The 72,089-nt window shown below is 37.6% G+C and overlaps 3 protein-coding genes across 5 annotated transcripts; 2 read left to right on the forward strand and 1 right to left on the reverse strand.

Moving 5' to 3' along the window:
• Positions 1–29,011: 29,011 nt before the first annotated feature.
• On the forward strand, positions 29,012–48,289 carry LOC107804334 (mediator of RNA polymerase II transcription subunit 16-like). Of its 3 annotated transcripts, none has more exons than XM_075234857.1 (16): positions 29,012–29,726; positions 34,102–34,170; positions 34,396–34,484; positions 35,540–35,652; positions 35,889–35,990; positions 36,083–36,167; positions 37,118–37,714; positions 37,860–38,478; positions 38,672–38,751; positions 39,669–39,751; positions 42,809–43,045; positions 43,205–43,376; positions 43,481–43,962; positions 44,183–44,359; positions 46,049–46,426; positions 47,553–48,289. In XM_075234857.1, exons 1-16 carry the CDS (start codon positions 29,413–29,415, stop codon positions 47,697–47,699), a joined length of 3,744 nt encoding a protein of 1,247 aa, XP_075090958.1. In that variant the 5' UTR covers positions 29,012–29,412; the 3' UTR covers positions 47,700–48,289. The 3 variants fall into 3 exon arrangements, with proteins under 3 accessions (XP_075090958.1, XP_075090959.1, XP_075090960.1); XM_075234858.1 differs by having other exon boundaries at positions 29,037–29,726; positions 36,088–36,167; XM_075234859.1 differs by having other exon boundaries at positions 29,095–29,726; positions 34,102–34,194; positions 36,088–36,167.
• Positions 48,290–55,390: 7,101 nt separating this feature from the next.
• Positions 55,391–55,939, reverse strand: LOC142172050 (F-box/kelch-repeat protein At3g06240-like). Its single transcript, XM_075235806.1, has one exon. It carries the CDS (start codon positions 55,937–55,939, stop codon positions 55,391–55,393), a length of 549 nt encoding a protein of 182 aa, XP_075091907.1.
• A 2,599-nt stretch (positions 55,940–58,538) lies between these two features.
• LOC107769714 (uncharacterized) lies at positions 58,539–59,402 on the forward strand. Its single transcript, XM_016588952.1, has 2 exons — positions 58,539–58,841; positions 58,971–59,402. Exons 1-2 carry the CDS (start codon positions 58,539–58,541, stop codon positions 59,400–59,402), a joined length of 735 nt encoding a protein of 244 aa, XP_016444438.1.
• Positions 59,403–72,089: the final 12,687 nt, after the last annotated feature.

Consider the following 72,089-nt stretch of genomic DNA (forward strand, 5'->3'; position numbering starts at 1 on the left):
AATGTTGTTAGTATTCCCTGAATCCTATAATATGTATGATGGCGAGTTAGATCCTCTAATAACGTATACGAAGGTTACTGACCTTACGTCACTCCGAAAGGTTCATAATGTGATTCCATAAGTCCTGTATGCATTATATGTATGTACCTATTTTACTCTACCGATCTGCGCTATAGTCGGTCAGGTATGGCACCTATTGTGCAACCACTAATCAGTTGGATTTTACCGAGCCTTATGATGGTCGGGTACGTTTTTACCGAGCCTATTACGACCGGGTACGATATGATGATGATGATGCCCACAGAGGTGTATGTTTTAAAAGTTTATGTATACATACATATGTCATGTCAGTCTCCCTTAGAGGCACTCAGATGTTACAGGTGGTATTTTCTCTATCTCTCTTTACATTACTGTTCTTAATTATGTTATCCCGCCTTACATACTCAGTACTTTATGTTTCTTTAGAGGCTCATAGACAGATGTCGTCTCATGTATAGTTTTGGATAGCCTTGTCGGTCGGTTTTGTTGTATATAGATTTACGATAGCCTTATCGGCCCTTGTTATATGTGTTTATGTTGCTATCTATCATTGTTGATTGTTTGTGATTCATGTCTACCATTTATGTTGACCTCGTTGGACCTTACAGATAATAAGAAAGGTTAGATAAAATGTACCTCGGTGCTTGGCAAGTATGGCTGATTACGAGTAATGACCCTACAGTTTGGGGTCGTGACAAACTTGGTATCAGAGCCAGTCTGTTCTAGGGGTTGTCTATGAGCCGTGTCTAGTAGAGGCTTGATTATAGATATGTAGCGCACCATATTTATAATTAGGAGGCTACATGACATTTAGGGTTGTTACCTTCCTTCTGAATCTAGATAGTGCGTTAGAGAGCCGTAAGTGTTCATCTCTAATATTCACCATGTTTTCTTTCAACGATGCCTTCGACTAGAAAGTAGACACATCGTATACGGATTGATACAGCTATAGGAGAGGGTACCGGTCAGTTTTCTCTTGCTAGAGTGGGCCAGAATGAGGCTCAGGGCGAGATGCCATCTCAGACCTCATCTACTCCGCCCCCTCGAGATGAGATTAGGATAGATCCAGCACCTCCAGTTCCTTCGTCTGGCACTACAGACCCAGATACACGGAGTGCGGTGCAGTTATTAACTAGATTAGTAGCTGCTCAGGCTCAGATGCAGAATATTGGTGCTGCTAACAGATCCGTTAGTGCGAGAGTTCATGATTTTATTAATCTAGACCCTCCAGTATTTATCAGATCAGACCCCAAGGAGGACCGCAGACTTTTATTGATAAGGTTCACCATACATTACGGGTTATGCACGCTAGTGATACTGAGGCAGTAGAGTTGGCTTCTTATCGGTTACGGGATTTAGCTATTTTTTGGTATGACGGTTGGGAGAGATCCAGGGGTCCGAATGCTCCTCCAGCTGTGTGGAAGGACTTTTCTGAGGCCTTTCTTCGTCACTACTTGCCAGTTGAGATACGATGAGCTAGAGATGATAAGTTCTTGAACCTTTGGCAAGGTAATATGAGTGTGCGAGAATATTGTATGCAGTTTGATTCCTTAGCAATATATGCATATATATATATATATATATATATATATATATATATATATATATATATATATATATATATATATGAGGGCACTCAGATGTTACAGGTGGTATTTTCTCTATCTCTCTTTACATTACTATTCTTAATTATGTTATCCTAACTTAGATACTCAGTACTTTGTTCGTACTGACTTCTCTTTTATTTGTGGATGTTGCATGTCGTGCTGCAGGTCCTGATAGAAAAGTAGATGAAGCTCCCCCACCATGGTAGATTGCTCAGTTCAGCGTTATTGGCGAGACCCCTTCTCTGCACTTGCCGTGGTCTTGATATACATTTTTGTTATAGATGTTATGGGTAGGTCGGGGACTTATTCTGACAATATTCCAGCACTTATATTTCTTTAGAGACTCATAGACAGATGTTGTCTCATGTATAGTTTTGGATAGCCTTGTCGATCGATTTTGTTGCATATAGCTTTACGATAGCCTTGTCGGCCCATGTTATATGTGTTTATGTCGCTATCTATCATTGTTGGCTATTTGTGATTCATGTCTACCATTTATGTTGACCTTGTTGGACCTTAAAATAATAAGAAAGGTTAGATAAAGTGTACGTCGGTGCTCAGAAAGTATGGCCGGTTACCAGTCATGACCCTCCAGTTTGGGGTCGTGAGAGCCTCAGCTTCCGAGAGGCAACTACGAGAGCTAAGGCCAGTTTTTCCAAATGTGCGTAGCGAGTTTCTGCTCCTGTTAAAATTTTGCTAACGTAATAAATAGGAAACTGCATACCTTCATCCTCCCGGACTAAAACCGCACTTACTTCAACTTCTGAAACCGCGAGGTAGACTAGCAATGTTTCGCCTTCTTTTGGTTTCGAGAGCAATGAAGGGCTTGATAAGTATTTCTTCAGGTCCCTCAAAGCCTGCTAGCACTCCGGCGTCCATTCGAAATTGTTCTTCTTTTTGAGCAATGTAAAGAAGCGATGACACTTTTCCTACGACCGGAAAATGAGCTTGCTCAAAGCTGCTAACCTTCGTGTGAGTCTTTGGACTTCCTTTACGTTTGATAATTGATCCGGGATATCGTCTATGGGCTTGATTTTATCGGGGTTTACCTCAATTCCCCTTTGTGAGACCCAAAATCCCAGGAACTTACCGGAGCTGACCCCGAACGCTTTCATGTTATGCTTCCTTAGGATATCGAATATTTTTGTAAATGCTTAAGGTGGTTACCTACATTCAAAGACTTAACGAGCATATCGTCTATATAAACTTCCATAGTTTTTCCTATTTGCTTTTCAAACATCTTATTTATGAGCCGTTGATAAGTGGCTTTGGTGTTTTTCAACCCGAAAGGCATTACATTATAACAATATGTACCGAAATTAGTTATAAATGAAGTATTTTCCTGATCTTCCGGGTTCATCTTAATTTAGTTGTACCCGGAATAATCATCAAGGAAACTCATTAATTCGTGCCCGGTCGTGGCATCAATCATTTGATCGATATTTGGCAGTGGAAATGAATCTTTCGGGCACGCCTCATTGAGATCTTTATAATCTACACACATACAAAATTTATTGTTCTTCTTAGGAACTACTACTATATTAGCTAGCCAGTCTGGATATCTTACCTCTCTGACCGAAGCGATATTAAGCAAGCGGGTTACCTCTTCTTTGACAAATTTATTCCTGGCCTTGGCAATAGGGCGCTTCTTCTGTCATACCGGTGATACGTTGGGATCCAAACTCAGCTTGTACATGGCTATTTCCGTCGGGATACCTATCATATCTTCGTGCGACCATGCAAAACAATCAGCGTTAATTTTAAGGAATTCAATAAAACCATACCTGAGCTCAGGGTGTAGTCCTATTCCCAAGTAAAATTTTCTTTCTAAAAATTCTTTGAACAATGACACTTGCTCTAGTTCCTTTGTCGTGGATTTTGTTGCGTCTGTTTCTTCTAGAACTTGGAAATATCTCGGCACCTGATATTATTCTGATAATTCTGCCCCTGGAATAACCTCTTCTAACTCGAGAGTAGGCGCCGATTCATGTAATTGCTATGTCGTGCGCTCCTTCCCTTTGCTACCGGAAACTGAGATTGCATTCATCTCCCTCGATGCCGGTTGGTCACCTCTTATCTGCTTGATTCCTTCGGGCGTTGGAAACTTCAGTAATTAGTGATACGTCGAAGGTATAACTTTCATCTCGTGTAACCATGGCCTTCCTAAGATGATGTTGTATACCATATCACCATCCACTTATTCGAAGAGAGTTGTTTTCATTACTCATTCAGCATTCGTGGGCAGCAAGATCTCTCCCCAGGTCGTCACGCTAGCAAGGTTGAATCTAGCGAGGAGTTTTGTCGGTTTAGCTTGTTCCAATACTCTCCATTGTATGATATTAGCCGAACTTCCTGGATCCACTATAACACGTTAAATTTTAAAATCTATCAAATTTAAAGAGATTACCTGTCACGGCCCAATTTCTCCTATAGGCCATGGTGGAACCTAACGTCGCCGCTAGGCAAACCTATGATGGATTTACTACGTGATTTATTCTTTTAAACAATTTTCAAGAAATTAATTCCCATTTGTTTTAGAAATTTGAGAAATAGAGAGTCAAATGATTAAAATGAAAACATCTGAATGCAAGCATAAATATGTAAATACCCCAAAATCATAAAGTCTACTAGAGTGTGTGCCAAGATCTAGTATCACAAGTGTATGAGAAACAAGTAGAATGCACAAAACTCTAACTACTGTCCGAAATAAAGTAGACAAAATATAAATACAAAAGAGAGACTCTAGGGGATGCAGGACCGCCAGATGCACCTGCCTCAGATCCTGCATGGTCAGTGCAGAAGTGTAGCGTGAGTACATAAACAACATGTACCCAGTAAGTATCAAGTCTAACCTCGAAGAAGTAGTGACGAGGGGTCGACATCGACACTTACTATGGGCTACCAATAAAAGTACAGAAGTTCTAAATAGCATAGGTTATGTAATCAAGATAATAACTAAATAACAAGCAGGAAACCATGAATTTCTTTCACACATGGTAAGTCCCAGATTAATTCCATCATATATACTTTTAACCTTTCAAGCCATGAAATAATATAAAATATATAATGAAACTCTTAGTATTAACACACACGATTATGCCGAGGTCGTACGGCCAAATCCAGAATAATGTGTACAATGCGAAGGTCGAGCGGCATGAACCATAGATGCATCTATCTACTGACGAGGCGTTCGTCCCGCTTCATAAGAAGAGTGGATACTTTGTAAGCATTTGACTTAACGTTATTAAAGGCTAGCACACAACGTAGTACACATTCAATTAACAATCTTTCACAATTCCTCTAACAAGTTCTAATATATTATAGGCACTTTAATTAACAGATAGGGTGCGACATTTCAAATAAAACCATGTTTTAGGTCCTAAACTACCCGTACATAGCATAAATAGTAGCTACGCATGGACTCCCGTCACCCCGTACATACATAGCCCACAAAATTAGAGGCAAACATTAATTTAAATCACCTATGGGGTAAATTCCCTCTTACAAGGTTAGACAAGAGACTTACCTCATCTCACGGCTCACTTTCTGGTCAAAATTCTGCTCTAAAGTACCACCTCGGTTCCGAACAATCCAAAACTAGCCAAACGTTATATAAAATAATCAATACATGTTCAAAAGTTTATATTCAAACTATTATAGTGATTACCTAACCTCAATTTGAAGGATTCCTAAGATTCACCCCCGGGACCCACGTGCCTGGATTCTAAAAAGTTTCGAAGAAAGTTGTTACCCATAACCTCACGAACTCAAATATATAGTTTTCACTAAATTCAATATCCATTTTCGTGGTTAAATTCTATTTTTATCAAAACCTGGTTTTTCAACTAAACCCACAATTTTTCATAATTTACATGTTAAAATCCACCCATAAACTATGTATTTAACTCACATTAGGTAGAATTTACTTACCTCGAATAGCTAGTGAAAACCCCTCTCTAACTAGCTCCAAAATCGCCCCAAGAATGAAATAAATGAACCCAAAAATGCTCAAACCCCGACTTAAATGAAGGTTTTGCCTTCAGTGATTTCCGAACCTGCGGCTCCTTGGCCACATCTACGGCTCCGCATCTGCGGAAAGGGCCTTGCAGATGTGATCCTCCCCCTCATATGGGTTCCTCGCTTCTGCGACCAGCGGCTCACTTCTGTGAGACCGCTTCTGCGGCAAACTCGTCGCATCTGCGCCTTTACAGGTTCTGCGATCGTCTTCTTCGCACATGCGACTCCGTCCAAACATACCTACAAGTTTGAAATCATAAAACGAACTCGCTTGAACTCTCAAAGCGCATAAAATAATATCAAAACTAAGAATCACACCCCAAACCAAATAGAATCAACTTATGAACTGCAAGTTCTTCTAATTCACTCTAAATGCGTCGAATCGTACTTAAACTACTTAGAATGACACCAAATTTTGTGTGTAAGTCTTAAATCAGCATACAAATCTATTTCTAGGCTCGGAATCCCAAACGGACCTCTACAACACCAAAACCTACTCCAAACCAATTTTAAAGAACTTTAAAACCTTAAAGTTGCCAAATATCAATATTAAGTGCCGAAACGCTCCTGGGTCATACAAAATCCGATCCGAACATACGCCCAAGTCCAAAATCATCATGCAAACCTATTGGAATCGTCAAATTCCGATTTCGAGGTGATTTACTAAAAATATTGACCAAAGTCAAACTCAGCCCTTTTTGCCAACCTTAAGAAACCAAGTGTTCCGATTTCAACTCGAACCCTTCTAAATCCCGAACGAATCATCCCCGTAAGTCATAAAATAGTAAAAGCATATACGGGGAGTCTAATTTAGGGGAACATGGATCTAAAAGGCAAAATAACTGGTCGGGTCGTTACATTACCAGTGCGTCATTGTGTGGTAATAGCAATACGTCTGCGTCTTCCTCCGTGAAAGTAATATCGTCCTCCCGGAGTCTTTTGCTATGAGTTATCGATACTTTAGTCTTTTTTGCCATCAAAAAGGTGACCTCGTTAATCTCGTTCCACCCAAAGATCATGTTGATCGACTGGCGTGGGGTTTCTTCTCTAACTTTCGAAGATCCTGCGTTGTCTCTGTTGCGACCGTAATCGTTCTTAGCTCAATCATTCAAGAATTCTCGGAGATGACCATTCTTCAATAGTGTTGCCACCTCCTCCTGAAGATGTTGGCAGTCGCCTGTTTGGTGGCCGTTCGTTCCCGTGGTATTCACACCATAAATTGGGATCCCTCTGGCTGGAATCAGACCTTATTGTTCTCGGGAATCATGCTTCTTTAATGTTCCTCATGGATGACACTAGTTCCACTACACTGACGTTGAAGTTATATTCTGATAACTTAGGGTAAGAAAGATCTCGAGACCCTGACGTTTGTTTATCTTGAAGTGATCTATTGTTTCGACCATGATCGGTCCCTCCGTCAACGGTGAACTTATTTGCTGCTCGAAGATTCTGCCACGGCCTTCGGTATGCTCGTATGGCAAAAACCATCCCCTCGAAGTCCGCTTATCCACGTCGTAGTCATCCTTTGATTTTTCTGTATTCTTCTCCCGTCATTTGGCCGATGATGTAGAATCGACCTGGTCATCTTCAATCCTTATCTTTGACTCGTATCGGTTGTGAACATCTACCCAGATTATTGCTTGAAACTAAAGCAGGCTCTCCTTCAGCTTCCGGGAAGCGTCTGAACTTCTCGGATTCAATCCTTTGGAAAATGCATCAGCTGCCCATTCATCCGGGACGGCTGGGAGCAACATTCTTTCTTTTTGGAATCGCGTAACAAACTCTTGTAATAATTTTGATTCTCCTTGTGCGATTCTGAATATGTCGGACTTCCAGGCTTACACCTTTCTGGCCCTGGCATGAGCTTTAATGAAAGAATCCGTGAGCATCTTAAAGGAATCTATGGAATGTTCGGGCAGTAATGAATACCACGTTTGGGCTGTCTTCGTGAGAGCTTTGCCGAATTTCTTTAGCAACACAGATTTAATTTCATGAGGAGCTAGATCAATTCCTTTCACTGTCGTTGTGTAGGTGGTAATATGTTCTTGTGGGTCTGAAGTTCCATCATACTTTGGAACTTCAGGCATTTTAAAACACTTCGGGATTCTGGTGCCGCACTTCGCTTGTACAATAATTGAACATACTTCTTCGAGTTCGAGCCTTTCAATACTGGTGGTGCGCTCGGGATTTGATCTATGCGGGCGTTTACTTCCCTCATGAAACGTAAAAACTCATCTTTGAATGAATAGTTCTCGTTGTTATGACCTGATATGCTCCCCCCAGCCCTATCGTGGCCAAATTTATCCCTAGGAGTGTTGTTGTCGACTATCTGCGTTGTTTGGGCTGCGAGAATAACAGGAGGAATTGGATCGCGCATGTTTGCATTATTCGAAGCACCTTATAGCGCCTGCTTCAGTTTCGTCATAACCTGATCATGCCGCGTGAGATGGCCTAGAATGATTACTTGTTGCTCTTGCGTGATCTTCACAGCATCCGCTACTTGCTCCTTGTCAGCATCATCGGGAGTTGTCTCCCGAACACGTCGAGGGTATCGCCTGTCATGCACCAGTGTGGTATCATTCCCCTTATTGCGGGTGTCACTGATTGAATCCTCGAAATAAGGCTGATCCCCTCGAATTTCAGGGTTGTGTGCATCGTTAACAATGTTATCTGCCATTTTTTGTCATTTTGTTTCTAAGACAAAATAATCAAAACATGTTAGTAAAAAAAAGCAAGGATCAATTTAATTGCACGGTTATCTAGGCCCCACGGTGGGCGCCAAACTGTTTACCTGTAAAACGATACAGTTGAATTTATACGTGATTTCTAGAAAAGTGAACTAATTTGATCCTGAAATAATATAATAATCAAAAAAATACACAATACTTAGCCTTAGAATATAGATGAAATAGCAAGGATGGTGATTCCGTGAACACGATTTCCGAACACAGCAATAATGATATCAAAAGGCAAGAAAGTGAAATTCTATAAAGTTCTGTATAGAATATAGTCTATGTTTTTGCCAGAAAATTCGTGTCCCTTACAATGGTAACTGAGCTCACTATTTATAGCTATGCCTAGAGAAAGAGGTCCTAGGATCGTGCCCTCCTTTAATGCCAATTATGAGGGTCATTGATGAAGATGTAACAGTGAATATAAATGTCAAATTCTCTATAACGGACCGTCGCTCATAATGGTGCAGAATATTCCTTAGTAAATGCCACCGGGCACGGAGCATTTAATACACCTTCATGAACGTTATCCTTTCCGATGACAAGCAGAGTGGCTGCGCTCGGTCCTCAGCCATCTCATCTCGGATTCCACGTATCCTCATTTTAGTCAGCCACATGGCATATCATATTTTACCCTATACAATTTAATGAAACTAATTAAAATGCAAAAATAGTATACCTTAAACCGCAAAATAAAAAGGGACTAAATAAAGTGATACAATTTCATAACATTGCATTCTAATATATGTCAAAGTGTTGGCTATTAAGCAAGACCAACCCAAACAAAATACCGCTTAAGAAGCTAACACAAACACTTTGAATGAATCTCATAGTTAGAAATTACAAATGCACATTCCGTGCCATTCAAACTGTAAATTTAATACAAAAACACTCCTTCATAATTTTCAACTTCCTAGAGACCCTAGACTTCTTTGTAATCACGATAGTAACGTGTCACGATGATGGGAACAAATAGCTTATCAGAGACTTGCTTAATTTATTCCCTAAAGAGGAGTCCATGTTTTTCATGGAATGTTCTTTGTTTGAACACATTGAGTCCTAACTGAGGAAGTAACGAAGAGAGAGAATTGGGAGAATCAAACTTCAAGGGGAATGGGTGGGTCAAATTTTGTTGTATAGTCAATACTGGGCCGGGTATAAATTATGTGGGTATAATGCTTTTAGTACATTAATCATATTTAATTAAGTAAATACACTGAGAGGGTGTTTGGCTATACTTATAAGCTAGTCAAACTGGTTTATAAGTACTTTTTGGCTTATTTACGCGTTTGGTAAAATTAAAAGTACTTATAAGCCAAAAGCCATAAGTTGGTCTCCCTCAACTTATCAAATTTCAGCTTATAAGCACTTTAGGTTTGACCAAAATATCTACTATTTTATCCCTAAAATACTTCTTTTTAAAACAAAACTCTTCGTATAGTTTTACTTTATCCCAGTTCTTCAAAACCTAAACAGTTGTTGCCTCTGCAATTCTCCAGCTGTGCCTCTGCAATAGTAGAAGGGTTGATCTTATTGCTTCCTCTATTACGTGGAATTCCCTTTTTTCGTTCTTCTCTGCTCGTGGGTTGTCCATTGGTAACTCTAATTCTCGCGCTCTCATTGTTGAAGGAAAGCTCTCTAAATATCTGCAGTCGTGCCTCTGCAGCTATCATAAATATCTTGTGGTAATGAAATTCACTTGTCTTCTTAAGGCTGCTTTGTTTCAACTGTATTGATTGTTGTGTTAATGCTATTGGATATTAACAGTAATATTTAAGGCTACTTTGTTTCAAGAGTGATTGCTATATTAAATATGACATACAGTTGTGTTATATTTTTAAGCAACTTTGAAAAATCATATATACAGTCAAAGATGATGATTAAATACAAACAAATCAGATATCATTAATGTTAAGATCATGAATTATCTTGAAAAATACAAAAGATAATTTGTAAATTTTTATTGCCACCTAAATCACATACCAACAAGATTGAAGTAAGGCCTCATTTTGTATCCTCTAATGGGAAGAGTATCAGTTAAAATGTCCCAAATTGACTTCACAATCCTAGGAAGTTGAATTATTCCTGAGTATATTTGAGCTTCAGAGGTTGTAGCTTCTGCTCGTCCTTCATATAATATTGAGTACTAATCTTGCTTAGACCTATACTCAATACCTGATTAATACCATATATAATAATCACACCCGACACAAAGCTCCAGTGAAATTCATCACATAGCATTCTGAACTAGTAATTAAGATAATTGGTCTCATTATAATATTGAATATTATTTCTACTTTAAAATTATGTGACATACAAAAATAAGAAGGCGTTCTTTTGAACTTTGTTTTATTTTGAGTTGTGCACAAATATTATTATATGTGTACGTTTATAGCAAAATCTTGTAATCTCTTCAGATTGTTAACATTCAATTATGGGGGAACGACATAATGCTAAGTGGGATGAATATGCACATATTAAATTCATTGAATTGTGTGAGCAAGAAGTTAGAAAAGGAAATAGGCCAAACACTTACTTGTCTAAAGATGGATGGAAGAATATGGTAAATGAGTTCATTAAGAAGACGAGACTACAATATACTGGAAAACAAATGAAAAATTATTGGGATCACATGAAAGCAGAGTGGACTCTTTTTAAGCAGTTGATGAGAGGTGAGACAGGTTTAGGATGAGATCCCACAAGAAAAATAATTATTGCAGATGATGATTGGTGGGAGCAAAAAATTAAGGTACATTGCTTGCCCTTTTCTACAATTATTTCATAACTCTTTTAGTTATTAGTTTCATTTGTTTGCTTAGAGTAATTTTAAATTCTTTTTTACAAGAGAGTTCTAAATATAAAAAATTTAGGAACAAAGACCTTTCGTTGATATGGTTTCGTTACGATGCTTTATTTACTGATATCATTGCCATCAGAGAGAGAGCACGTGCAACAAATCAAGAACAAGAGTCGGAAGTTGGGTTAGATTAAGATAATGATGGAACAAATGATGTTTATGATAAAGACATAGAATGATGGAACATATGTGAAAGCAAGATTGCCTCAAGGTCAAGAGATACCATATATTGGGCGTAAAGGTTATTCTACTCAAAATATTCTTGTTGTTGTCGACTTTAATACGTGTTTTACATTTGCATGGTCTAGGTGGGAAGGAGTAGCTCCTGTATATTTGGTGAGGCACTTCGTAGACCCGATCTGAATTTTTCACATCCATCCGGGGACAAATATTATCTTGTTGATGTAGGATATTCACACATTAAGTGTAACGACCCGGCCAGTCGTTTCGAGAGTTATAGCCCCATTTTTCCTATTTCTACTTCTTTTTGTGTTATTCAGCTATATTATGTTATATTGAGTTAGTTGGTTCGGGACCGGAATAGTTTTAGAGTGAATTGAGACACTTAGTCTCTTAAGTAGAAACTTAAGTTGGAAAAGTCAACCGGATGTTGACCTATGTGTAAACGATCTCGGATTTGAATTCTGATGGTTCCGTTAGCTCCGTTAGGTAATTTTGGACATAGAAGTGCGTCTGGAATGTGATTTTGAGGTCCGTGGTAGAATTAGGCTTGAATTGGCGAAATTGAAAATTTGGCGATTTCGGTCGACAGTGGAAAATTAGATATCGGGGTCGGAATGGAATTCCAAAAGTTGAAGTAGGTTCATAGTGTCATTTGTGACGTGTGTGCAAAATTTAAGGTCATTCAGACATGGTTTGGTTGGTTTCAGCATCGGTTGCCGAATTTGAAAATTTAGAAGTTCTTAGGCTTGAATCCGAGGGTAATTTGATGATTTGATGTTGTTTTGAGTGATTCGAAGGTTCGACTAAGTTGGTATATTGATATATGACTTGTTGGTATTTTTGGTTGAGGTCCCGAGGGCCTCGGGATGATTTCGGGTAGTTAAATGATTTGTCGAAGTTGGAATTTGCAGTTAGAACTGCTGCTACTGCTATACCTGAGGAAGAAAGCCTCGCAGGTGCGAGGCCACTGGTGCGCGTGGGGAGTGCATAGGTGCGGGCGACACTGGGCCAAGGCTACGAACGCAGGTGCGAAGAATTGGCCGCATCTGCGAGCCCGCAAGTGCGAGGCCTTGAACGCAGATGCGGAGATGAGGATTTTGGGTTGGTTTCGCAGATGCGCACCAGGGACCGCAAGTGCGAGAAAGGTGTCCGCAGGTGCAGAAGCTGGGGAATTAAGTGCGTTGCACATGTGCGGCTCCTTGGACCGCATGTGCGGTTGCGCGGGTGTGAGAAAATGGCCGCAGGTGCGAGAAACCTGGGCAGAAATAATAAATAGAATCCTTCGCGATTTTGGTGCATTTTTCACCATTTCTATTCGATTTTTGGAGCTTTTGGGAGAGATTTGAAGAGGGAATCAAGGGGATTTCATTGAAGTAAGTTACTTGAGCTCTAATACTTGTATATATGGTGATTCTCCGTTGTTTAATTATTGAAATTAGTGAAAATGAGGGGTTAGGGCTTGGAATTTTTAAGAGTTTAATTTAAGGATTTGAGGGACCAAATGGAGTCCGATTTTGACGAATTTTATATGGTTAGACTCGGGAGAGGACGAGATTTATTATTCTGCCATTTTTGAAGGATTTTGAGATGTGGGCCCGGGGGCGGGTTTTGGTCGGTTTCCGATTTTTGGCATAATTTGATAGTTTTTCTTGTGGAATTCATTCCATTAGCGTATATTGATGGTATTGTACTGATTGTGAATAGATTCAGAGAATTTGGAGACCGAGTCCAAAGATGAGGGCATCCTGGAGTAGGATCTTTACGCTGTTAAGGTAAGTAACAGTTTTAACTCTGGCTTTGAGGGTATAAACCCGGAGATTTGACATCACATGATTATCTGGAAGTGATACCCACGCAAGTTGACGAGCGTGTGGGTGTGCACCGCGAGGGATTGAGACTTGGTCCGTCCCGTGAGGCTGTGAGGCCTAATGGCTATTATCTGTGGTTATGTGTTTATTTGTTGTTGAACTTGTTTGCCTTCATGTTAGAGATCATGCTTAGGCTTTATTCATGCTCACATTATTTGTACTCACTCATAGAAATTATTGTACCTATTTACCTCAGTCTCTATTATTTGCTAATATGTGGTGATACTTGATGTGGGTTGTGTTCCTTTATTTGTTGGTGATGATGAGGCTAGTGAGGTACATGATTGAGTGAGGCCGAGGGCCTGGTTGTGAGGATATTAATACCATAGCACGTGAGTTGTCCGTATAGCACATGAGTTGACCGTGTGGGTCCAGGTATTGATACCATAGCGCGTGAGTTGTCCGCGTAGTACGTGAGTTGACCGTGCGGATCCAGGTATTGATATGATGGCACGTGAGTTGTCCGTGATTAGCGCTTGGGCTTTGGGAGCTCCTCCGGAGTATGTACAAACCCCCAGTGAGCGCAGAGTGTTGAGTGTTTTGAGTATTGAGTGCTGAGTGCGAGTGATGAGTAATAGAGTGACATTGCTGTGAGGCGGTATTTATTTGTGTTGTTGCTGCATTTATCTGTTAAACTTCTTTGTGGCATTTACTGAGTTATGGAATTTACCTGTTGATTTCTGTTTATTTTTAAAATTGTGAAAATAAATAAATGGATTGTTTTACTTAGCTCGTCACTATTGCTCAGTTCCTTAGTTATTTCTGTTACTTGCTGAGGTGGTTGTACTCATGCTACATCCTGCACTTTATGTGCAGATTCAGGTGAGTTACAGCGCGGCGATTGTTGAGTTCAGGCCGGCTATCTGTGGAGATTGCAAGGTAGTTGCTAGCGTCCGCAGGACTTTGTCACTCCTTTTATCATTTCTTCTTTTGGATTGTATTAACAGTTAGACAGTTTCATTTCTTAGTTCATAGATTTAGACGCTCATGACTTAGTGACACCCCGATGTTTGGGGCTCGTTTCCGTATTTCTAAAATTATATTTAAAGTTGATTTAGTTTATGAGAAATTCAAATGTTGAAATGTTTTATTAAATTCTTATAATCGGTTTAGTAGTAATATTTTGGGGAATGGGCTTGCCTTGTAATACGATAGGCGCCATCAATGGTTAGATTTTAGGTCGTGGCAAGTTGGTATGAGAGTCTAGGTTACATAGGTCTCACGAGTCATGAGCGGGTTTAGTAGAGTCTTGCGGATCGGTACGGAGACATCTGTACTTATCTTCGAGAGGCTGTAGAACCTTTAGGAAAATTTCACATTCTTGGATTCTTATCGTGCGTTCGGTGTATTCTAGTAACTAAACATCTGTATTTCATTCTCTCACAGATGGTGAGGACTCGTGCTACCGGTCAAGAGGGTCAGCCACCAGTTCGGGCTGCAAGAGGCTGAGGTCGCGGTAGAGGCCGTGGTAGGGGCAGAGGTGCAGCCCGTACAACAGCCGGGGCAGTACCTGTAAATCCACCGGTTGTCCCAGATCAGGACCAGGTTCCAGTTATTGATGCGCCAGCTCAGGCACCACCTGTGCCTATTGTGATTCCAGGCCTTTAGGAGGCCCTAGCTAAGATTCTGACAGCGTGCACTGGCCTTGCTCAGGCGGTCTCTATTTCGACGGCCGCAACCACTTCTCAGGCTGGGGGAGGCACTCGGACTCTCGTCGCTCGCACACCCAAGCAGGTTATTCAGGGACTTCAGACACCGGAGGCACCACCAGCCTAGTCGATTGTAGCTGCACAGGATTATGTGGTTCCTGCTATGCCTGAGGATGATCTGCATAGTTTGGAGAGGTTTGGGAGACTCCATCCACCACCTTTCAGTGGTACAGAGAGAGAGGACGCTGAGGACTTCTTGGACAGGTGTCGGAGGATACTCCGTACTGCTGGTATTTTGGAGACTTATTGGGTCTCATTCACTACCTTTCATTTTTGTGAGGCTGCACTCAGATGGTGGGAGACTTACGAGAGGCGTAGGCCTGTTGGCGCAGCACCCCTAACTTAGTAGCAGTTCTCCATTTTTTTTCTGGAGAAGTTTGTACCTAAGTCCCGCAGAGAGGAGCTGCGCAGGCAAAATGAGCAGCTTCGCCAAGGTGAGATGTCTGTTACACAGTATGAGATGCAGTTCTCCGAGTTATCTCATTATGCGGTCTGGTTGGTTCCCACAGACCGAGAGGATCACGAGGTTTATAGACGGCCTCGGTTTTCAGCTTCGATTGCTTATGACCAGGGAGAGAGTATCTGGGGTTACCTTTGATGAGGTTGTCGACATTGCTTGACAGATTGAGATGGTTCGAGGTCAGGAGAGGACTGAGAGGGAGGCTAAGAGGCCTCGTGGTCAGGGTGGTTTCAGTGGTGCTCCTCAGGGAGGTTAGTTTCAGCAGGACCAGTTTCGGCAGAGTCAGTCATCATTCAGTGCATTGCAAGCACAGGGTTCTCATTATGCCCCGCCCGCTCAGGTATCGTCGGGTAACTCTTTTGGGCATCAGGAGCAACAGTTTCTTCATAGGAGGGGTTGTTTCGAGTGCGGGGATTTTGGTCACATTGCGAGATATTGCCCTAGGATATTGAGTGGGACTCCGCAGTGCAGTACTCAGCCTCCGACTTCAGCACCAGTTACCTCACCACCCGCCCAGCCAGTTAGGGTTGGAGTTCAGCCAGCTAGAGGGCAGAGCCCAGTCAGCTATGGGTCGCTCAAGAGGGGGAGGCAGATCAGGGGGTGGTCAGGCCCGTTTCTATGCCCTCCCAGCCAGGCCAGATGTTATTGCTTCAGATGCTGTGATTTCAGGTATGTTCTTCTGTTAGAGTCGTTCGAGGACGAACGTTTGTTTAAGAGGGGGAGAATGTAACGACTCGGCCGGTCGTTTCGAGAGTTATAGCCCTGTTTTCCCTATTTCTACTTCTTTTTGTGTTATTCAACTATATTATGCTATATCGGGTTAGTTGGTTCGAGATCGGAGTGGTTTCAGAGTGAATTAAGATACTTAGTCTCTTAAGTAGAAACTTAAGTTGAAAAAGTCAACCGGATATTGACCTATGTGTAAACGATCTCGAATTTGAATTCTGATAGTTCTGTTAGCTCCGTTAGGTGATTTTGAACTTAGGAATGTGTCTGGAATGTGATTTGGAGGTCTGTGGTAGAATTAGGCTTGAATTGGCGAAATTGGAAATTTGGCGATTCCGATCGACAGTAGAAAATTTGATATCGGGGTCGGAATGGAATTCCGAAAGTTGGAGTAGGTTCGTAGTGTCATTTGTGACGTATGTGCAAAATTTGAGGTCATTCGGATATGGTTTGGTTGGTTTCGGCATCGGTTGCCGAATTTGAAAATTTAGAAGTTCTTAGGCTTGAATCAGAGGGTAATTTGATGATATGATATTGTTTTGAGTGATTCGAAGGTTCGACTAAGTTAGTATGTTGATATATGACTTGTTGGTTTTTTAGTTGAGGTCCCGAGGGCCTCAGGGTAATTTCGGGTGATTAACTGATTTGTCGAAGTTGGAATTTGCAGCTGGAGCTGGAGCTGCTGCTATTTTCGCACCTGCGGAAGAAAGCCTCGCAGGTGCGCGTGGGGAGTGCGCAGGTGCGGGTGATGCTGGGCCAAGACTGGGAACGTAGGTGCGAAGAATTGGCCGCATATGTGAGCCTACAGGTGCGAGGCCTTGAACACAGATGCGGAGATGAGGATTTTGGGCTGGTTTCGCAGATGCGCACCAGGGACCGCAGATGCGAGAAAGTTGTCCACAGGTACGGAAGCTGGGGAATTAAGTGAGTTGCGCATGTGCGGCTCCTTGGACCGCATGTACGGTGGCGCGGGTGAGAGAAAATGGCCGCAGGTGCGAAAAACCTGGGCAGAAACCATAAATAGAACCCTTCGCGATTTTGGTGCATTCTTCACCATTTCTATTCGGTTTTTGGAGTTTTTGGGAGAGATTTGAAGAGGGAATCAAGGGAATTTCGTTGAGGTAAGTTACTTGAGCCCTAATACTTGTATATATGGTGATTCTCCGTTGTTTAATCATTGTAATTAGTGAAAATGAGGGGTTAGGGCTTGGAATTTTTAAGAGTTTAATTTAAGGATTTGAGGGACCAAACGGAGTCCGATTTTGACAAATTTTATATGGTTAGACTCGGGAGAGGACGAGGTCTATTATTCTGCCTTTTTGACAGATTTCGAGATGTGGGCCCAGGGGCCGAGTTTTGGTTGGTTTCGAATTTTGGCATAATTTGATAGTTTTTCTTGTGAAATTCATTCCATTAGCATATATTGATAGTATTGTACTTATTGTGAATAGATTCAGAGAATTTGGAGACCGAGTCCAGAGACGAGGGCATCCCGGAGTAGGATCTTTACGTTGTTAAGGTAAGTAACAATTTTAATTCTGGCTTTGAGGGTATAAACCCGGAGATTTGACATCACGTGATTGTCTGGAAGTGATACCCATGCTAGGTGACGAGCGTGTGGGTGTGCACCGCGAGGGATTGAGACTTGGTCCGTCCCGTGAGGCTGTGAGGCCTAATGGCTATTATCTGTGATTATGTGTTTATTTATTGTTGAACTTGTTTGCCTTCATGTTAGAGATCATGCTTAGGCTTTATTCATGCGCACATTATTTGTACTCGGTCATAGAAATTATTGTACCTGTTTACCTCAGTCTCTATTATTTGCTAATATGCGGTGATACTTGATGTGGGCTGTGTTCCCTTATTTGTTGAACTTGTTTGCCTTCATGTTAGAGATCATGCTTAGGCTTTATTCATGCTCACATTATTTGTACTCACTCATAGAAATTATTGTACCTGTTTACCTCAGTCTCTATTATTTGCTAATATGCGGTGATACTTGATGTGGGTTGTGTTCCCTTATTTGTTGGTGATGATGAGGCTAGTGAGGTACATGATTGAGTGAGGTCGAGGGCCTGGTTGTGAGGATATTAATACCATAGCGCGTGAGTTGTCCGCGTAGCACGTGAGTTGACCGTGCAGGTCCAGGTATTGATACCATAGCGCGTGAGTTGTCTGCGTAGCACGTGAGTTGACCGTGCAGATTCAGGTATTGATATGATGGCACGTGAGTTGTCCATGCTTAGCGCTTGGGCATTGGGATCCCCTCTGGAGTCTGTACACACCCATAGTGAGCGCAGAGTGTTGAGTGTTTTGAGTATTGAGTGTTGAGTGCGAGTGATGTGTGATGGAGTGACACTGCTGTGAGGTGGTATTTATTTGTGTTGTTGCTGCATTTATCTGTTAAACTTCTTTGTGGCATTTACCGAGTTATGGAATTTGCCTGTTGATTTCTGTTTATTTTTAAAATTGTGACAATAAATAATTGGACTGTTTTACTTAGCTCGTCACTATTGCTCAGTTCCTTAGTTATTTCTGTTACTTACTGAGGTGGTTGTACTCATGCTACACCCTGCACTTTATGTGCAGATTCAGGTGAGTTACAGCGCGGCGATCGTTGAGTTCAGGTCGACTATCTGTGGAGATTGCAAGGTAGCTGCTAGCGTCCGCAGGACTTTGTCACTCCTTTTATCATTTCTTCTTTTGGATTGTATTGACAGTTAGACAATTTCATTTCTTAGTTCATAGATTTAGACGCTCATGACTTAGTGACACCCCGATGTTTGGGGCTCGTTTCCGTATTTCTAAAATTATATTTAACGTTGATTTAGTTTATGAGAAATTCAAATGTTGTAATACGATAGGCGCCATCACGACCATGGTTAAATTTTGGGTCATGGCATAAAGGGATATATGGCTCCATATAAAGGGGATAATGTGAGATACCACCTTGCAGAATTTCGTTAAGGTGAGACACGACAATTGCGAGCACCAAATGGACCTAAAGAAATGTTCAATTATTTGCATTCTTCTTGCAAAAATATTGTAGAGAGAATATTTGGGGTATGGAAAGCAAGGTGGTCTATTTTGCGAGATATGTCTTTTTATCATATTGACACTCAAAGAGATATCGTATTGGCTACAATGGCGATTCACAATTATATTAGAAAGAAATGTAAGGTGGACAATGCATTCCAAGAAGCTGAGAATGAGAGATATGTTTCACGTGTTGATCCTGATGTTAGAAGATCCACAAGAGTCAACATTGCAAATGAAGAAAATGTAGAAAAATAAGGAGATAATAATATTTGGAAAGCAATTCGTGATCTGATTGCTCAAGATATTTATGATAGTTGAATACTTTAATCTTATTTATTAAAAACAATACATATTAAGTGCTTGTTTCTTCTCTACAAACACCGTGTGCATTATTTAAGGTTTTTTTCTTAACTTTTGTTAATTTATACTCCACCCCTTCTAATTTATGATTGTATACTTATCATAACATAAATTATATTTATAAAAAAGATATTATCTAATCATTTTTATAATTAAAATAACATGATAAATAGGTAGAATCTATGTAGAATCTAAAATTTTGAAGAAAATAACGTTTTTAGAAGTGTAAATTGTTATAAGGTCATTTAAGTCATTTTAACATAAAAAGAGCTTATCAGCACTTTTTAATCAAACAATTTCAATTGCTTATTATTAATTTCAGCACTTTTATCCAAACACGTAACTGCTTATTTTTTAAATCAGTTTCAACACTTAAAAGTGCTTTTCAGCACCTAATGCTTATCAACTACTCTAAATCAGCTAAGCCAAACGGGCTCTAGTTAAGGCTGCCACGTCACTTTTCAGGTGGGAGTTTTTAAAATCCAGCCAAAATGATTTTTGTGATAACAGAAATAAAGTAAAATAATTTTTGTGTGACAAAACAAAGAATAATGATTTTGTATAATGAATTCAAAAGTTTGATAACTATCTATAAAATTTACTCGTAGCAAATTCAAAAGTATGAGATTATGCTGAATTGCTATTTTTAGTCCATGCATAAGAGTCATTAGTTCTTACTGAATATTAGTGGCTCAAAGGATTCCTCCCATGAAGCCAATTACTCATCCTCACGGGGGATACGTTAGATAGAAAGATATGATAAAATATTTAAACTTAGTACTGATGGCACTGTCAAGACTCAAGTTAGATTTTACTTTTGGAAGATTTTTCAAAAATGGTCAAGGAATGGATGTTGAGGTATTTTAATGAGACAAAGCCTACACCAAAGCTTCATTTAGGCCAAAGTCTTAAATACGATATTCGACATAGAATTCACGTGTTTTGATCCTTACATATACTAAACCAGAGAGGCATGCGAGAGAAAGTGGTAAACGCGAGAAAGGATCCTTATCCCGGAATTCAACAAGCTCTTCTAGTATAAAACTAGGAGCAAAAACTAACAAAGATTTATTCTTGGTAAAAAATTTAATAGAAGGAAGGAGAGTTTTTCTATATACTTAGTCTCTACCACAAAAGAATGCGTATAAGCGAAGGAAATCAAGATGTTATAATGAGTGAATAATGGTCCAACAATTACAAATATAGAATAATGATCCATTATTATATGAAATAATAAAGACACTAAATGTCCAACAAAATGAATCTAGACAGTTTCAGAAAATATGAATCCGGACACTTCCTTTTGAGATATCATATCTATTATTTTTCTAACAATCCCCCACATATTTCAAAAGGAATAGAAGGATAGAGCATTTTGTTAGATTTTCTACATATGAGTATAATGCATCGAATCTGGTGTTTCGTAGACTATGAACCAGATATAAAAAAAATAAGATTAAACTATACATGTTTAACGGGCCGGGTTGACCCGGTTCCGAACCGGCCCAGACAAGTATTAAACCGGACTAGCCCGGACCGGTGGTAGGGCTTGGTTTGGGGGGGTAAGGGGTTGGGACGTTTACATTTTTCTTACCGGTTAACCAGATCGCTCAAGTAAAATCACTGTTGAACCGGTTAACCGGACCGGCCCAGATCGGTTCAACGGCTATTTATTTTTTTTAAATTCATTTGACCGTTGGCAACGGCCAGCTTCCAATTTGACTGTTGCCCAATGGATATTTTGCAAGAATAACCCTTTTTGGGTAATTTTTTTAAAAAATAATACTTTTAGTAATTACTAATTTAGCCCTTTAAAAAACTATAAATACACCCCCTGTCTTCTTTATTTTTTTACTCATATCTCATTTCTCAAACTCAAATTCTCAATTATCATTCTCTCATTCTTCACCTAAATTGCAATAAACTATTTGGCTCTCATTTTTTTTGGAATTTAATTTATCGTATTATTTGAAGTTTAAAGTTTGAACTTTAAACAATTGACGTTTCTTCGTAGTAACATTAGAGTTGTGAAAATCATCAAGTGTTCAATTTATTGCAGAATTTGGTGCACTCCCTCCAACTCTTCTCTCTTATTTACTATTTTATTTGCATATTTAATTTTTGTTATTAGTTAAATTTTCACAAAATATTTAATGCTGTAAAAAGAGTGTGTAATAAGGTTGCTAATCGAGGTAATCGGGGAAATAGAAAAAGAGATACTACTTCAACATCTAGTAGTAATTTAAATGACTCTACACATGTTTCTGAAACATCGCCCGATAATAATATAGATTATGAATAATTACAGGAAGATTTCGGTATAGAAGATAATGAATTAGAAATTGAAGATAAGACACCACTTACACCTAGTAGTGTTGGAGTTGGTAGCAAGGATGGTAGTCGTGGCGCTAGTAGTAGACCACTTGTGGCCCCGACTACTAATCGGAGGAAAAGAAGTAAAGTTTGGAAATATTTTGACGAAATAGAGAGTTCTAATAGAGTTAGATGCAAAGTTTGTAAAGATGATTTTAAACATAAGACTAGAGGAAGTTTAGGGGGGACTGGAACACTTAGTAAACATATGAAAATTACTCATCTTATAGAATGAGGCTCTGATTTAGATGAAAATCAAGGAACTCTAAACCCTAGTACTAGAAGACTTATGAAATATGATAAAACTAGGAGACACCCGTCACTCATTGGGAATTAATGCTTTGGAAGTTTTAGTATGTTTCGGAGATTGAATTAGACCGGAACAAAGAAATCATGGACGTGAAGATGTTGATAAACCAGAAGACGAGGAACTTGGAGATATATTAACGCATGGTCACCCATCTGAATTTAACACTCCAGAAGATGGCCAAAAAGTTCATATTGATTATGAAGAACTTACTAAGGCAATGCAAAACCTTTGAATGTAAACTTTAATTTGCAAGTTTGAAACAAAAAAAGAACTTGCAAATTATAAGTGCAATTTTTTTCATCTTCATTTTATTCTATTATCTTAAATTCTTAGTGAACTATTCAAATATAAGGATTTTAAAGTCTTTGCATCCTTTATTCAAACACTCTTTTTATAAGATTATTTTTTATTTTATATTTTTACTTTATCTTATTATAAATTACGGTAGTTATACAAAATACAAAAAAAAAAATACCGGCCCGGCCCGACCCTTTTGGCCCGTATCCATTCCGGTTTATTTAATCACCGGATGGGCCCGGACCCGATAAACCCAGTTGGGAAAAACCAGTACCGGCCCGAATTGGTGGCTGATCACATTTTTCTTCAACTCGGCCCGGCCCGGCCCCCTGTCACCTTTATATTAAACTTACAAAACAGTTGGTGAAGTTTAGAACTTCTATTAATCAAAAATTCTCTTGCAAGCCCAGGGTCTTATCTATCACATTATACTCGCACAATCTTTGTCGTTATCATGGTTTTGCGCTAAAAGGCTATGCGCGCGCCTGATTTTCGTGAGTGCTCTAAAATATTTGCCACAAATTTCATAGGAGCGGCACCATTCCATACTCATATTGGTCCATCCATCAAGTGTATTCTGTAGCGCAATACACCACCTACAAAAGTCTACGGATTATTGGATTAAGATTTTAATAACTCAGCCTCACATTCCTTGCAGTCTTGCACTATATACACACATCATAAGAAGAGACATAACTTAATAGTGCACATTTGATCAATAAATGACTTGTTATTACCCATATGAACCTACTTCATGGGATCGATCTCCAATCACATAGGTTGGGTTACCATCATCATTGATATATCTCAAATTGGCAAAAGTCTCAACCCCTCAATGTTTTACTTATAAGTCAAAGGAACGGCCCAAACCTCTTTTGACTACACATTGTATGTATGAAAAAAATCCTCATCTCCAAGCAATTGCTTTATCACATTATATCTTAAGAAAATGTATCTGCTCTTCCCATTGAAAGATTTTTTTTTCTTATAATGGTTATTGCGCCTTCGCAATCATAATTCATCGACACAAATGTCGTCTGTTTAATTCCTAGTGGAATATTGCGCCTTGGCAATCACAATTCATCGACACAGATATTGTCGGTTTAATTCCTAGTGGAATACTCACAAAGAGGTTGCTTAATCAGCCTCATTGCCATGCAATTTCAATACCACAACACTCCACCAAAAGGTGTTCAAATAACCACTAGTGAGTTTTTATTCATCTAAATCAGAGATTTAATATCATCACTATATCTTTCTAATAATTGAAAATCCACATACAAATTACTAACTCATAGTACTTCTCAAATAACGTATAAAATCATCTCAAATGAAAAGAAACTTGACTTCCATACAAGTGTCTTTTGGAATATTCAACACATGTTATAATTTATTTTCTTTTGGTATCTTTCATAGTCAAATACCAAAGTAAAATTTTCTAAACATAGAATCACCTTTAACTTTTACAGAAATATCTTAAATAGGAAACAGGTCATAATTCAACAATTTCTTCACCCAAATATTTAAGACACCCAAAATAAAATACTGTGACCCCCACATTTTCAATAATTTTAAGGTAGGGGAAAATATTTTTCTTAACTTATAAGAAGTATTACCAAAATAAATAAATCATTCTTTGTGTTATTTAACTTGGGTGTGCGATACAAAATTAACTTTGTTAGCACAAATATGTTTAGTAGCACAAGCGTTAACACCCAATCTCTTACATTAGCATAATGTAATGACCCAACCGATCGTTTTACTTTTTAGAACCCTGTTCTCCTAAATAAAACTCCATATACGTACTTTTACTGTTTTATGACTTGCGAGGACGGTTAGTTTGGGATTTGGAAGGGTTCGGGTTGAAACCGGAACAACTGGTTCCTTAAGGTTGGCTAAAAAGGTTAAGTTTGACTTCGGTCAATGTTTGGAGTAAACGACCTCAGAATTGGAATTTAACGGTTCTAATAGATTCGTATGATGATTTTGGACTTGGGCGTATATTCGGATCGGGTTTTGGATGACCCGGGAGCATTTCGGCGCCTAACAGTGAAAGTTAGTTCTTTAAAGGTTTTGAAGTTCTTTAAATTTGGTTTGGAGTAGGTTTTGGTGATATCGAGGTCCAAATGGAATTTCGAGATCGAAAATAGTTCCGTACGGTGATTTAAGACTTGCACACAAAATTTGATATCATTCCAAGTAGTTTAGGTATGTTTCGGCGCATTGGGAGTGAATTGAAGAACTTAAAGTTCATATTTTTGATTAAATTGGTTTGGAATGTGATTCTTAGTTTTGATGCTGTTTTGGGCGTTCCGAGAGTTTGAGCGAATCCGTTTTATGATTTCAAACTTGTTGGTATGTTCGGGCGGGGCCTCGGGGGTCCAGGTGTTAATCGGCGAGGCTCGGACCAAGTTGGAACTTGGGAGCAACAGCTGAAGATCCCAACTGCTGGTGTAATCGCACCTGCGCCTGGCCAGCCACAGGTGCGAGCCCATGACCGCAGAAGCGTCCCAGCATGGGCTGCCCAGCCATCGTAGAAGTGGAAGAATGACCACATCTGCGAAGGCAGGCATCGCAGAAACGGGCAGTGTCGCAGGTGTGCTCTTTTTTGTCGCAGGCGCGTGTCCGCAAGTGCGATCGGCTGAGCGCAGAAGCGTGAGGAGGCAGCCTGGCCTTGGTCCATACCTGCGCAATTTTGTCCGCAGAAGCGGAAGCACATGTGCGAAAATCGCTGAGGGCAGACCACTTCATTTAATACGGGACTTAGGCATTTTTGCTCATTTCTACCAAATACCTCAATTAGTTGATGAAAATCCCTCTCTAACCAGCTCCAAAATCGCCCCAAGAAGTTAAATACATAGCTTATGGGTAGATTATAACATGTAAATTAGTGAAAATCATGGGTTTAGGTGAAAACCTAGTTTTTGATAAAAAAATGGAATTTAACAACGAAATTTGTTTTGGAATTTAGTAAAAATCATATGTTTGAGTTCATGAGGTTATGGGTAACAACTTCCTTCGAAAATTTTCGAAATCCGGGCACGTGGATCCCGGGGTGAATTTTAGGAATCCTACATTTGGGGTTGGATAATAGCTTAATAGTTAGAATATGAACTTTTGAATATGTATTGATTAATTTACATACCATTTGACTAGTTTCGAGTCGTTTGGCACCGAATTGAGGGTTTGAGCACAATCTTGGACCAAAAAGTAGGCTTTGAGACGAGATAAGTCTCTTTTCTAACCTCGTAAGAGGGATATTAACCTATAGGTGAATTGATTAATATGCGCTCCTATTTGTGGGGGCTATGTACGCGCGAGGTGATGAGAATCCGTACGTAGCTACTAATTATGCTTATGTCCGGGTAGTCTAGGGCCCATACCATGCTATATTTGCGATGTTTGCACCCTACGTGTTAACTTAATTGCTTAAAGTATGTTGGAACTTGAGAAAGGAATGGTAGAAGGTTAAATTTCATTTACTTAAATTCTTGAACGGGCCACTTGACTATTATTGATAATTGGCGTTTCCTAAAATAATTGCCTCTTAATAAATCTTGAATTGGCTGTTATAAAGTGTTTCTTTTCGTGGAGCGGGCCGAACGCCTCGGCAGCAGATAGATGCATCTATGGTTCGTGTTGTTCGACCCTCAGCAGTGCACAGTTTAAATACTTTATGTTGGATCGGGCCGAACGACCTCGGTATAAATTGCGCATGATAAATCTTTGGGACTATTTATAATTGATGTTGCCAACATTGACTCGAGATGTAGATTATTAAATGATGAAAATAAATTCAGGACTTAATATTTGCGAAAGGAATGCTTACTATCTCCTGTTATTGAGTTTTCAATATTTTTCATGTAATCCATGCTTAAATTATAAATTTTACATATTATTGTTAGCCCATAGTAAGTGTCAAAGTCGACCCCTCGTCACTACTTCTTCGAGGTTAGATTGGATACTCACTGGGTACATGTTGTTTATATACTCATGCTATACTTCTGTACTTAATGTGCAGGATCTGAGGCAGGTGCATCTGGGTATCAGTCCGGCGCGCATGCTCGATTCCTGTTATGAGACTACACGATGAGCTGCCTTCTGAGCCGTTCTGCAGCAGCCAGAGTCTTTCTTTTGTTATTGTCCTGTCTATTTCATTTTGAAACAGTAGAGTAGTAATCTTTTGTATATTCTACTAGTAGCCCATACTCTTGTGACACCGGGTCTTGGCACACACTAGTAGACTTGTGATTTTGGTTCATTCTATGGTTATGATTGCACTCAGTTGCTTCCGTTTTATTTATTTTAAATCTGTATTTCTTAAATCTTTTAAATTAAGGAAAGTTTAATTACGTTAAAATTTATTAAAAAGAGAAATTCCCTAGTTAGTTCACTGTTAGCTTGCCTAGCGGCGACGTTGGGCGCCCTCACGACCTATAATAGAATTGGGTCGTGAGACATAAGATCGGCTTGAGAAATGACCACAACGATTATATCATCCGCTTAGTTAAATTTATTTTTGACTTTGCAGGATTATCATTTCTATCGAATCCTCTTCTACATTGAAAAATATATAATGGCTTAGTGTGCCCCCACAAAATAATAATTATTTTCAATAAAGTTTGATCTCAAATAAATAACTCTTAGTTATATGAAGAAAAATTAGTCATTATTAAATATTCACCCAAATGATCAAGGGATAAAGAAATATTATTTTTAGAACACAAAGTACTTTCACCAAAATGCAATATACTTTGGTTCTTCGATATATATACTTGTCGCCACAAGAATCATAAATTTCGTAAGGCTCTTCTATATTGACATTAAATTATTATTGTCAACGACTTAAGGGCGGACAAAAGCAATTGTCAATAATATACATACATGAGTTCTTTTAGATATATGTATAATAACCATTTTAATAAAGTCATATCTAGCAGCACTCAATTGGTCATTCATGATCTCTAGAAACATAAGTAAACGGTAAAATATTGATGCATTAAATGATTAAGTTTTACCATAACATATTGCCTCTTTAAAATGTTAAGAGAGAAAATTTAAAACACTCAAGATAAAGAGAACTACAAAAGCATCTCTTATAAGACTTAAAAAAAAATAACGTGCATTTTCTTTCACAATACAAAATGCACATACATAATAACACGCTACAAATCCACTACATCTAATAACGCACAACCCGAAACACTAATAAAATTAGAAGGAGATTATATGTATCATCTTAAGGCCAGAGTTATTTGCCAATTATATTCTCACGAGAATAATCATGAAAGAATAAATGTTGAGGAGGTATTAGTTCAATTATGCATATCTGACACTTAGATATAATGTTACGCAATAACCTATCAAGCAGAAGATATTACCGTATGTTTTTAAAGTCCATCAAAATTCTATAAGTAGTATTCTCCATAATAACAAAGTAAAATATCCTTAAGATTATTGTAAATCTTACGGAAAATACTTGATCACAAAACATTTACGAAATTCTTTTAAGCTTGAAGCGTGTCAAAGACTCTGTCCTTAAGGATATTTCACCTTGTTAGGATTCAACAAGCTCTTATAGTATAAAATTAGGAGCAGAAACTAACAAAGATTTATTCTTGGTAGAAAATCCAACAAAAGGAAGGAGAGCGTTTTCTATATACTTAGTCTCTACCACAAAAGAATGTGTATAAGCGAAGGAAATCAAGATGTTATAATGAGTGAATAATGGTCCAACAATTACAAATATAGAATAATGACCCATTATTATATGAAATAATAAAGACACTAAATGTCCAACAAAATGAATCTAGACAGTTTTAGAAAATATGAATCCGGACACTTCCTTTGAGATATCATATCTACTATTTTTCTAACACGGAATAACTACTTATGTTAAACTTATCAAAGAGCAGGACATAATACAATTTTGTTCGTATAAGGTTACTATTAAGATTGTAAATATTTGTTGAAGTTAAAAGTTAGCCTTGATATGAACAAGACCACTATTATACATATTATTTTAATTTCTAGCAAATGAATGCGATAAATATGAAAAATATTTGTTAATATGACATCAAGGAAAAAAAGTTTATTTTCTGATACACTTAATTATGTAGCTTATGAAAGAATTTAAGGAATTTATTTAAGGAAAAAAAATAATCTGATTAAAATTGGAGATGTATAGGACAAGAGGGTTTGCTCTGACGGCAAGCAACCTTCACTTTCAACAAAGAGGTTCTGAGTTCGAGTCACCCCAAGAGTAAGGTGGGGAGTTCTTGGAGGGAAGGACGGCGAAGGTCTATTGAAAATAACACCCTACTCATACCCCACTAGTGGGATTATACTGAGTTGTTGTTATTGGTGTTGGTACTTGCAAGTTAGAGACAAAGCAGGGGTACAGTACATATTGTTACCACTATTATATGAAACCTGCCCAATCACAAGAGCAGCACCAACGCCCCACTCAGCCAACTGAGCCAAAAATTTTAGAAACAACAGAAAACAAGCAGCGATTGGGCGAGTTTGGCCTTAAAAATGCTGTGGTAATAAAACACTGACACCAGCTTAAAAGAAAAGCTAAAACAATTCCACCACCTGGAATCTCGTCACTTGTTGTGAGTGACTTCACATTCCCCCCAATTTCTCCGATCCAACGCAAACCCTAACCCCACACACACACTCGCACACTATAGTGATTCCTGTCGCCTTCAATTGTTAAGACTTTAGGCCACCCACTTCTCTCTCTAACTTGTTTCTCTCACTATATACGTATACAATTCCAACAAAAATATATAAATTAATTAGGGTTTTTGTACCTTTTTGGTTTATTCAAATGAATAATCTACAACCACCACCTCCTCCACCTGTTGCTGTTAAAGACTCTGAAGAGGAGTCTTCTTCTGCTATTACTACTACGAATTCTCTCGAAGCTTCTAATAAGGTTCAGGACAAACCTGATACTGGTGAAGACGATCACCCGAGGGCTGCAATCGTGGCGACTGAGAAGGAGGTTTCTTCTGTCGACAACGACGATCCCATGGAGGAGGATTCTGTGAATCCTGCTACCGTTTTTTGCATTAGGCTTAAACAACCTAGGTCCAATTTGCTTCATAAAATGAGTGTTCCTGAACTTTGCCGCAATTTCAGGTGATTCTTTTTCATTGCTGAATTTTTCTGATGTGATCACAGCTTCTTTGTATATTTCTGTAATCTTAGTGAGAATAAAACAACAATAATAACTAGGTCTCAGTTCCGGCTACACGAATCTCCTATGATGTGATAGATGTTGAAACGCCTGACCATCTAATCTAAAAGCTTAAGCGAGTAGGGGGAATACACTTGTATTTACTTCTTTCCTGCGGGATTTAGGGATTCCTGTCTTTTGCTCATATTGTCTCCTATGGAGTTAATTGCGCCTTTAACAATAGATCATCATAAATTGACTAGTCTTATACCAGCAATGTGAGTTTACATAAGATGTGAAGCTCATACTGGAGAAGTTAATTAGAAGAGGATAATAATAATTTTACCTTGATTAGAGTGGTTCTCTTTTATCAAATTTAGCTTGAACATTTGTAATGAAGCTAAAGAAGCAAGGAAATGACCAAATTTGAGAAAAGCAGAAAAAAATATTTTTTTGAGAAGGAAAAAGCAGGAAAAATTATCATTAGTCATTTATTGAGTATTACATAGTTAAAAGGGGTTAGTTATGCTGAATATCGAAAACATGCTGGGACGTCCCAGTTTAACTTTTGAATTGGTGAAAGTCACTCAATTGAGTTCTAAAGTTGCAGAGTATCGAACACTGCTTCAATGATAGCAAGGGGGCTAATCAAAGTGTTGACTTGTTAGTCCGACCATTTGTCTCCTACCTAGACCATACTACTAAGACATTTGGCTCCTCGTAATCATCTAGCTAAAAGTTTAACTTCCAGATATATCATAAGGAATTGCACAGTATATTTTGTTCATATATGCAGTAATTCACCTATGCATAACGAAATTAGACAAAAATCTGCTTTATTTGAATTAAATTCTTCACTAGAATGTGGAAGAAATGAGAAAAAACAAAATTGCATTTTCAATATGGTCTTAAGAACGATAGAAGGAACTTTGATGTATTCTTTTAGTTTCAGTGTTCATTGTTCCTAAAGCTCTTTGATTCTCTCTGTTCATTTTCTGGATACAGAGATTTTTTTTTTTGATTAAGTAAATAGTTTCTTTGACTGGCATCAAGAAGATGCAAGTTTCAAAGATAAGGACTTCAAAAAGAAGAAACAGCTCCAGTACATATGCCTAGACTGCTAGGGAGCTGAGAAAGTCCAGAATATTTATAGGGCAAGTTTCCTCTAATTTTAACAGCTGGTAGATGATGCAGAATCATTGCTTGACTTTTATGACTCCTTGTAAGAATTGCAAGCGTTTTCTTCTTGTAAGTATTAGATACCAACATTATTTTGGGTGCTGATTGAAAACCGATGAATAAAATTTTTACCCTTTCTCAAAAAAATATCTATAGGGCAAGTTACAACAGAAAGATTTTGCCAACTAAAATACAAGTAAAAGTAAAAGACATCTAGCCTTAAGTGAGTGGTTAGCAGTTGATATTTCATCAAAACATCTGTGATTTCTGGATAGAGAGAGAATTATCCTGGTATTTGAAATTATCCTAGTTTCAGTATTTGAAACATACTAGTGTGGAAATTTTTTATATTTCCTCTGGTCTCTGCCATAGCATCTTATGTGCTCAATGGGGTATTCATCTTTTCTTTCTCAGTGGGGTAGTAAGACGATAGATTAAGTATTTTTAACAAGAGACGAGAGTTCTTGATATAGAAGAGATGAAAGTAAACCCCCCCTCCCCCCATTATAATTGTTTTAATTTATAATTGTCGGGCCAGCTTGCGCACACCTCAACTAATTCCACAGGGTACCTGCTACCTCCCACCAATACAAGTATCGGGTAACTCTATCTACCAAGGCTTGGATAGATGGGAAGATGTTTTTGCCTCCGTTGGGACTGGAACTTTGAGACCTCAGGTTTCTCAACCCACTTGATTGACCTCTAGGTGACACCCTTGGGTGCACCTCTTTTCTTTTTCTTATTTATTCCTAACAGAGAAGTAATAAATCTCGCTACATTGCATAAAGTGGTGAAGGTTCCTGGTTTAACATCTCTCTGCATATCCACACTGTAATGTTAAGAACATACATTTTCTTAGAAGGATATCTTTTTTTTTTTTTGAGAAGTGCTTAGAACATACATTTTGTGAAGACTAACCTTCCAACATATCTGAGTTGTGTAGCTACCTATCAATTTCATCAAAAAATCTTATCTCCTGTATGAACTGAGTGTATTGGCTGCCAATAGATCTATTTTTGTTTTTTAAATTTCCGACTCCTGTGACCATGTTTGCTAGTTGCTATGATGGTGTAGACTGGTCTTGACTCGGAGAACAGGGAAAGGAGTTCTCCTTCCTTTTTGTATCAGTGCCTTAGTTTGTTATGGAAAAACCAAGAATAGGAAGGGTGATTGTGGCATATCTTGGAGGTTATTGTAAAAGAACATGAAAGTGAAAGACAAGATTTCCTGGACGATTGAAGAAGTTGAGTGGTGAAAAAGTTGTTGCTTCTATATAAGAAAAGAAGAGTTTACTGATCCTAATCCTAAACTTATTAAAACATTTATATCTTCTTCAACCAGGGAACTGTTTAGTAGACAGAGAATCAATCAAGTCACTGTCTTAAGGAGCAACCATGACCACATAATGAATATTTACCTAATGAGTGAACCAATTATGGTCTAGCGGCTATGGTTGCTAGATCAATCATGAAGAATAACTCACTCTTTTGCTCACTCATTATCATCCTTTTTTTTGGTATTCGGTTGGGGGTGGGGTTGTTTGATCTTCATTTGGATTGACAATTAGATATATTATATGAAGATTAATAAAGAATTATATGGAAGTTGGCTTCAACCAGTTGTTGGTAGCAGTAAACAAATGTTTTTTTTGTCAGCAGCAAACAAATATATGCAGCTGCTTAAGATTATCGTCAAAGCCATTGAGCAACAAAACAATTGAAGTGAGGGGTTATCACCTCATGTGTGGAGTGATGCACTTCGAATTCTTCTGCTGTTTCCAATAGGGAACTTCCCTTTTCTTCTTTTTTTCCTACTCTTTAGGTACAGTTGTTAAACTAATTAAACTTGAAACTGAATGCTGCAAAGAAATTCTTTTTCAATCATTGGTTAGTCGAATATTGAATTTTAAATTTTGCAATTGAAATTTATCTTTCCATGACCTTGTTGAAGCTGCATTTTAATTATTTTTAATACTACAAGTTGTGCTAATATTGTCACTATCGTCTTGATAAAAAGAAAATTCTCACTATTGTACGATCAATGCTGAAATTAGTAAGTTCAATTCAATCTGATGTTACAAGTGTTGAAGTCAGGTAATATCTGTATCTTCAAAAAATTAAGAGAAGTTTGACTTCGAAAGAGCATACACTTTGCTTTTCGCTTTTTTGCTTATAGCTCCATAGATAATTTTTTCTTTTGCATTTTCATCTTTAAAAACACAGCTTTAGAAGTATTATGGGGCTTGGATGAAGAACACGCAGGAAATGAATAGACTTGATAGGATGAGAATAGAGAATTTAATTGTGGAAAGACATCATCTAGTTCGTCAGATCCGTCTTCTCCCAAATGCCATATGATATCAAGGGTGGCATATTAATGTAACTATAAGCATGCTCAAGATCAACTTGCAATGTAGCATCTAAGTTTGTTTTGTCCCACAAATGCCTTTTTTGTGCCAGATAAAAATCCCCATAAGCGCTATTCTTAATATAAGAGAAAAAAGCTTGGCTATTGTCTCACAGGAGTCCCTGCAATCGGATATGCCTGATATGTTTAATATCACTAGCCCCATCTCTCTCTAGAATGTTAGGCATTAAGCAATAAAGTAGGCATGTGTCTGATTTCACTTGATAAATCACATCTGCCATAACTATGTTGGACCAATATTAGGCTATGCCATGTTCAAACCCCGGGGTGTTGGAGCTTTGTCTCCATGATAGTTATTCAATTTTTGACATTGCAGATAGTGCTTGTGCACATTATTATACACTTATACTTGTCGTTATAAGAATGTTTTTTCCTTTCAATGCTGCTATGATGGAGGTGAGCCTGAAATTCCATCTTGTATCAACATGTAAATGATGACGTCTATTTTGCTATTCAACTACTGATGCTTGGGTTTTCATGATTCATCATACATCTAATGTTATGTGTATGCCCTTCAATTCGCTATCAAGAATGTGTATATCCTTCAATTTGCTATCAAGAGCATGCCTTTCATGTTATTTCCATTCTCCAACAGTCAGATAGTCTCCCCCTCCCCCCTGCTTGTCAGTCAGTCAGTCTCTTTGTTCCTCTGGTAATTGCTTAAGCTTTCATTTCAAATGGGTAGATTTATTGTCTTTTGTTTCTGACTTGTTTGTTTGATTGTTTTCTCAGTGCTGTTGCTTGGTGCGGCAAGCTAAATGCAATAGCTTGTGCTTCCGAAACATGTGCAAGGATTCCAAGGTTAGAGGTTTGATTTCCATCATAGTAAGTGGTATAATTTGTTCAAATTATTTCAGCACACTGTAATTTATTGCGCTTGGCTATCAAGAACTTTTTCAGTGTTTCCACTAAAAATGCGAAGGCTGTGCAAATTTTCAACAAATTCAATGTAGTCAAATTCTCGAGATATCACTTTATTTCTTTGCATGTATTATTTTCTTCTTATTAGTGTCTAACTTTTTGTAGTTCAAATGCAAACCCACCTTTCTGGATCCCTATACATATAGTCATCCCAGAGCGACCAACTGAGTGCACTGTGTTCAATGTTATAGCAGGTATTGTAAAATAACTTTCCGGTATTGATTACTGGGGTAATATTGTTGCATGTTCTGAAGCTTGAGTGCCTTAATTGGAGGTTTTATTTGGCCAACTTTGTTACTCGTTCATTTTTTCTGTTTATGTGCATTGAATAGCTGCAATTTGTACTCACCTTTGTAATGGCCAAGGATTTGTCTTCCTTTTGCGAACGCATTTAGAACCTCAAATATGAGGCTCGCTGCTTTAGAGTCAGCAGTCTTTTATGAATGGGATTTTCTTTTCCTTTTTTTATTTTCTTGCAAATAGAAGGAAAATCAGAGATATTTTAGAAATAGTGAATAGAAGAATATATAACAGATGGTGCAATGCAAAGCTGTGGTGGATAAACAGCTCTTCATGTAGGGGCAACTAATTAAGTTTTCAACTTTCTGAGTAACATATAGATTGTACCTTCAGAGTATTGAAGAATTCTGATGGTCTTTTCATTTGTTTTTGAGATTGGTTCTTTTCAAATTTTTTTTTCCGACATACATCTACTGGCATGTGTGCTAGATTGCTAATCAGTGTTCATACTAAAATATCTGGGAGTTTCCAATTGAACCGAACATTTGAATTATCTTAATGATCATAAATATCTGGTACAATTGCATTTCGACAAAAATGATCCTTCTAGTTTCCACGCAAAGCCTGAATCAAGCTAAGACCTTATGGCATATTATTCAGAACTATTCATTGAAAATGCAGTTAATTGATTTTTACAAGATTGCGTTGGATTAGAAAATGGTTGCATGTAGTTAAGAAACACCCTTGAAGCCCACGTTTGACTGTTTGAAACAACCGAGTGTCTTTTCGAGAGCACTTGGGCTGTTTTAATTTCTAATGGGTAGGCGTTTTTTTTCACATAACTAATGGGCCCTAAAAATTCTGGTACATCGTGTTGTTGTTGCACTGAACTGAATTTTGTCTAAAGAGATGCACACCTTTAACTTTTGTGCAGAATTGGTTACCTTTCATCTATGGCTGGTGGTATGTTTTTGATATTTCGTATTTTACAACTTTTTATGTTCTACAGATTCCCCTCGTGATTCTGTCCAATTCATTGAATGGTCTCCTACTTCTTGTCCGCGTGCGCTGCTCATAGCTAACTTTCATGGGAGAATAACAATCTGGACTCAGACTTCTCAAGTATGCTGGTTTTCTGGATTATAGTGCATTCTGTTGCCCTCTTCACTTTCTGTTTGCATGTATTTTCGGTGACTTGCAAGTTCTTGGTGTGGGGTTTCTCACTTTTTCCATGTCACACCTGGTAGCCAATACCTGATTGAGTCTTGGTTTTTCCCATATGCTACACGTTCATGAATATTTCTATATTGTTGCTTCAAAAAAGTATTCTTACCTAACATGTATGCTTGGTTACTCAGGGTCCAGCTAATCTGGTACGAGATGCCAGTTGTTGGCAGCGAGAGTATGAATGGCGTCAAGATATTGCAGTTGTTACAAAGTGGTTATCAGGAGTTTCTCCGGTATGCAATTGTTATGATATCTCGAAATTTGAATTTAAGAATTTGCATAATTCGATTGGTTCATATCTTGTTTTTGTTTTACCTAACATTAGTATAGGTGGCTTTCAACAAGAACTGGTGGTTCCGCTAAGTCAACATTTGAGGAGAAATTCCTTTCACAGCAACCACAATCTCCAGGTAGGTTCCTTGTTTCTCTATCTCTTTTTATATATGTTCCATCAAATGAGTAGTTAGTAGGGATATATGTAAAGTGATTCAAAAACATTTATGGTGCGTGTTACAAGCAATGTTGTCATAGGCAAAAACCAAAAAAAAGCATTGATATCTGCTGGGCTTTAAGCACAAAGTGCAAGTAATGCATATAGCTCAATTAAAGCGCGAGCTTTATGAAAAAGTGCACAACTGAAGAAAAGTAAAAGAAAAAAATATATGTAATTCAAAAATAATAACTATATTCACAAACAACAATTATGTGGATAAAGGAATTGATGAAATTATAATTAAGTGAAATAGTTATTGTTCAGTACTGCTCGTTTTAGTAGTCCATAGGTGTGGGGCACATCCTTAGCATCTTGGTGCCTAGACAGAAGCTCTACCTAAGTGAGGAGAAGTATGGTTATATTTCGCTTAGCTTCGAGGTTTGAGCAACCTCAAATGAACCCAAGGCGCATTGAAACTGCCTTACCAGTGGCAGGGGATGCTCGACTCCAGATGGCGTACCCCAACGTTTAAGGTTGTTAAGACTGGACCTTTGGGCCTAATTCAATCCCAAATACTTGCTCATGAGGCGAGAATTGCCCAAGACCATATGGGGAGACAGCTCATATTCTCAACCAATATGGAACTCTAATACCCTCTTGCATGCCCAAGACAGGATATTTGGAACGTGAACAACACAACATGGGGGCCCAACGGTGGGTAAACCAAGAATAGAGATGAGTCTGGCTCTAATACCATATTAAAATAATTGACCTTCGACCTCAGTCAATCCCATAAGCACTACACTGCTGTTCTGCTGCTGATCCTGCTACTTCTGCCATCATGTGCCCGTGGAGTTCTTCATATTCAAAGTATCAATTTTAATGGAAATTTTTCCTTAATTAATTTTATTTTAATTTTGATTGCAGCTGGATGGCCGAATTTTCTGTGTGTATGCTCTGTCTTCTCATCAGGGTCTGTTCAGCTCCATTGGTCTCAATGGCCGCCTAATCAGAATGGTACACCATCAAAATGGTTTTGCACAAGCAAAGGGCTATTGGGAGCGGGTCCTAGTGGCATCATGGCTGCTGATGCTATCATAACAGACTCTGGAGCAATGCATGTTGCTGGAGTTCCCATTGTCAATCCATCAACTGTTGTCGTCTGGGAGGTGACACCTGGCCCTGGTAATGGATTTCAAGCAACTCCAAAGACAAGTGTGAGCAATGGGATTCCACCGTCCCTTAATCCACCTTCTTGGGATGGATTTGCCCCTTTGGCTGCATATTTGTTTAGCTGGCAGGAGTATTTATTACAAGAGGCTAAGCAAGGCAAAAAACTAACGGAGCAACATTACAGTGACATGGTCGCACTTCATTGTTCACCAGTTTCCAACTTTTCTGCATATGTTAGTCCTGAAGCAGCAGCTCAATCCACAGCTACCACGACATGGGGTTCTGGTGTTACTGCAGTTGCTTTTGATCCGACCCGTGGTGGTTCTGTTATAGCTGTTGTGATTGTTGAGGGTACGGATACGGACCTAATGTCCCTCTTTGCCCTTCAATTTTTTCTAGTGAGGATGGTTTTCTCCCTTATCTGGTTTTCTTTCTGGCACTAACTTTTTAGAAGTTTATATTTGTTAGCTAATATTTTTTCTTTTTGTTGCTGTAGGTCAGTACATGTCGCCTTATGATCCCGATGAAGGTCCTTCAATCACAGGATGGAGGGTTCAACGTTGGGAATCATCTGTGGAGGATGTTGTCCTCCACCAAATATTTGGAAATCCTACATCCAGCTTTGGTGGCCAGGCGCCAAAACAGACAGTATGGGTGAGTAAAGTAATTAAATGTATCCCAGCAGGAAATGATTTTAAGAGACCCCTAGCAGTGGGAGCAGGACCAGTTTCTGATGGAAGAAACATGGCTGACTCTGGTGTGGAGATGGGAAAGAGGGTTAGTTTTGATCCCTTTGATCTTCCAAGTGATGTTAGAACTCTTGCCCGTATTGTGTATTCTGCTCATGGTGGTGAGATAGCTGTCGCTTTTCTACGAGGTGGCGTCCATGTATTCTCAGGTCCAAGCTTCACCCCTGTTGATAACTACCATATTGATGTTGGATCTGCCATTTCTGCTCCTGCCTTCTCTTCAACAAGTTGCTGCTCAGCTTCTGTTTGGCATGATACCAGCAGAGATTGTACAATATTGAAGATTATTCGAGTTCTTCCTCCTGCTGTTCCAAGTAATCAGGTGAAAGCTAACTCTGCGAATTGGGAACGTGCAATTGCTGAGAGGTACATGTGCTATTGCGCACTATACTTAAAATTTTTGAATCATGTTAATATGCTCAATTAAGACATTTCAATCTGACTGTTATTACATCTAGTTAGAATAGTATTGGTACCTTATAAAAAAAGTTAGATAGTATTTGGTTTATGATATTAAACCGTCTTCCCAGAGATGACATATTTTTCTTTCTATTGGAAGATTTTGGTGGAGTCTTTTGGTTGAAGTTGATTGGTGGGATGCCGTGGGATGCACACAAAGCGCTGCGGAGGATGGTATTGGTAAGAGCTTAATCTGTTGGCAGATTTAGAACTGAACTGCTGAATGGATTTGGAAAGTACTTCAAACTTGATATCGTGATCAAGAGCTAAAATAGAATTTCAGACCTCTGATATCTAACCAGGTTTCAGCGGAGCTCTATGATAGGATTTATGATTGTTCTCTATTTGATGCGTTAATATGAAATCATAAGAAGCCATGAAGAGCTTTGAAATTAAAAATTCCATTCCTGTTTTAATTATTGAGGTCTCTCTCTGTACTAATTTCCGGGTTCAAGTATCATAACCCCCACCCTTGTGCAATAGATGGTATCCTAAAGAATTGAAATGCCATATCTTCACTTTAAAGTTGCATTCATGTTCCTAGCATAGCTGATAGCAGTAATCTTTTGTCTAATCCATGGTCATTCTGCTGGAAGATCCTTTCTTGTGTTTCATGGAACTGCAAAATGGAAAAAAACATAGCATCTTTAGTTGAAATTCTTGTGTAGTTGAAGAGTACCATCGGTCCATAGGTCCTTACATGCTCTGTTTTCCTCTGTTTCTTCTGCTTTGACTCTGAAATAATTGAAGATGGCTATTCCTCTTCCATGACATCCTCAGTTGTGCCTTTTGTTTTGTCTTCCGAAAGTCCTCCATCTTCACAAAGTCTATTAAAATGAGTAGCTTTAGTTCTTATTGGTGTTTGAAGAGATTCTGCTTCAGCCTGATATAATGTCTGACCTGTTCTGCTGCAGGCCTTGGTTAGAGTTTGAGCTTTCACCTGGCCTTGCTTTTTTCTTAATTGAGGATTTGATAATAATTATCAGTTGATCTCTGCCCTTTTTCTGTTTGAGTAATTTTGACTACATGATCCTGGAAGGATCAGGCGCGTGCGTGAAGGATCAGGCAATCACTAATGATGTGTGCTTTTATTTCAGTTGCTTTGAACAGTGTCATTGCTGTACTGGATGCAGATTTCCATTCCCTTCCTTCAACTCAGCATAGACAGCAGTATGGACCGGTATGTTTCTTTTATTTAAATCTATCTTCAAGCCTATCATTTTCATAATGAGGACATTATCATCCTGGTGTATCAAATTTGACGGAGGTATAGGGAGAGAAAGAAGGACTTGCATATGGTAGAGGTGTGGAGATGTTTGGATGCTAGAGGTGTACCTGTTGCCTACGTTAGGTTGGTTAAGGACATGTATGATAAAGTAAAGACCCGAGTGAGGACGGTGGGTGGAGATTCGGACCATTTTCCGGTTATGATGGGGTTGCATCAGGGGTCGGTACTCACCCCTTTTTTGTTTGCTCTGGTGATGGACGTACTGACGCGCCACATCCAAGGGGAGGTGCCGTGGTGCATGCTATTTGCAGATGATATTGTACTAATTGACGAGACGCGAGACAGTGTGAACGCGCAATTAGAGGTATTGAGGCAGACCCTGGAATCTTAAGGTTTCAAGTTGAGCAGGACTAAGATTGAATACTTGGAGTGTAAGTTAGTGGCAAGACTCAAGGAGGGGAAGGGGAGGTGAGGCTGGACTCGCAGGTCATCCCTAGGAGAGGGAGTTTTAAGTACCTTGGGTCTATTATTCATGGGGATGGGGAGATAGATGAAGATGTCACACATCATATTGGGTCGGGATGGATGAAATGGAGACTCGCTTCCGGTGTTTTGTGTGACAAGAAGGTGCCACCGAAACTTAAGGGTAAGTTTTACAGAGTGGTGGTCAGACCAACGATATTGTATGGTGCTGAGTGTTGGCCAGTCAAGACCGCTCATGTCCAGAAGACGAAGGTAGCAGAGATGAGGATGTTGAGATGGATGTGCGGGCACACCAGGTTAGATAAGATCAGAAATGAGGTTATTCGCGACAAGGTGGGTGTGGCCCCTATTGAGGACAAGATGCGGGAAGCGCGGCTTAGGTGGTTTGGTCATGTGAGGAGGAGCACAGATGCACCGGTGAGGAGGTGAGAGAGGTTGACATTGGAGGACCTACAGAGAGGTAGAGGTAGGCCAAAGAAGAGGTGGGGAGAGGTGATTAGGCAAGATATGGCGCAACTTCAGCTGATCGAGGACGTGATCCTGGATAGGAAGATATGGAGGTTGAGGGTAGTAGAGTAGGTAGTCTAGAGTGTTCATAACAGTAGTATTGGCACGCAGTCTCGCTTTCTGTTCGTAGTAGGTTTTTATGACTAACCGTTGTTTTCTTTCATTGTTGATCATCTTACTGTCTTGTTGTTTTTTATTCTGCTTTTATATGGCTTTTTGGTACTTTCTCTTCTTGTTTATATTTTCATTAATGCGGTGCTTATGCTTTCCTGAGCCGAGGGTCTATTTGAAACAACCTCTCTATCCTCACAAGGTAGGGGTAAGGTATGCGTACACACTACCCTCCCCAGACCCCACAGTGTGGGATATTACTAGGTATTATGTTGTTGTTGGTAATATAGAGCAATTTAGTGCAAATATCGAACACTGGATTTCACGTTCTGCTTCATACTTTTATATGCTTTGCCTTTCTCCGTATGAGCTTTGCTCTTGCATGATATTATTCTGACTTCCGCTTACTCAGGATGGAGAATTCATATCTCTGTGGGAAGGAGTGGGGTTGGGGGTGTGAATTAGGCTTTGGAGAAGATTTTGGAGCAGTGTATTACACTTGGCTAAAGATAGGGCACAATGGAAGAAAAAATCCATATATGTGCTATCTTCTGGTTGGAAACAGGTTTTAGACTTGTAGGAAACTTTTTATTTATTTATTATTATTATTATTGTTATTATTATTAATTCTATTATATATGTGTGTGTGTGTTTAACTTATTTCACTTTTATTTATTTAGTATGATGATATGAGTTGAGCTTAAATGAAGAAGTGAGGATTCACATAGCCGACTGCAAGTCCGTAACTTGTTTGGGGTTGAAGCATAGTTGTTGTATTGATTAAGTATATAATTTTTTTATATCCTTATCAAAAAATATTTTTTTTATATCATGAGAACGTGCAAACCTCTGTTTGATGTTATTTGCTTATTTTAATATATGATTTACAGCGCTTTCTTGAATACAATCAGAAAATACAATATTATATCATGTTAGGATATGCAAAAGACGTGTTTTTTGCTTATTAAATAAATAGCATGGTCAAATTACTTATACGTTTCTCCCTGTGGAATCCTGTCATGACAAAAATCTTGGACACAGTTTTATATAATGAAAACCTTGATACAAAGTAATTAAATCAATCTGCAGAGGTCTTACTTATCATTAAAGATGTAGGTGCCAAGGAGAAAGAGGGGGGGGGGTCTTCCTGAACCCTTTCCCCCAAACTTATACACCATGTGACAGTATCTGAACAGTGAAACTTTACAAAAATCCAGAAAACTGAAGTGAGATTAAGATAATGATTGCATCAATTGAGAAGAGGTTATTGTGAGAAGTCAAAACAATGGAGAAATGAGAATGTGAAGTAAGAGAGGAAATGATTTCTTTAGCAGAAGGCTGACACTGCCTGAAGATGTCTTGTGAGAAATTACTAATTCTTTCTGTGCTTTTGATCCATAAATGAAAAATGAACATCTGAATGAATTTGAATAGAAGGAATTGCATGTTGCATCAAACTTAGTACAGCTCTTGCGGAAGGGCATAGAAACAGTCAAATGTTACAGAATTGTATGTATTAAAATGATCCACAAAACTAGTCTTTCTTTTATACACCCAATTTCTAGATGCCGTTGTTAATGTGTATCTTTTGAAGATGACACAACGAAGTATTGTAGTTCTAGTGAAGTCCTTAAAATAGATATGCAATGCAGTTGGTTTTCTATTTCTCTCAACTTAATATTAATCTAGTAGTCTGTCATGTGGAAGATTGTGTGAGTGTATATACATGTGGTGTGTGCATTTTTGTCAGATTATATGATCATCTTTTCCTTTCAGTGAATCTGTGCTCACTTGCATACACGTAGTTCTTGAATTTTAAACCTGTTTGTTTATTTCATCAAAGTTCACTCTCAGGGACCCGTTCTTGGATTTCTTTGAGTTCTGATAGATCTGGTCCATATAATGCAGAGCCTAGACAGGATAAAATGCAGGCTTCTAGAAGGTACAAATGCTCAAGAAGTCCGGGCAATGGTGCTTGACATGCAAGCAAGATTGTTGCTAGATATGCTTGGCAAGGGGATTGAATCAGCTTTAACAAACCCATCAGCATTGGTTCCAGAGCCATGGCAAGCTTCCAGTGAGACACTGTTTGGCATTGATCCTGAGGCGATGGCCGTTGAACCAGCACTGGTGCCAAGTATCCAGGTATTTACTTTCACTTGTTCAGTGTTCCTCCCCAACCACAGGCCTCCACAAGTGAATAGTATGTCTTAGTGATTGTCATCTTTCTGTGTGTGACTAAATACTTCTATTTCTGTCTTCATTGTGTTTGAGTTTCTCAAATATTGGGATGATTTAATTCAGGCATATGTAGATGCTATACTTGATCTGGCCTCCCATTTCATCACGCGTTTACGACGCTACGCAAGTTTCTGCCGTACATTGGCTAGTCATGCTGTTACTGCTGGTACAGGTGGGAGTAGGAGTATGGTGACTAGTCCAACTCAAAGTGTTACATCTCCTGCGACTTCTCAGGGTTAGTGTAATTTGCTATATTATGTGCTGTTAAAGGATGTCCCTTTCTGGATCCAAGAATTCACTTCCTCTCTCTTAGTTAAACCACGGACCTATGCTTTTCAGGTGCTCAGGGTGGTACTGCAAGTTCCACTGGGAGCACTCAGATGCAAGCTTGGGTACAAGGAGCTATTGCAAAAATTAGTAGTACGGCCGACAGTGTTCCTAGTTCAGCCCCAAACCCCATAACTGGTCCTTCTACTTTTATGCCCATAAGTATCAACACAGGCACTTTCCCTGGAACTCCGGCTGTTAGGCTTATAGGGGACTGCCATTTTCTGCATCGGCTATGTCAACTTTTGCATTTCTGTTTTTTCTTCCGTGGAACACAATTACCGCGTTTTATGGGGGCTGCTCAAAGGAATGCAGATTCTTCAATGCAAAAGTCTCAACCCAGTATTCCAGGCAAAGCAGAAGATTCCAACTCTGGTGCAAAACCAACACCAGGTGGTCAGGTTGGGACAGGAGCAAAGGGGTCCGAAGAAGGTCCATCTAAACGGTCTAGGATAGGTTCTGGCAATGCTGGTCAAGGATACACATATGAGGAGGTAAGGGGTTCTTTCTCAGCAGATTACAACCACCCCCGCCTGGGGGGGGGGGGGGGAGCGCCAACACACACACACACACACCTTCCCCACAAAAAATGAAAGCCTATCTGAGTTTTTTTTCTCTGTTTGAACTTATCAAATAAGATTCTTTCCCTGTTTGAAGTCGCGAACTTATGCGCTATGTGGATGAAATATTAATTAAATTGAAACTGTCATGCAGGTGAGGGTCCTCTTTCTTATTCTTATGGATCTTTGTCGTCGGACTGCTGGTTTGGTGCATCCATTGCCAGTTTCTCAGGTTGGAAGCAGCAACATTCAGGTCCGCCTTCATTACATTGATGGGAACTACACTGTTTTGCCAGAAGTAGTTGAAGCTTCCCTCGGACCTCACATGCAGGTAATTCTACTGTCATTAGTTCTATTTGTTGAGGTACATGTGCAATGCATGTAAGAGTGAACATGTCTTGCATTTTGTTTTTTTTACATAACTCAACATTTATAGCTGTAATGATTCCTGTTGTTCTGGCTGCTAGATATGTATTTGGAGCTTCCTTCCTAACATTCTATACCCGTTCATCAGTTTATCACAAATTGTTGCAATAATATTCCTCCTTACGGTTCTAGTCCCATTCTCTTTCTATACCACTTGAAGTCCTTCAAAAGATACTATTATTGTTCTGCTCCAGTCCTCTATGCCATAGTTGAATATTACTTTTGACAGTGCAAGCATATGTATATATATATATGTTTAGCATCAATAATATGTTAAATCACTTACATGTGTTGAATTATAAGGAAATAAAAGTGTGCTCGCTCTAACTGTTTAAGTTTGAGATAAGGTGGCCACACACTCAATATGGTACGAAAGCAGGTGGAAGTTGTGAGTTTGAGTCTCACTGTCACCCATTATCAAAAAGAATTTTCACGTGCTTGGCTCATGAAAAAGAATCAGGCCCACACGTGAGGAGGCCTGTTGAAGACATAATTTTATCAAAAGAAAATGTGTTCTATTTAAGCTTTTGGATGAGATGGTCACACACTTTAACAGTATGCATGTGTTTCTAAAGGATGGCTGGTAGAACTGCATGAATGAGTTGTGGAAAAAACAAAAACTAGTCCTGTATCTGGAGAAACGTTGATGACAAAGATATGAGAAAATTATTATGGATGATTGACTAAGGGACATGCTAACTTTTTAATCATGGTAAATGTTAATAAACGGCACCTTAGATTTCAATGTGAAAGGAAATATCAATCAATTACAATTCAATCCTAAATCTCATTTTAATGTTTAAATAATTTGCCTTTTAAAGCAAATTAGCAATTTTTTAAAAATCTGCTCAACTAAGTCCACGGATTTTGCAAAATTTTAAGGTTTTTTTAAGAAAACTTTTCTCCCTTTTATCAATAACATGTGTGGTTAGTGCAACTAGAGAGAGGTCTACATTGATTTGACCAAATCCTCTTTATTCATTTCTAACTCTTGTCTAATCTTGTATAACCATATATCCATTTTCACATCCGGATTTTTACAACATTCATCTTCTTTTTAGGGATAAGGTTAGGTAATACTACTCAAATGAGTATCAAGAAGGTACTGTGAACAGTATAATAAGTTGGACTTGGTCAGACCTACAAAGCTAGGGATTCAAACAAGTCCATTGTATCTATCGCACCAGTTACAGAGTTCTACTACTCATTTTGTAAATATCTTGGGCAACATACACCCCTATGTAACATTGTTAGTGAATCATTCTGTAGAACTTGTGTTAGGTATCTTTCTATAGCATAGCACTTCTGTAGAGCTCCTCTATTCCAGTCATCCTATTTTAATTATGTCTTATACAAGAAAATAAGATGTGAAAGAAAATAACAGGAAACTTTTGTTTTTTTAATATTTGTCGGATGGGCTGGGATCAGCCGTTTATATTTGTCGACTCCAATTGGGCCACTGCGGTACATCAAACCTCCTCTATTGGGAAAAAAACACCAAACATAAACAAAACGACTTATGTAGGCTTGGGTAGGAATCCCCAGAATTCTTAGACTTCTACAGTTCTTCTCATCTCATTCCCTTTTCTTGCAGAATATGCCTCGCCCTAGAGGTGCAGATGCTGCTGGGCTGCTATTGCGTGAATTAGAGCTCCATCCACCTGCTGAGGAATGGCACAGGAGAAATATGTTTGGTGGACCTTGGTCTGATTCAGAAGATATGGGGGGCGTGGACGATAATTCTAAGCTTAGCCCATCAAGGGACTTGACTGAGTGCAGTTCATCAGAAAACTGTGACGTATCTTATGGAGCTCATGGTTTGTGGCCAAGGAAACGTAGGATGTCAGAACGAGACGCTGCTTTTGGGTTGAATACTTCAGTGGGCCTGGGTGCATATCTTGGTATAATGGGGTCTCGACGAGATGTTGTGACAGCTGTTTGGAAGACCGGGCTTGAAGGAGTTTGGTATAAGGTTTGTCTAAACATTTGGATCTCTATTTATTCCTAGATTCAATTTATTGCTGTTATAGTTCATTTTTTATTGCATCTCTTTGCATGAAGGCATAAATAAAGTTATAATTAAGCAAGTTGGATTGTGTACTGGAGAGATAATTAGGCCAGTGTCCCTAACTTGGGAAGAATAAAAGTCAACGCTAGCATTTAAATTTATGCACATATTTACTTGGATAAAGTTGACATAAATTTCTTGTAAGAATCCATTGTAAGGTAATGCTAACATTGCAATGTGGCTTTAGTTCCTTCTTCTAAAAGTCTCATTGATTTAATGTTTTGGTGTTTTGGTATTTTAGTTTCCTGTAATACCGTATCATACGGATACTTTCATTAATTTCACCAAAATGTTTAGGGATATTTTGTCTTTTTATTTTGCGTTGTGTTTGGAAGTATTTCTGTGTCTTAGACGTTTTATTTGCTACCTATGTTGCATAAAAGTTCTAATTATGTTTTTTAAATGCTGAATCGTTTTTTCGAGAAGTGATTTTAAAATGCTAAATTATTAAGATCAAAACGTTTCGATGTTCGAGTGTTGCATAACAAATGATAATTGTTATAATTCAGTTTTTTACCTACCGTATATGACTCACTCACATGTGTACAATCTAGTATCCTCATGTCACGTCTTAGATTTTCGTAGGTGAGTGTACTTAATGCTGCTGAGGTCAACTTGTATGTTGGTTTAGAATCTACTTATTGTTGATCAAATAATGGAAATTAGGCTGTAGGCCACATCATACTTTATCTTGCTGATCAGTCCTTGGGTTTTCTGATGAAATCTGCTATAATCATTAGTTAGTAAATTTGTCCAATATCTACCCAATGAGTGGTATATCTTGGGAAAAGTAAAGCAAAGCAAAGCGAGCTTCACTCGAACCCTGTTTTTCATCCAGATTTAGTCTAATCCCGCTTAGCATTAGTTTCAATTTATTTGCTCTCTTCTATTTAGTAGCAAATGGTAAGCAAACATGGTCTTATTCCTATATATTTTGTTGAGACCTCATTGATATGAGTAGCGTAACAAGATAATTTGATTGTAGTCTAAGTTTAGTTTCTCAATTTACGATGTTGACTGTTTCTTGCAGTGCATAAGATGTTTGAGACAGACTTCAGCTTTTACTTCACCTGGTGGCAACCCTTCCGCCACTCAAAATGAGAAGGAAGTATGGTGGATCAGCCGGTGGGCATATGGCTGTCCCATGTGTGGTGGGACTTGGGTTCGAGTTGTATAGAGCATTGAGAGTAGTTCACCAACAATTGTGCTCCCATTTTTTGTGAACGGTAATGGTTCACCACATGGATACAAACACATTGGACTCTGCCAGCTTATTGCCTATTCATCACTCTGGTCATGTACTATATCTTAAAGATCAGTGTGACTAGTGAGGCAGGGCCTGAAGTTGGGTAATTGGTATGGGGCCTGAGCTTACTATGAAAAGTTTTGGAAAGAAGTCAAGGTGATTGAAACCCCGTTTTCTGAAAATGGGGATACTCCTTAGTCAAAGACATCAAATTTTGGAACTAAGAATGAATCCCCCCACATATGTATGCAAAGGTCTTTTTGCCAGCGGGAGTTGAATATATTAGATTCTCTTCCCAAACCAGAGCATTTCTGGGGTTGTAGTTATGTATAATAACAGTCCATTTGTTTGTATGGGGGCAATCCATTTGCCTTGAGTAGCTGTCGAGTAATCAAATTTTGTAAACTAAAATGCGTCTCTCTCTCGTTAGTCGACTATGGTTGTGACTATAGTTGTGGTCCTGTACAAATGTTTCGCTTTCCTTTTGTGGGTTATGTCATGTGTCTCAACTAGCTTAGATATTCCTTTATTTTCTGGTTAAGTTTCTTAGCCCATATGGTATGAATGATGAGTGAAACTGAAATCATATGCTTCACTATTTTCGGTCACACAAACAAAGAAGTAAGGCTCAATTTTAAGTTTGAACTTATGATTGCAGAAGTTCACTTTGTCGTTCAGAGCTTTGCTCCCGGTGTTTTCGTTTATTCATTTTTTAATCGTTTTCCTTAATTAAAAACTATGAAAAGGACACAGTTAAGCCGTGAGAGGAATATGCCAATCAATAGGGATAAAGTGGGTAGTTACTGCTGAAATCTAGTTTCTCTCTTTTGGACAAAAATCCATATATTGGTTGTTAAAGTTGAAGGAAACCTTCCTGAATACTGCAAATTTGTACTTTTGTAGTAGCAGCAATTCAGGACCAGAATTTAGTGGCTGCACTTTTTCGTTCTTTTCTATAATTAAGACAGTTAAGTCTTCATGGAAACACATTTTATAATCTAAACCAGATGTCTTCACAAGGTTGAAGAAAGAAATGAGACAATTGAAAACTTGTCTGGTTTTCATCATCTTCATCCCCATCCGAGAGGAACTCCAGGTTTCATATGCAATAACCTTTGTCATAATAAATGATTTGAAGGGAAAAAAAGAGAGGAAAAGATAATGCTTCATATTCTGTCTTCTCTCGTTCCTCATGTTTATTCAATCACCCCCTATATGCTGAAGTTTTTATTATTAATTTTATTATTTCCAAATTTCTTGTATAAGTGTATTATGCTTCTTGAACATGCATGCAAATACTACTCGTGGTGTCACGGGCTTCACCTGTTATACATTTCTCCATAGCAGCATTTTCTGCGGTCCTTTAAATTCCACGAGATACGAGTCTTTTCTTGTTTTTTTTTTTAAATTCCTATGCTGTCAAAAGCAGATGGCATGCATGAGCTTCAAAAATAAACTACTGCAATTAACTCCATATATATATCCAGTTTCAGTTCAGTTTTTTCTGGAATCAACTCTGCTAGCTATTGTCCTGAATAAACTATTGTTTTTATATCCTAGCTACCAATTAAAAGTTTAGTAGCTCTAGCTCTTCATTCCAAGATATAATTTTCCGAGTAGTTGTAGTTTGCTTAAGATAAAATAAGTTCTTTTTTATTTTAATCCCAGTGGGTATAGCAATGATCAAGTTGACTTTATTAAAGCCAACCCCAACTGTTCTCTATGGAATAAAAACCTTGAAATTTGTTGAACTGTGGAACGCCAGCAAGATCGCCTCTTTTTCATTTCCAGATATTCTGCAATGTTCATTTCTTTCATAGTTTTGTGCAGCTTTTCTTTTCTTTTTTGTTTAAGTTCCCGTTTGATTGTTATTGTCTTGTTGAGTATTTGTAGGCCTAATTGAGGTAACAACAGGAATTTTCCCAGTTAACCAGAAGATTATTAAGGGGAGGAAAGGATGATCTATGCTGCTCTAAATTCAGTTAGACTGACATTGGAGGAGCTGCTGAATCAGGATATATGTCTATTTCCTGAAAGAAGAGCAACATTTGAAGCTCTTCATAATGAGGTTAGTTCTTTGCAGGCTTTTATTCAACTACCTTCAGCAACAAAACTTGAGATGAGAATTTGGGAGGGGCTGATAAGAGATATGGCTTATAATTCATCAAATATTTCCAAGCAGGAGAGTCCTTACTTGGTAATTCATCAGAACAAGCTTCACATCAAGAAAACAGATTTTGGGACTTTAATGATCACTTGGGAAGAATCAGATGTCGACTCTTTAGATTGTCATCTGAACTCAATATTGTCCCAATAGTGGGTATAGGTGGAATAGGCAAAACTGCTCTTGCCAGAGCCTCTTACAGTGATCCTTGCTTGATGAATCATTTTGATATCCGCGCTTGGATTACTGTCTCCCAACAGTATCAGGTTAGGAAAATGCTATTGGGCATTTTGCGCTGTGTCACTGATCTCTCTCATGCCAATGCAAAGACCAATGATGAATTAGCTGAACAGTTATACAAAAGCCCGAAATTTAAGCGTTTTCTTATTGTTTTGGATGATGTTTGGAGTATTGAGGCTTGGGATGATGTGAAAAGATCTTTCCCCGACGAAAAAAATGGAAGTAGAATTATTTTAACCTGTAGGCTTGATCTGTTTGCTAGCTCTGAAAGCCCTCCTCATTTGATGAGTTTCCTTAGCATGGATCGAGAAAGTTGGAATGGTGGGTGGGGGTGGGTGAGGGCGGGGTGGGGTGGGGTGTAGGGGTGGGTTGGTGGGGATGGGGAATGAAAGAGGAAGATTGGAAAAGAGTTTTGGAAAATATTTTCCTTTCTTTTGACAGGAAAACATTTTCCTCCGGAGAAAAATGAGTTCATGAGTAAAATGTTTTCCAAAACATTCAAGCCAACCAAACATGTAAAAATTGAAAAATATTTTCTGGAAAATATTTTCTTTCATACCAAACACACCCTTAATGTAGACTTATTTAAAAGTGAAAAACTTAGAGGAGAAACAAAAGGGACTAAAAACCTGGAATTGCCAAGTTGCTCAGAACATGCATAACATATCCAATTGAATACCTCACTTAACAACAACAACAACAACAACAACATACCCAGTAATATCCCACACCGTGAGGTCTGGGGAGGGTAGTGTGTACGCAGACCTTCCTCCTATCTTGTGAGGATAGAAGGGCTGTTTTCAATATACCCTCGGCCGAGGAAAGCATAAGAATTGAATACCTCACTTCTAAACAAATAACCAAGGTACTTAGAACATGCATTACATATTCAATGAAATACCTCACTTCAAAAATCATAAATGAAATTCAAAAGCATAAAACTTGGATGCCCCGTAGAAATTCTGCGTTATAAATTTATATGATTAGCGGAGATCCTGCACATGCTGAACGACTAAACACACTGACAGAAATCCATGTCATAGAACTGTTCCAGTTTTTCCGGACAAGACAAAAGAAAAGGAAAATACAAAATAAATAAATAAGCGATATAATAAGAAACTAACTATAGCAGCAGGAGCCAAAACGAAAAATGAATCTTTTTGTCGATGAAAATCATATTAAGCATGACGGTGCTGAGGTGATTCTTCTTAGTTGTGGAGAGAAGTATGTTGGAAAAAATTGGATTTGTGGAGAATAAAATTTAGCTTGAGGCGTGTTAAGGACCGCATGTAGGTTAACTAAAGACTATGTTTACAAACTTTAAAAAGAAGGAATTAGATAAATGGATGAAGTAAGGCGAGTACCCCAAAAAATAGTGAAATCTTTATGAACAAGAGAAGTATTGTTGCATCTTCAACTATATTGAAGAATAAACATACTAAAGTAATCTTTAACGCTAGTACAGCACTTGAGCATATCACAACCAACAGGTAACTCGGCCAACTTCTCCAGACAAATAATTTACACTTAATCTCTCTTCTCCGCATGTATTTTTTAAGAGGCTTGATCTCTTTTATGGTTCCTATTCAAACATTGCCCGCTTATGACAATTTTTCAGGCCAACTTGATAACATTATACTAGCATAAATCATAGATAGTAACCATGGAGAATTGGAATAACTTACTTTGATTAGAGCATGTATTTCCTGTTTTGTAGTCTTATGTTCAAGCTTTGTCCCATTAGACCTATTTCCAGCCATGAACTTGGAGTATGGTTGACGAGTGTCTTGCATGTATATAGTTTAAACTCGTACTCTATCAAATAATAGTATAGAAAGATGTCGAACCCACAGAGATTGGTATATCTATTCTATAAACATTTATTGTTTTAATTACTATTTGAGAAAGTCAGAAAGAGTTGAGTTGTGAAATAACTAACTAAAAATGCACGAATAGAGCAATAGAAAATATTTTGTTTTTCACAAATATAATAAAAAGGTGTTGGGATACTGACTTCACTTAATAATTTTATTATATAGTAGATATATTTATTCTTCAATTTCTAATTCTCATAAATGTTATAAATGCCTCTCACGATTACATTTATATGTTATTACTATAGTTGAACAATTAATTGCACTCCTCTCGGTTATACAAATTAATCGTCAAAAATGGTAATATTAAAGAACCAGGAATATATACTTGAACTAAAACATACTCTTTTGGTAAGTCCCTTCCGGTTACCCCTACTTGTTATAATTGACTATTACAATATTTGCCTCTTTCGATTACAAATAAGTGTAGAATCAATTTTAACATATAAGAGCTAGATGTCACTAAATAAAAGTTAACATCTATCAATACCAAATTTAATTAAATTACTTCTTCCGCCTCTCTCGATTACAGAATTAGTAAGAAGTTAATATGTAATACAAAATAGATAGATGTTAAAAAAATTAAATAACACCTAACTATAAAAGCAAATAAAATTTAAATAAGAAGCTTCAGCTCATGCATGTGAAATTGAGAAATAATATCTACTAATTATATAGAAATATTAAGATCTGTCGTTCTCCCAACACAAAAGAAAGTTACTCCTTACTGGAGTTAGTACTACTAATGGAAATATTCTTGTCCATTAAATAAGAAAATAGAAAGAAATGTTCAAGAAGAATAATTTCCGCTATCTATATTATATTAAAAGGATGATAGTGAAGTATGAGGTTAAGCCAAGTGGCATATTGAGAAAAAGCCACTTGACACTTTTAAAACAAAATTTAAATAGATTTTATGACAAAATTTAATCTATATTATATTAAAAAAAGGGTAGTGAAGCATGAGGTTAAGCCAAAGTGACATATTGAGAAAAAATCACTTGGCACTTTTAAAACAAAATTAAATAAATTTTATGACAAAATCTAATATAGATTAACAAGATTATGACAAAATCCAATCTATATTGATCAAGAAATATTTCTATAATAAAAGTTCCATTTAAGGAATATTCTCCCTTTAATTTTGGTCCAACTGATAAACGAAAGGAGTTAATATGGACTGATTTTCCTTCATGATACATTTCCAACTCAAGGTTTAGTTTATGATTATCCCTTTAGGTGCTTATTTAATAACAAAATATTTGTTTTGGCTGATATGATATATGCAACGTCATTATTTATCTATATTTATATTCTAAAATATTATTTTAATAAGAGAAAGGTAATTTACAATGTGGTTAAGCCGAGTAACATATTAAGAGTAAGACACATAGCAAAATTAGAAGGGATTGTTACGCAAATAGCCGGCCAGATTTAATATTTACTTTTTCTAGCCGGTATACATAGATTATACATTGATTGCACACAGTTATACATATATAATACATAGATTATATACATATAATACATTCGCCGGCTATTTTTAGTTTAAGAGATTAAGTGGACGGCTATTTGGGTTAATTCTTCAAATTAGAACAAAGCTAATAAAAATTGCAATAATTTTTTTTGAATTAATAAATTATATTAATATATCTATATCCATAGCCATATTCATATCTATGTCAATATTTTTTATATACATAAAATAAGAGGATTGTAATGTGGTGAAATCAAGTGGCAAGCTAATAAGAAGTCATTTGGAAATTTTAGGATAAAATTAATAATTAATACTTACAAAAAAATATTATTAATGGGAGTAATTAATATCAACTCTATCCTAATTTTAACGTAAATCTTCTATCTCCCTCTTCCTTTTTTTTTTTAAAAATTATTTTCAGCTTTCATGTCTTATGATAGGCTATTACATACCAGACTTAAGAAAGTTAAAATAAACAATCGTAATAGCGAACTTTATATTGGTAGATTACTAAGAAATGTCATATCGTGGATAAGGCCGTGTAACTGAAGTCTAATAGATAAAACAAAAAAATTGAAGAATAAAAATAAATTAGAAATAATGTGAGGATATTTATACTAATAATTATTTTTAAAAATAAAATAAAATAAATATTCAATACTTAAAAAAATTATTGACTAATTGAAATAATTTTTAGAACAATAGTTTAAAAATAAAATAAATATTTATGCAAGATCAAAAATTTACATATCTATTTATATTATATTTGGATAATGATATTAAATAAAGTGACAAGTTAATGAAAAACCATACGAAAATGTGATAATACTATATATTAGACTTTAAATATATACTTTGAATTATACTTATACTTTGAATTAATTTAAATAAATAAATTAAATAGCTAGATAATATAATATTATTGATACATTTTAATGAAAAAAGAGTCCCGAGTAAGAGGATAAAGTATAAAAATATATTAAATTTTAAGAATAAAAAAATTATAATTATGGATGATTATTATAAGGAAAATAATCAAGACATTAAGTCAGTTGGTAAACTAATAAAAAATCACATGACAATATGACAATATTAAGTATGAGTAATACAATAACTATAAGCAAAGCACAAAAAGAGAAAAAAATATAAAAGGATAAGACATATTTGAACTTGAGATGTAAAACCAAGCTTTAGTAAAAAATTTATTAAAATAATATGATTTAATATGCTCAAATAAGATAGACCACAACGTGTCTATCTTAGTAACGTGACACGTTAGTAGAAGATGCAAGCAAAAATTAGATGAAAGAGAGATAGGGTGTGTTTGCCAAATTACAAAAGCTAGTCTCCTACTAAGAAGAAAACATACTCCAAATATGCCAAATTACAAAAGCTAGTCTCCTACTAAGAAGAAAACATACTCCAAATATGTAACAAGCTAGTCTACTAAAAGTGCGTTAATCATACGTAAGCAAATACTAGTCCTAAGCAAGAACATAATCTAGTGATTCACTACTGGAGAGATCAAACTTTCTGTGTAAGCTAATCCATCCATCAGCAGAAAGGTATCTTCATCGTACTGTTCATCACCAACTAACGGCCATACTAGATGGCTCATTCCATACGGTCCTTTGGATGTCCTAAATACGGTTCCTTCTTGAGTAGCACTTCACATGTGCAAACATATATATCGGAAGGATTGGTATGATTGAAGAAACCCTGATATCTCTGATACAAAATAATTTAGTCCATGATTTTTCAATACCATACTCTTTCATTACCCACAAATTAAAAGACGTAGTCCTGTCGCGATTATAAACACAAAGTATACTAAGCATTCCTCCAAACTCTGTTACACCTTGGTAGGTCATGCCAAACCTCGAGACCATTTCCTTTGGTACGGTAACTCTCCGTACACCTCATATGAAATATCAAAAGATATCACACCCAGGCAAAGGCACGTCACTGGAAAACCAATCCAATGAAATGCTCCTTGGACAAATGCCAAACAGTTCATACCATCCGAATCATAACAAGTGTTACCGTCAAGTTCTCTCCAAGAACTACTTTTTAGCGCAAGAATTTCACTGGATGCTACCTCATTCTCGAGGGAAAACTTAAAAACCTTATAGTCATCAGTAGTTGAGTCATATCCCAATGCATACATATGATCTTGAATAAAGTTCTCTTGTGGAAGCACTATTGACTCTCTTGTCGACGGATTCCATAGCAATAACAAATAATCCCTAGGGAAATGAATCCCAAGTAAAACAAACCCATCACAACTAGAATGGATATCGTAACACCCAGACATACACGTTGATATCTTTAAATCCTTAACGATTCGACGCCGCGACAAAGAAGAATAGTAAAAGGAATATGTACCATCATTTTTGCAGCTTTGTTGAATAAGCATTTTCTGGACTTTTTTGTGGTTCTTGGCATGATTGAGATGCTGCTTCTTAAATCAAGGTTCAGTGACTAATGTCTTCCAATTTTTCGAAACACACTTGAATCAGACTTGACCGGTAGCCTGCTGAGGATATCCGTAATTAACTCCTCTTGGATGTAAGTTCCCATTGCTTACGAAGAAAAATAGCTACTGATTTGGGTTAGAGAAGACCAACGAGCTGTTCCAAAGAAAGAAATTCGAGCCAGGGTTTATGATCTAAAACCCCAAATACTACTTGATACGGAAAATAGCTTCTTTATTTTTGAAAAATTTCATATTAAAACAACTGGGCTGCCTCTTTTTCAACTTTATAGCCCATATTTCAATTTATAATTGAATAGCCCAAAAATTAGAGGTCCATATCCGAAAAAGGGGCGTTATTTTCATTTTTTTGATTCAGAAGTGGAATTTTCTATCTTTCAGCGGGATTTTCTCTCATTCTTTCCATTCTTCTTCCCCAAATCTACAAAAACGCGATCTTACACTCAATGCAACTCCAAAAAACCTAGAAATTCTTCTTTATCTCGAATTAACAGCAAATCAAACACGAAAAGTGAATTTTTTTTGCTGCAATCAGCGTGATTTTCATTTTTGCTGCAATTTTGATTTCAGCTTTTTGTTCGATGGAGCTTTATCCAGTTTACGTTCTTCATAGTGGTGAATGGGATGACAACAAGTTTATCAATTTTGTCAGCGATTGTGTAATAATCGAGTCGACATTCAGCTACAACAATTTAGTTGAAGCAATTTTGAAACAGATTAGAGTCGATTCTGAGTTAAATACATTAGAGATTAACTTTCTCCCAAAGGATGGTTTGCCACCGATCCTGATTTACAACGATACTAGTGTTCGAGTGTATATTGAAATAAAGAAGAAAAACTTGGATTTCACTGAGTACCCGTTGTATGTGACTGTGAAAGAGATTTATGATAATTGTTTGGTTGCTACAAGTTCTAGTTGTTTGGTTGCTACAAGTTCCAGTTGTTTGGTTGCTACAAGTTCCAGTTGTATAGATAAAGAAAAATCTGTAAATAATATTGAAGATGCATCCACAATTTATAGCATTGAGATTATGCCTGATATCGAATTTATTGAAAACACCGATTATGGTATAATAGATAATATGTTAAACGAATTGGTTGAGGAGGATCAAGTTTATAAAGATAGAGAGACAGTTGCCAGTGTGATGAAATACTTGGCTGTACGCGAGAGGTTCCAAAACAAGGTGAAGAGATCAAGCACAACAACATATGGCAATAAAAACTTGGCTGTACGCGAGAGGTTCCAATTCAAGGTGAAGAGATCAAGCGCAACAAGGTATGACAATAGTTGTATATTCTGTTTTAAGAGATCAAGCGCAACAAGGTATGACAATAGTTGTATATTCTATTATATATATGTATAAATATGTATAAAGTAGTATATATTTGTATATAGGTATTAAAATTAGTATATATCTAGTTATGTTTTTGTATACAAGTGTATTTAGAAGTTGAATGATCTTTAATCCTAGGTATCACCTTATGTGTGTGGATGACAATTGTGCTTGGAGTTTCAAATCTTCTCCCGTTTACAAGGCAAGCATATTCAAGGTGAGAAGTTACAATAATAATCACACATGCGGCTATGGTGAAAGATACTTAAAACAACGTCAAGCTACTTCAGGTGTAATTGCTAGTATAGTCAAGGACAAGTATGTTAATTCAAAAAGAGTTTACACCCCAAATGATATAATAGAGGACATACAAAAGCAACACGGGGTTAAAGTGAGCTACATAAAACCATGGAGAGCTAAAGAGATAGCAATGGCAATGATAAAAGGGAATCCGAGCAATTCATATAAGGAGTTGCCGAGGTATTTGTATATGTTGGAGCATACAAATCCAGGAACGGTTACAAAGTTGCACAAATCAAAAGATGGATGCTTTCTTTACGCATTTGTTTCGCTATATGCATCTATCAAGGGTTGGGAGCATTGTAGGCTGATAATAGTTGTTGACGGAAGTTTTCTTAAAGCAGCATATAAGGGTACCATATTGACTGCTTGCACACAGGATGGAGCTGGTGAGTTGACTGCATCTACCTTATTTCTGCAGTTTGTATAATGTTGTAGTTTCATGTATAAACGTGTATAGGATTTAAGAGCTGCTGTTTTTATAAGATTTGCAGTATGTATAAAGTTGTATATTTGTGTATAACTGTATATAAGATTTGTATAATTGTCTGAATCCTAATATCTACTTTGTATAAACAAGAAGAATCCTTCCACTTGCATATGCAATTATAGATTTAGAGAATAATAAATTTTGGGAGTGGTTCTTCGTCCAGATAAAAGGTACTTTTGGTGTTAGGGAAGGGATACGTATAGTTTCAGATAGAAATGAAAGCATATTCAATGCCACCAAAGCTGTGTACTTAGAAGTTCCACATTGTATTTGCATATTTCACTTGTGGCAGAATGTCAAGCGCACATTCAAGAAACATCATAAATAATTGAAGGATATCTTCTTCGCTTTGGCTAGAGCTTAGACGATAGAGAAGTTTGACTACCATATGACAAAGATGTGCAAAATTGATCCGAGGATGCAACCTTACTTGTTCGAAATTGGCTACGAAAGGTGGTCTAGGGCATACTCCAAAGTGAAAAGGTCGATGGTAATGACTTCCAATATTGTAGAGTCAATTAATGCAACAAACAAAGATGCTAGGGAGCTACCAATAATGCAATTTCTGGAGTACATGAAAAATTTGCTACAACAGTGGAACAACAAAAACAGAAAAAGTGCAATGGAGACATCTACAGAGCTTGGCAAAAAGTACGACAAACTCTTTCGGGAAAATCTGATTGCATCGGAGCAAATGATGGTAAAACGAATCAAATATAATGATGCATGGCACTGCTGACTTGCATTTTAATGCTTGTATAAGGATGTATAACTTTGTATAATAATGTATAATGTGCTTTAATTTTTTTTAAAAAAACAACTTTTGCAGGTGAGGCCTGCTACGGAGAAGTTATATACTGTGCTTGAAGGGGTAAGGCGAAACATAGTGTGCCTTGAAGAGGGAACATGCAGTTGCGGCAGATTTCAAATGGATGAACTTCCATGTCTGCATGCTTGGGCGGTTTTTAAGAACCAGCAGCTAAAAGCTGGCCAGTATTGCTCTTTTTACTACAAGAATGATAACCTTCTTAGAACTTATGAATTTTCAGTGAATCCGATGCCATATGAGAGTTTATGGGTAATCCCAACAGAGGTGCTGGAAGATGTGGTCCTACCACCTAAAGGGAGAAGAAATGTAAGAAGGCCAAGAAAGGAAAGACTCAAACCGGCTTCAGAGAAAGAGTATAAGAGGGGGTTTTCATGTTCTGTATGTGGACAAAGTGGTCACAATAGAAAAACATATAGGAATCGACCAAAATAAATAGTTGAAAACATAACACTTCCTATTACACATGTTGCCATGTTGAGTAGTTAAGTTTCACAAATAATAGAGTTACAAATGTTGAGTAGTTAAGTTTCACAAACAATTGAGTTACAAATGTCAATAAAGAATTACAATTTACATTATATGTTGCAATTATGTTAAATATGTTTCATTATACATGTTTTGATTATCCAATAATAGTGTGTTACTGTTTTTAATGGTGCTAAATATATTAATAGATTGTACAAATGCAAAACAGAACTACAAACAATCAGTGTCATTATATGTATACAGATATATAAATGAGAGTATAAGTTTATATAAAATTGTATATATATATATAAACCCTGCAACATTGACAAAACTGTAACAATAACGAAAATACATACTTTGTTAAAGAAAAAAGCAACTGAAATATTCATTAAAATGTAATTCATTCACAGCCACAATGTGTAATGACTACCACAAACTACACAAAAATAAAGTCATCTATATTAAAATGAAAAAAAAAAATACTTTCTCGGTCGTCCCCTCTTCCTGAAAAGTATCCCTGTGATTTCATCACCACTAATTGCACCGGACTGTTATTTTTTCCTTCCATAATCCCACAACAGAGATCCCCACCTGGTGCGAAGTGTCTCAATGTCAAAATTATCTTTTCGGATTTTCTTACCCAGGATGAAATACTCAGCAAAGCCAGCAACAAAAGCGCCACAATCATTGTAATTAAAAAAAATCAGATTCTCTGTACGTTACTGTAAATAGATACACAAATAGTAAAATAGTAAAACAACTGAGATTAACCTACCATTTGATCTGTTGTGGCACATTATTAACCAGATTAATCTGCAAAGCATCATAATTGGATTTATCGGTATATGCACCATTGTTCCAATCAATGCCCTTCTTCTCGACACAAAAATCAGAACTCTTGAAGAAGTAAGGTATCAAAATTGCATAAGGTAATGCAGCATCCAAAGCAAGTCTATCATTAATAGCTCCACGGTTAGAGTGATAGATATGGATGCACCTATCTATGAACGTAAACCCCAAAACCCAGTGGCCCAATTTAGCTCTTCCACGCTTGACATAAATAGGGAATAACACGTGGTTAACAGCGTGTCACGCTACATTTGCATCACAATAAAAGCCTCTAAGTAATCTTCTATTTCATGCCCTTCAAGAATCACAGAAGGATCTTGCTTCACTTTGAAATCTTTATACAGTGAATTGATCTTGTTACCAAAGGCAAAGTCGGTTGTAGTAAACTTTATGGCAATATTCGGCCTATATTTTTTCCTCTTCCTCAAATAGTAAAAGATGACATCCAAGTGATGAGACAAGAAAAATAAAACAAAAACAACCACCACTACTAAATGATTCAAAGTACTAGAAAAAAGTCAATATATGATGCAGATTTTTTAAATATATAAATTTATACACTATTATACAGATTTATACATATTTATACAAGGTTATACAATCTTATACCGCGATTATACAAAAATCTTATACTGTGATTATACAAAGTTATGTATACACTATGGGGGTCTCAAACAATAAAGATAAGCAACAAATAAAAAAAACATTAGGACAAAAAATTATTAAATACCGTGTCAATCAAAGGTCGACCACAATACGCAAGTGAGTGGAACCAATCCTTCGTGGTCACATGACACGAGCCAAAAGTAAAAGCTTCCGCAAGCTTATTTACTTCATCGGTATAAATATTTTTGGCACTTCAAATCACAAAAGACAAAAAGTAATAAGAACTACCTTCCTTGACAAGTATAAAATCAGAACATGAAAGCTTAAAGAAAATTAAGCTACCTTCGCCTCGTATCCATCCCATTATCAACAAACGCGCAAAACTCTTTGGCCAAAGGCGACAAGGGATCAAAATCATCAATTTCGATCGTGAAATGATGCTTGATATCAAAAATGAGCTTGTGCACCGATCCTGATGCCCTCGAATCAAAAACTGGCAAATACGGAGATTTGGCATATTTTTCTGGTATTTTCTGTCGAACCGACTGTTCAGGAGAAATGTAGTCCTCTTCTACGTCTATGACAAGTGGTCTGTGAAGCACAATTTTTGACATATGTATCGCAGCTAAATCTTCATCGCCAATGTCATCCCAAAATGTATCACCCTTGACATCTACCTGCTGCCCCTTAGACAGAGAAAACCAATAATAAAAAACTTTCAAAATGAAGAAAAGATAAATCAGAGAAAAAAGATAAAATACAAAACGAATACCATGATCAACACCATCAGTAACTCCCTCGATTGCTTTGACACCTAAATTTGTTTGGTCAGCTAGCGTGTTATCTTGATTCATTTGCTCAACAAAGTCAGGAACAACATCATATCGATAGCCATTATATTCGCCGAGACCAGATGTATTGTCATCAGACACGCACTGACGAATCTAATAAAAAATAATAGAAAGAGAAGGCATAATTGTTGAGTGATGATTCAGAGAAGGCATAACTATTGAGTGATTTAGTTTTATCAGTAAAACATTACCTTAGTATCAGGAACCTCCTCCCTCGTTTGCTTGGTTTCCTTCATATTTAGAAAACTGAACACTTTTTCAAAGTAAGAAACTACATAACCGTTGAGTGTCGTAACTGTATAAGTCAACTACAACAAAAAATAACAAAAACAACAAAAGTAAATCAACAACCATGTTTATAACCATAAAATCATATATATACAAAAAGTACCGATAAACTACAGAAAGCTAAAACTGCAGTACCTTTCCAACAACACTCCTCAACTTCTCAACTTCAGCATTCAACTGATCAATGTGCGCCGAAGGATCATAACTCGGTTTAGGTTGTTGCTCCGTATTCTGAGGATAAGGTCGTTTAGACTGTTGCTCCATATTCTGAGGATAAGGTGGAGATTCAGAGACAGAATTATCAGTGTGAAAGGCAGGCACCTCCCCTGATGCAACATCATCGGCATTAACTTCAAAAAGCGTGGCGATGTTCTGCGTTGACATCTCTTCACGAGTAGGGGAAATATTCCTATAATTCAACTACAATAAGAAAAACTAGATTACAATAGTAGAAAAAGGAAATTGTAACATATTCATAATTATACATACTTACAGAAAAACTGAAATCATATATGAAGAAGTATTATGGTACAAAATGTTTACTAGGTCGATACTAGATATGTTCACCCCGTTAGTCAAATCCGTATATTTTGGAGTTTCAGTGACTTTCCAATTAAGAATGCGCGGCACATTTGTGCCAACGCGAACAATTAGATGCTTGTCAACCATAGAGCAACACTCAAAAAATCATATTTGTAACGCAAGTGGCAAACCTCCGAGCCTATACATTGTCAAATAGTCACACTGTCTGTCCCTCATTGTCTTTAAAATATCTTCAAATGACTTTTTTCCCCAAGCATACGTGTGATATTGACCACTTTCAATGATATCAAAATCATCTTTGTTGATACCATGATTATTAGCATCTGAGAATATGAAATGATGGACAAACACCATCAAGGCCATCTTGAACGCATCTTTGTCTGACTTCCACTCCTTTTTCTTGAAGTGATCAAGAAACTGCCCCCTCGTTATAGCCCCTTTTCCATCTCCTGGAAAATACTCTTTTAGTAACCTATTGATATGTGGTTTGTCATAGACAGTGGCATCTTCTTCTACACACTTCAAACCAGTGATAACAACAAACTCTCCAATTCCAAAACCGCAACAAACAACCAATGTTTTAACCCACAACTCCCTTTCCCGCCCCGGGACGACTTCCCTCAATAGTATACAATGAATAAGTTGATTTTGAATTTTAAATTGAGGCAGGTCCAAGAAGTATCCAAAACAGCTAGCACGGAACATTTAAAATTGTGTGTCAGTCAAACATTGCTTCAAAATGCTGACAATATCAGTCTCGGTATGGGAACTAATCCTGTTGTGAAAATGATCAGCTGATTGTATATAGAAGTCTCCAACCTTGCATATGGAAAAACAACAAGAAAGAAATCAGGAACAAAAACTATACTAAAATATTGTATAAACATGTATAAATCAGTGTAGCAATACTTGTATAAAGATGTATAAACAGCTGTATAACTTTGTATGAAATTGTATAAGGATATATAAAATTAATAGCAACACAGAGAATACCTTCAGCTTAGCTGTTCTCTCCTTGAATTTGCGGTGAGTAGCAATCCTTTGTTCTTTGGATATGCAATCAAGACCACTCTCACCATCGTCCTCGATCTTGCTCTTTTTATGCTTAAAGTCCTCGATCTTTCTCTTTTTCAATTTAACACTGGGGCCTACATTATCTTCATCAACCAAATCAAATTTCAGCTTTTCTTTGAATTTTTCATGTCTCCCACATTTCTTACTCCTTATTCTAACAATGTTAACTAGAGTAGGAGTATTCTTCGTTTGCGAACGAGTCATTCGACTGCTCTCTTGTTGCGACTTTTTTGTAGGAGCAGGAGACTCAAAATCATCATCATCGGGGCCCTGGACATGCCCATTCGCTTCAGAATCAGGGGTTGAGGGCAAGTCCCTCAATGTTTTCGCAAAATCGAGCTTAACACCTCTTCCAGCAACCTTCATACGACTTTTAGAAGCAGACATTTTCGAACGCATTTTCTACAATAAAACAAACAAAGCTTTAACAAAAGTGAAGACAAGTGAAGGAAAACACAAAAATCAAACAAAAAATAAAGGCCATGAACACAAAGCAGAGGCCAATTTTTCCAAATTGTAACAAAACTCAAAAAATAAATTCTACCCTAAAAGTCAAAATAATAAAGCATGCAAATTGAAACACCAAGTTTAGGCCCAGAACGAAGATAGAAGGAACACAAAATCGAATGGAAAACACAACATTGTAAAAAAAAAAAATCAAAATTAGAAAAGCCAAAAAATTAAAAATAAAACAAAATTTAAAACCAAAACAGTGGTAAAAGGCATAAAATGAAATGAAAATTACCTGAAAATAAGAGTGAAAGCTCGAAAAATCACTTGAGACACAACAATGGAGGACGGTTGCCTTCGTACTTTCGTGAAAAAAGCGTGAGAAGAAGAGAGAGAGAAAAATTTAAAAAGAAAACTAAAACACTGTTAATAATATTTGTGGGCTACCGGGTGAAAATAAAATTTCAAAACATATACAACCTGGGCTAAACCAGGTTAGGGCTTCAAATGTGGGCTATTTTTGGATATATATATATATATATATATATACACTAGAGAGCCCGTGCCCGTGATGTGCACGAGCATTTGCCCAACATAGTTATTTTTATTACTCAGCACAATTACAAGATTACCACAAAAGGTGCCACAAAAATGTAAACACTACTCAGTATAAAATTACATCTTTATCCAATTGCAGAAAGAAAAGAAAGGAAAAAATAAAAAATTCAAGCCTTTAACAGAATTTCAAAAGATGGGAGCAATTTTCTCAAATGCTTGAACGTCCATACATATGAAACATCTCAGAGGAAAGAATTTGAGAGGTTCCTCTTTATTGGTCTTCATTCTCTTTAAAGCACGTCTATACACTTAGCAATAGCAGGTACCGCCAAATAAGGCTGCAATAGCGTCATGCATAGACTGTAAAATTCGCTTCTCTGTGAAAACACAAAGTTAGGAAGAAATAGGTGGGAGGAGAATTATGACAGTCTCAGCCACTCTCAAATTTAAATTTTAATAGAAACAAAATACTACCGTGTCCGATATTTTTAAGTTAAGATAGACAAAGTTATTTGACACGTATACCGATGAGAGATAGCATATACTACTTGATATGCTTGATAAAATAACGTGCAAACTGACGAGTACCACTATTATAAGAAAATGATCAGTTAAAAAGTGATAATATAAAGATTTAATTTCTTGTAATTTATTTACTTAATCTTTTATATTACTGTTTTGTCTATCTCTAGTGGTCCAGCTTTAAGCCTTTAACGAAGGGAGTAGTTCAGAAATTCACATGAAAAATCAGACACCTAGGCTTTTTAACCTGAACTGAAGGAAAGAACAAGAATTTCATGCATTAATTTCTTGTACTGTAGTTGTAAGTCACGTGACACTTGCATGGACACGTGTACGACATTACACTTGGGTTACCCCTATTCAACACCCTACCCCCTCATGAGTCATCTATTGGGGGTTGTTTTAGGGTTATTGTTGAAGACTTGCCTTTAATATGTGGCGACTTGAAAAATGTGGTTACTCACCTATTGGATAGTTATTACTTTGAACTCGCACCGAGAAGTCCTACTCTAAAAGTAAAGTGTTATGTGGTGTAAGAAGTATTTTTCGGTCGATTACGAGTTCGGATGAATGCAGTCGGTTTGATCCAAATCATGTATTTATCTTATGAAATTCATTGAATATGTATGAATTGTTAATTTAAAATCCAGTAACTTAAAATGACTAGAACTTTAAACCCATAAGCTCTAAATCCTGATTTCGCATTTGAATTTTCTTACACCAAAAATGGTGGTGAAATTATAAGTATTTCCCCGTTCTTAACTAAATATTTTGGATAATAAGTATATAACATTCACCAATTTAAATTGTATGGGTTTTGGAAGCCACTGAAATACAACTCACTAACCATTTGAGTTATTGGATTCAAAATTTAATATTTATTATATATTTATTAGATTTCTTAACATATTTACGGAGTATGATCCAAAGTATTACATGCGTCCTGAACCCATAGCTAATATTATACATCCGCCGTTGAACATCCATCCAACTTTTTTTCTTGGTTCAAGAGATGTTAATATTGCTCAACTCCCCATTTAAAGTTATAATTTTTTGATCGGTAAAGGGTTACTTTGTATTAATAATAGTAAAACCAGCAACAAGATGTTGCTCAGAAAGTTACAACTAGCAATTTTGTATAATTGAACACCTAGAACTGATAGTATGGTCTTATCAAACTTACGAGAGATTATTATGATAGGAAAATCAAGAATATGTCTCATTAACTGATAATTCTAATTATTAAGGTCTCTAAAGATGACTTTGATGGAATATTTATAAAGAACTCCAACATCGTAAGACAATAAAAAGCACATGGGATTGAACTCATTCAACAATGTGCCTCTTTCATTCTGTTGTATTCTCCCCATCTAAAAGCTTACTACCAAGCCAACTTTCTTGAAGTCAGGCTGATCAGAGACCATGACTCTCCGTACCATAAAGTAACATGCACTAACTTACCTTTTCAGGAATGATGACAAGTGAATAACCTTTGGCTGTTTGCAAGGAATTTCGCGCTTCAACTGATTTCTAATTGATATGGGTCAATTTGTATCTACAGGTAAACACTTGTTTCTTTCTTTATCTTTGGAGAGTTTTAGTTGCTGCATGTGGATCATGCATAACATCGATGGTTTCAACATCATTAAATGAAGAAAATTTGAAAGTTAAAGATCACTTTTGATCATCTTAGGGAATTAATTGTCTTTTTTTTTTCTTCTAAATGAATCATCAACGATTTGAATGATTTATTAAAAATAGATAAATACAACACACAATAAATACAGTTGTTTTATGAGATGGATAAAAAATTAATGTAAGGTAAGATTTTAGTTCTTATGAGGACTTGCTAAAGTCCTCATTTCCTTGTAGTACCTAATTTTTGTAATTGGGTTTTCTGAAACTTCACTGGATACAAGCCCATAACACATGCATATGGAAAAAATTAGCTAATGAATTTCATTTCCTGATGCGAATTTCTTTACAGAAGAATAGTGCTAGCAAGTGGCAGCTCAAAGTGAAATAAGCATGGGAAAGCAACGAAAGTCCTCAGAGACAAGATTCTTCAAAAGGTACTCTCTACAAAAACCTGTAACGATCCTTCCGGTCGTTTTGAGCATTTACATTCCGTCCAGCTATTTGAAGTCTTGAGTAGCATCGTATGATGTATTATGACTTGTGTGAAACGTCATTTTGGTTTTCAGGTTATTTAGAATTGATTTGGAAGAATGATTCTCAACTAAGAAACTTTAAGTTGGAAGAGTTGACCAAGTTTGACTTTTGAGTATTTCATGTAACGACCCGACCAGTCATTTTGAGTTCTAGGGCGTCATTTAGTGGTTTGAGGCCTTGAGTAGCTTCACTTCAGGTATTATGACTTGCACGTGTGGTCGGAATTGAATTTTGAAAAATTCGGAGTTGATTCGAAAAGAAATCTCTAATTTTGGAAGGTTAAAGTTAGAAAAATTGACTAAGGTTTGACTTTTAAGTAAACGACCTCGAGATCGGGATCTGAAGGTTCCAATAGGTTCGTATGATAATTTTGGACTTGAGCGTATGTCCGGATGGGGCTTTGGATGACCCGAGAGCATTTCGACACCTATTATGGAAAGTTGGCATTTTGGAAGAATTTCATGAATTTGGGTTGAAGTGTATTTTAATGTTATCGATGTTCGTTTGGGATTCCGAGCCTGAGAATAGCTCTGTATGGTGATTCTGGTATTAGGAGCGCGTCTGTATGTAGATTTGGAGGTCCGTAGGTCATTTCGGGGTAGTTTGGTGAAAGTTGAAAGTTGAAGGTTTTTAGAAGTTTGACAGGGAGTGAACTTTTTATTATCGGGGTCGGATTCCGATTCCGGAAGTGGGAGTAGGTCTGTAATGTCAATTATGACTTGTGTGCAAAATTTGAGGTCATGTAGAAGTTTGAAGTTCTAAAGTTTATTAAGCTCTAATTGGGGTGCGATTCATGATTTCGATATTGTTTGATGTGAATTGAGGCCTCGAGCAGGTCCGTGTTATATTATGGAATTGGTTGGTGTGATTGGACGAGGTCTCGGGGGGCCTCGGGTGTGTTTCGGGATGGTTTAGGACCAAGTTTGGCTGAGTTGTGGTGGCTGATGTCTGGTGTCTGGTTTTGTTCTTTGTGAACGCGAAGGGATTTCCGTGTTCGCGAAGAAGTATCTGTCGGCGGCTGACTTTTGAGCTACGCGTTCGCGATTGAGGAATCGCGTTCGCGAAGGAGAAACTGGGCCTATGGGAATTTTAGCCTTCACGTTCGCGAAGGGTGCAACGCGTTCGCGAATGTTCGCCTGGTATAGCATCGCGTTCGCGAGCAGTGACTCGCGTTCGTGAAAGGGATTTTTTGAGCTGAAGCTGGTATTGCTTCGCGAACGCGAGAGACTTGCCGCGTACGCGAAGAAGGCCGGACTGGGCAGTGTTCTTTTAAAAATCGGGAGTTTGGCCATTTTTATCTCATTTCCTCCGTGGGAGCCGACTTGAGAGTGATTTTGGAGCGCCATTTTCATCGTCAATCATGAGGTAAGTGGTTTCTACTAGTTGTGAGTTAAATACAAGGGTTATATATGGATTTAGACATGAAAATTTGTAGAAATTTGGGATTTTGAAGAAAAACATAGAAATTGGTATTTTTAGATTTTGGCCACGAATTTGGGCATGGAATTGAGAATAAATTATATATTTGAGTTCGTGATATTATGGGTTATGGTTATCTTCGAAAATTTTCGGAATCTGGGCACGTGGGCTCGATGGTGACTTTATCGACTTTTCGAGCGGAGTTGGGAATTTGTCTAAATTGATTTATTATGAGTATTAGAGTATATTTTTATTGGTTTGCACATTGTTTGGCTTAGTTTTGGAGCGACGAACACCGATTTGAGGTATTAGAGCGGCGATGGAGCCGGTTATGGAACTTCGGAGCGAGGTAAGTCTCATGTCTAACTCTGTGAGGGGAAACTACCCCTAGGTGATATTTATTGTTATGTGCAACTAGTTGTGGACGCTACGGACGTACGAGGTGACGAGAGTCCGTACGCAGCTAAAGCATGTCTATATCCGGATAGACTTAGGACTTTATCCTGTAATAATTGAATTATTTGAACTTGTTCTGCTGGCTTATTTAATTAAAGTTATAACTGAAATTGATTTAGAAATAAAAGTATCAGGTCAAGCTTTAATACCCTGAGTTGTTGCTAAGGTATTCGAAAAATGTAAAGAGATGTACTTATTATTGTGCTCATGTACTTTATTGTAAGCGCGTATCTTGTGATTCAAAAACTTCCTTCCTTTATTGTGGAGCGGGCCGAACGCCTTGGCAGTATCTCTCGGAATGGGATAAATTCCTTCCTTACTTGTGGAGCGGGCCGAACGCCTCGGCAGTATATAGAGGTGCATCTCTAGTTCGTGTCGTTCGACCCTCGGCAGTATGCACACTACTCCGGATCGGGCCGAATGACCTTGGCAGAATCGTGCGTTATACCGCTAGTAGTCCGAATATTCACGAGATAAACTTTTCACTGACGCCCGGTATTTTATGGTATTTCTTATATGATTGGTATTGACACTTGGCATTTATTCTGAGATATTGAGGTAGGATACCTGATCGATAAATTTATGATTAAAAGGAAATAATTGGAACATTATGAAACTTCAGATTTCTCCCTTATTGATGTGTACTTTACAATTATATGAATTATCGTATTATTTATTTAACTGGACCTCTAGTAAGTGTCGATGTTGATCCCTCGTCATTACTCCTCTGGGTTAGGCTAGATACTTACTGGGTACGCATTGATTTACGTACTCATACTACACTTGCTGCACATTTTGTGCAGGTGCATATATACCCGATGGTATTTTGGGCGCAGAGGCGCAGATTTTGCGGGGATTTACCGTGAGCTGCATTTCATGTTACGATCCACAGCCTGCAGAGTCTCCATAATAGTTATTTATGTTTCTCCTGTCTAATTTGTATTCCAGACAGATGTTATATTTTATTATATTTTCTAGTTGATGCTCATGCACTTGTGACACCGGGTTTTGGGGTTTCCTAAGGGTGGTTCATTACTGTGATTCCTGTAAATACCATTGTTTACCCCGTAAATTTTATTTCTTACTATTTAATTCGTGAAAATTTTGATTTCAAAAATACTAAAATGAGTAATTAAGTTAATCATTCACTGTTGGCTTGCCTGACGATGGTGTTAGGCGCCATCACGACCTTTAGTGGATTTTGGGTCGTGACAGCTTGGTATCAGAGCGTTAGGTTCATTTAGGTCTCACAAGTCATGAGCAAGTCTAATAGAGTATTGCGGATCAGTACAGAGACGTCTGTACTTATCTTCGATAGGCTAGAGGGCTGTTAGGAGCACTTCCCTTATTGATTCCTCATAGTGCGATTTGATTCCTTTAAGGCTTATGCCTTTATTTCCTTCCTACTCAATCTTATGCGATGTTCAACGCTGGTTATCAATTGGGAATCGAGCAATTGTAATGGTACTGAAGATGTGGTACAAGATGTTTCTCCCTGCGTATTTGATTGGGCTATTGTCGTCGCCTTGCGGAAGGATGCTCTGTCGTTTCAGCTCAGTATCAGTATTGCCATGCTTTGAAGTTGGGCACTGATTGTTATGATGATTCGTGCGTTGCTATCGCACAGTGTTGGTGTAATGGTAGGGTGCTTATTTATGGATCGTGGCAGTGAATGACTTGAAATGAGGATTTCTAAGTTCACGGCCTAGAGGTTCAGCATTTAGTTCCGGCGGAGGAAAAACAATTAGACTATGGATGTTCAGGCCTTGGTTGATGAAATGACGAGACTTGGTATTTTCAAGCATGGTGGAGTTTCTCATTTGTGATACGGTGTCATTGTCCTTGTTTGAACATATTAGGGTTCGCCGGTGTTATGGCCTCTTTGATTTGCCTACGGGCCAGGGTGCTGCAAAATGGTGCTTGAGAAGCGGATGTTAGAGATAGCGGTGTGTAGCAGTTTTGGGATCGAATCGGTGTTTCTAATATTGATGGCTCGGGAAAGATGATCTTCGAAGAGGCTTAGAGTTGGTAGCAATTGGTTAGATCAAGTGCCACAGAGATTGATTTTGCTTTGAGGCAGTATTTGGGCAGTGAAGGATGATGAAGGACATGGTGGAAGGAGTCTTGCGGTGGTTGAATCACTAGTAGGTCAAGTATGAAAAGAAGAAGTCGAATAGTTACTTAAAGGAGAGAGTTTATCCAAAGTGGGAGAGTGGCAGAGTAGCATATGGGTTTTGTGGTAGGATAGCCACATGCCTTGACAGACAGTGACTAGGACCGCACATTTTATTTGGATGCAACATGATTTCGAGTTTGGAATGTATTGACGGACTTTTCAGTTGATTTCAATAGCGAAAAAACGGAATTGTTCCGCTTGTGAGTGAGCACGGGCTCAGGAGGGTTTACTGATTTCGTAGTAATTGTACCCAGTGCAACGTCATTGGAAGATGTCGGCACGGAATGTTCACAGGCGGGCTATCTCCTGTGATGTGATGACCCAAAAGGTCTTCTTATGTTTTAGAACTCGATTCTGCGCTCTTAAGCCCTAAAAATCTCATTTTTACCTTTTTCGATTTGCGTGAGCAGTCTGGGCGTGTTTCCGGAAATCTTTTATGTTGAAAATTGATGAAAATAAGAATTTTTGCCTTAAAAGTTAATTTTAGTTGACTTCGATCAACATTTTTGGCAAACGAGCTCGGATCTGTGTTTTGACGGTCCCGGTGGGTCCGTATCGAATTATGGGACCTGGGCGTATGCCCGAAATCGAATTCGGAGGTCCCTAGCTTGAGTTATAAGTTTTTGATGAAAAGTAAAAGTCTGAAAATTAATTATTTTTAAGAATTGGTTGATGTTTGGCCTTGTT

The sequence above is a fragment of the Nicotiana tabacum genome, chromosome 17 (assembly GCF_000715075.1).
Source record: "Nicotiana tabacum cultivar K326 chromosome 17, ASM71507v2, whole genome shotgun sequence".
Classification (NCBI taxonomy): domain Eukaryota; kingdom Viridiplantae; phylum Streptophyta; class Magnoliopsida; order Solanales; family Solanaceae; genus Nicotiana; species Nicotiana tabacum.

Excerpts from the sequence above, each read along its gene's own strand:
- LOC142172050 (XM_075235806.1), bottom strand. The coding sequence starts at position 55,939 with ATGCTTATTCAACAAAGCTGCAAAAATGATGGTACATATTCCTTTTAC.
- LOC107804334 (XM_075234857.1), top strand. The coding sequence starts at position 29,413 with ATGAATAATCTACAACCACCACCTCCTCCACCTGTTGCTGTTAAAGAC. Across the intron at positions 38,752-39,668 it reads CGCTGCGGAGGATGGTATTG|TTGCTTTGAACAGTGTCATT; the intron begins GTAAGAGCTTAA and ends CTTTTATTTCAG. Across the intron at positions 43,046-43,204 it reads CACTGGTGCCAAGTATCCAG|GCATATGTAGATGCTATACT; the intron begins GTATTTACTTTC and ends GATTTAATTCAG.
- LOC107769714 (XM_016588952.1), top strand. The coding sequence starts at position 58,539 with ATGTGCAAAATTGATCCGAGGATGCAACCTTACTTGTTCGAAATTGGC. Across the intron at positions 58,842-58,970 it reads TTGCATCGGAGCAAATGATG|GTGAGGCCTGCTACGGAGAA; the intron begins GTAAAACGAATC and ends CAACTTTTGCAG.